The 68,799-nt window shown below is 32.4% G+C and overlaps 10 protein-coding genes and 1 pseudogene across 16 annotated transcripts; 7 read left to right on the forward strand and 4 right to left on the reverse strand.

The window, feature by feature from the left end:
* The first annotated feature begins 2,760 nt into the window (after positions 1-2,760).
* On the forward strand, positions 2,761-6,344 carry LOC107952958 (L-ascorbate peroxidase 1, cytosolic). The gene is made up of 10 exons (XM_016888171.2): positions 2,761-2,878; positions 2,964-3,093; positions 3,192-3,366; positions 3,485-3,550; positions 4,652-4,700; positions 4,900-4,985; positions 5,094-5,173; positions 5,532-5,634; positions 5,856-5,914; positions 6,101-6,344. The coding sequence occupies exons 2-10, from the start codon at positions 2,966-2,968 to the stop codon at positions 6,114-6,116; spliced, it is 762 nt and encodes a 253-aa protein (XP_016743660.1). The 5' UTR covers positions 2,761-2,878; positions 2,964-2,965; the 3' UTR covers positions 6,117-6,344.
* A 270-nt stretch (positions 6,345-6,614) lies between these two features.
* LOC121225015 (uncharacterized) lies at positions 6,615-7,872 on the forward strand. Its single transcript, XM_041108679.1, has 3 exons — positions 6,615-6,678; positions 6,733-7,132; positions 7,618-7,872. The coding sequence occupies exons 1-3, from the start codon at positions 6,615-6,617 to the stop codon at positions 7,769-7,771; spliced, it is 618 nt and encodes a 205-aa protein (XP_040964613.1). The 3' UTR covers positions 7,772-7,872.
* Positions 7,873-9,023: 1,151 nt separating this feature from the next.
* Positions 9,024-14,696, reverse strand: LOC107931114 (serrate RNA effector molecule). The gene is made up of 13 exons (XM_041109672.1): positions 14,155-14,696; positions 13,262-13,374; positions 12,453-12,510; positions 12,217-12,291; positions 12,061-12,135; positions 11,937-11,984; positions 11,701-11,769; positions 10,821-11,618; positions 10,681-10,729; positions 10,306-10,583; positions 10,048-10,227; positions 9,374-9,509; positions 9,024-9,286 (listed from the first exon to the last, which is right to left on the reverse strand). The coding sequence occupies exons 1-12, from the start codon at positions 14,565-14,567 to the stop codon at positions 9,449-9,451; spliced, it is 2,217 nt and encodes a 738-aa protein (XP_040965606.1). The 5' UTR covers positions 14,568-14,696; the 3' UTR covers positions 9,024-9,286; positions 9,374-9,448.
* A 4,028-nt stretch (positions 14,697-18,724) lies between these two features.
* Positions 18,725-22,141, reverse strand: LOC107936038 (protein ETHYLENE INSENSITIVE 3). Of its 2 annotated transcripts, XM_016868681.2 has the most exons (3): positions 21,887-22,140; positions 21,150-21,285; positions 18,725-21,042 (listed from the first exon to the last, which is right to left on the reverse strand). In XM_016868681.2, the coding sequence occupies exon 3, from the start codon at positions 20,897-20,899 to the stop codon at positions 19,115-19,117; it is 1,785 nt and encodes a 594-aa protein (XP_016724170.1). In that variant the 5' UTR covers positions 20,900-21,042; positions 21,150-21,285; positions 21,887-22,140; the 3' UTR covers positions 18,725-19,114. The 2 variants fall into 2 exon arrangements, with proteins under 2 accessions (XP_016724170.1, XP_016724169.1); XM_016868680.2 differs by lacking the exon at positions 21,150-21,285 and having other exon boundaries at positions 21,887-22,141.
* Positions 22,142-24,518: 2,377 nt separating this feature from the next.
* On the forward strand, positions 24,519-26,637 carry LOC107936059 (ABSCISIC ACID-INSENSITIVE 5-like protein 2). 4 transcript variants are annotated; one of them, XM_016868706.2, is made up of 4 exons: positions 24,519-24,702; positions 25,193-25,987; positions 26,084-26,155; positions 26,267-26,637. In XM_016868706.2, the coding sequence occupies exons 2-4, from the start codon at positions 25,223-25,225 to the stop codon at positions 26,342-26,344; spliced, it is 915 nt and encodes a 304-aa protein (XP_016724195.1). In that variant the 5' UTR covers positions 24,519-24,702; positions 25,193-25,222; the 3' UTR covers positions 26,345-26,637. The 4 variants fall into 4 exon arrangements, 3 of the variants coding, with proteins under 3 accessions (XP_016724195.1, XP_040965607.1, XP_016724194.1); XM_016868705.2 differs by having other exon boundaries at positions 24,524-24,702; positions 25,148-25,987; XM_041109673.1 differs by having other exon boundaries at positions 24,519-25,987.
* LOC107936060 (oligoribonuclease) lies at positions 26,609-28,668 on the reverse strand. 2 transcript variants are annotated; one of them, XM_041109675.1, is made up of 8 exons: positions 28,448-28,668; positions 28,124-28,240; positions 27,904-27,980; positions 27,592-27,673; positions 27,433-27,488; positions 27,194-27,280; positions 26,970-27,060; positions 26,609-26,862 (listed from the first exon to the last, which is right to left on the reverse strand). In XM_041109675.1, the coding sequence occupies exons 1-8, from the start codon at positions 28,530-28,532 to the stop codon at positions 26,744-26,746; spliced, it is 714 nt and encodes a 237-aa protein (XP_040965609.1). In that variant the 5' UTR covers positions 28,533-28,668; the 3' UTR covers positions 26,609-26,743. The 2 variants fall into 2 exon arrangements, with proteins under 2 accessions (XP_040965609.1, XP_040965608.1); XM_041109674.1 differs by having other exon boundaries at positions 28,124-28,262.
* Positions 28,669-29,995: 1,327 nt separating this feature from the next.
* LOC107936069 (yrdC domain-containing protein, mitochondrial) lies at positions 29,996-32,695 on the forward strand. The gene is made up of 5 exons (XM_016868717.2): positions 29,996-30,139; positions 30,413-30,647; positions 31,765-31,940; positions 32,040-32,331; positions 32,421-32,695. Exons 1-5 carry the CDS (start codon positions 30,076-30,078, stop codon positions 32,485-32,487), a joined length of 834 nt encoding a protein of 277 aa, XP_016724206.1. The 5' UTR covers positions 29,996-30,075; the 3' UTR covers positions 32,488-32,695.
* An 888-nt stretch (positions 32,696-33,583) lies between these two features.
* On the reverse strand, positions 33,584-34,423 carry LOC107936070 (60S ribosomal protein L12-3-like; annotated as a pseudogene).
* Positions 34,424-35,906: 1,483 nt separating this feature from the next.
* LOC107936008 (uncharacterized) lies at positions 35,907-37,016 on the forward strand. Its single transcript, XM_016868640.2, has one exon. It carries the CDS (start codon positions 36,055-36,057, stop codon positions 36,559-36,561), a length of 507 nt encoding a protein of 168 aa, XP_016724129.1. The 5' UTR covers positions 35,907-36,054; the 3' UTR covers positions 36,562-37,016.
* A 14,280-nt stretch (positions 37,017-51,296) lies between these two features.
* LOC107936073 (homeobox-leucine zipper protein REVOLUTA) lies at positions 51,297-59,995 on the forward strand. Its single transcript, XM_016868724.2, has 18 exons — positions 51,297-51,951; positions 52,430-52,595; positions 54,119-54,198; positions 54,305-54,395; positions 54,774-54,869; positions 54,964-55,077; positions 55,514-55,597; positions 55,709-55,864; positions 56,235-56,309; positions 56,561-56,667; positions 56,826-57,009; positions 57,691-57,879; positions 57,986-58,066; positions 58,261-58,395; positions 58,487-58,806; positions 59,281-59,386; positions 59,471-59,620; positions 59,732-59,995. Exons 1-18 carry the CDS (start codon positions 51,725-51,727, stop codon positions 59,879-59,881), a joined length of 2,511 nt encoding a protein of 836 aa, XP_016724213.1. The 5' UTR covers positions 51,297-51,724; the 3' UTR covers positions 59,882-59,995.
* A 1,594-nt stretch (positions 59,996-61,589) lies between these two features.
* Positions 61,590-68,489, forward strand: LOC107936068 (serine/threonine-protein phosphatase 6 regulatory subunit 3). Of its 2 annotated transcripts, none has more exons than XM_041109677.1 (19): positions 61,590-61,906; positions 62,391-62,494; positions 62,679-62,765; positions 62,883-62,958; positions 63,048-63,122; positions 63,239-63,292; positions 63,693-63,752; positions 63,858-63,974; positions 64,062-64,156; positions 64,267-64,475; positions 64,596-64,693; positions 64,863-64,966; positions 65,121-65,286; positions 65,414-65,536; positions 65,960-66,042; positions 66,338-66,479; positions 66,560-66,589; positions 66,777-66,847; positions 67,593-68,489. In XM_041109677.1, the coding sequence occupies exons 1-19, from the start codon at positions 61,868-61,870 to the stop codon at positions 68,323-68,325; spliced, it is 2,466 nt and encodes an 821-aa protein (XP_040965611.1). In that variant the 5' UTR covers positions 61,590-61,867; the 3' UTR covers positions 68,326-68,489. The 2 variants fall into 2 exon arrangements, with proteins under 2 accessions (XP_040965611.1, XP_040965610.1); XM_041109676.1 differs by having other exon boundaries at positions 61,599-61,906; positions 67,590-68,489.
* Positions 68,490-68,799: the final 310 nt, after the last annotated feature.

A 68,799-nucleotide genomic window follows, 5' to 3' on the forward strand; every position in this document is an offset into this window, starting at 1 on the left:
TTCCATCTATTTGGGCATTAAGGTTGAATTTTATACATATAAAAAATAGTTCAATTATCATATTTGCACAATTTCACATTTACACATATATATTCATAATATATATTCCACTTTAATTCAACCAATATAAATTCATCACACATCAAGACAATCCATTTCAATTGTAAAAAAAAAACAATAAATCTCACCTCAATCACTTACCATAATATTTAATTAAAAATACAACAATTAATAATTAGATTCGGATTATAGAAATACAAACCAGGAATTCCGAGCTATTCGATGTCGACTATATTTTTCCCCTTTTTAGTCGAGAATTCCGATACGACGCTAGCTATGAAATTAAAATAATTAAAAATCATCAATACAACACCATTCAATCTCACATTAAATATTTTAATTTTTACTCAATATTTGCCTAAATTCCAATTTAGTCCCTAAACCGAGACTAACTTTTATTCTCAAAACTAATTTCATATTTTCATTCCATTCTCACTTTAAACTAATTTAATTCTCTAATTTCACCATAAATCTCTAATTTTAAAATTCTCTCAATTTAGTCCCTATTACTTCAAAACCTATAATTTATTTTACAATTTAATTCATTTCTCTATTCTAACTTGAAATTTTATCAATTTAATCCCTAATTCTTCAATTAATTCAACATGAACAACATCTAAAAATTTACTAACTTTCAAAAATTCAACTTAAATCAAGTAGTATTTTGTTTTAGGATTCCAAAAACATCAAAATTATAAGAATAAAGACTAAATTGACTTACCAATCAAACCTTAAACCTTGAAATCCCAAATTTTCTTTCTTTCCTTCCCTTTATCTCTTTCTTTCATTTCTTCCTTGTTTTCGTTTTGCTATTCTGTTTCTATTCTCTTTTTCTATATTTTATTTATTTTATTTTATTAATAATAATATAATAAATAAATATCTTTTACTTAATTAATAATTATATACATATATTAATTACAAATGTATACATATATTTATTACAAATGTATTTATAATTACCACACACTTGTCACTTTTTATGGTTTAATTATTAGTTTAGTCCTTTCACCTTTTTCTATTTTATAATTAACTTTCACACTTAATTCAATTTAGTCCTAATACTAAATTAACTTTAATTTAACTAAATTCACTTAACTAAAATCCAATTGGTGATATAACTAATTCTATAAATATTTTTAATAATTATTTTACTAGTCCGTTTTACCAAGACGGAGACCCGATAATTCACTAATTCAAAAATATTTCTAAAATCACGCTTAACTTATAATTATTAATTAATAATTTTTTCTCACTTTTTCATCGAATTTAGTGATCTCAAATCATTGTTCTGACACTACTGAAAATTGGGCTGTTACAACTACAAAATATTTATTATTAATATAATTATAATTGTAATAAATATTTATTATTAAAATATTAATACTGAATAATTTGTAATAATATACGAAGAACATTATTTAAAATTATTATTTTTAAAATTTATTATTAAAATAAGATTGAAATATTAAATAATTTATAAAAATAATAAATTATTATATGATTAAATATAGATATTTGAATATGTATGTTTAATAATATTGAAAATTATAATATTTTATTAATTTTAAAAATAAAATAAAAAATTATTAATATAATAATATTAAGCTTGACTTAATTTATTTTTTATATAAAAATAAAATCACTCATACTTATACTTTTCAAAATGATAAATCATTTTACAAGAAAAATGACAAAATATTTATTTTCCATTGATCAAATTATTTTTTATTAAAAAAACATAAAAAAATATAAAAATTATTTTCAATGTAACAATCTAACATACACTTCACCAGTTAATAGTGAGGGTCCAAATACCACTATACATAAGCAATATATTTAATATTTACGCTCTAATTTGGTTAACTTTGATTTTACACTTTTAACATAAAATAATAATTTAAACCCACAGTAGATTTAAAAACAAAAATTCAAGACACGAAATTTTTTAAAATTTTATTTTTATCGTTTCAACCAACCAAGCTTCATTAAACTTTTTCCGTAATTTTTAGATTAACTTATTTTCAACTAAGCTTATTTTTTGGATATGTTATTATTATATTGGATTTAAAATTATTAGACATAAATTTTATAATAAATTATGTTGATGAGGTCATAATTTCTTTTAACAAAATGAGGTCATAATTTCTTTTAACAGATGAGGCAACTGTTTCCATATTGAGGTTTAAACTTTTTTTTGATTCAAATTAATTGTTGAACTTAGTAGGCACGAACTTGACAATTGTTCCACACTAAAGCTTAAATTTTAGGGTTTTTAAGGAAATATCAAAAATTAAAACAAAAAAAAAGGTTCAAGCCCCAATGCAAGAATAATTGTCAAGTTTAAGGTTTAAATTGGAAAAAAAAATTCAACTGCTGATGTAGAAATGGTTGTCAAATTTATTTAAATTTTTTATTAAATATCCTTTCCTTGTTAGAAGGGTAAACCTGTCATTTCAAAATTCCAGACAAAATAACCTTTTTATTTTCTTAAAAAACCTTTTTCCAATTTTAGCGGGCTATCCCGCCTTTTTGGTAACATATCAAAACCAAATATCCGATTTTCTCCAATAAAAAATATTGACCATGTTATTTTCCCCACCAAAAAAATAACAAATTTTAAACCGCCAATCATAGCCGTACATCATAAAATTTAAACCGAAATCGAAGGTGTCATTCCCAAAACAATAATCAAACGGCTAAAAACAGTTCACTATTGCTTATATATAATCCACCCTCTTGTCACACTGCTTGCGTGCTCAGCTCGTGTCAACTGGTTCATTTGCTTGCACTCTGCATTGCTTCATTTTAGAAAGGGGTTCGTTTCAAATCTGAATTTTGAATATGAATTGTGATTTTTGATTTTGATTTTTTCCCCGTTAATTTGAATGTGATATTCGTAGAAATGGAGGTTATGCCTAAAAGTTATCCGGTCGTGAGCGAGGATTACAAGAAAGCCATTGAAAATGCGAGGGGGAAGCTCAGAGGTCTCATCGCTGAGAAGAATTGTGCTCCGATCATAGTCCGTTTAGCGTAAGCTTTTCTTTTAATCATCCGTCGTTTATTTTTGAAATGTTTCGGTTGTGAGATCGGCGATGTTGATTGATCGAATCGGTAATGGTTGTGGACAGGTGGCACTCAGCTGGAACTTTTGATTGGAAGACCAATACCGGAGGTCCGTTCGGTACCATGAAGCATGCCGCTGAGCTTGCACACAAGGCTAACACCGGTCTCGATATTGCCATCAATCTTCTCGAGCCGATCAAAGAGCAGTTTCCTATCATCTCTTACGCAGACTTTTATCAGGTATTTAATTTGTAATTTTTTAAATCTAATGTGTATGTGTTTTCTTTCAGGTTTAAGTATTTCATGTTTGTTTTGAGCGGTTTTGACCAATTTTTTTATATTTTGGACTCTCTTGTAGCTTGCCGGCGTCGTCGCTGTTGAGGTCACCGGTGGACCTGAAATTCCCTTCCATCCCGGAAGACCGGTCAGTCATGATTTCTACTTCGTCCTTGAATGAAAATTTAAGATACATTATTTGATTTTAATAGAAATTAGTGTATTGTTTTTTGCTTATAGAAATTTCTTCAATATTTAAAATTTAAATTAGTAATTCTGTTTAAAAATTTTAATTTGTTTATTATATGTGTATTACTATTTAAATTCAAATGCTAATTAAATAAATTATCTGTAGGCGCTGGTTATTTGAATTTTATAACATAAAAAAATTATTTAAATAAAAATCTAAAAAAGTGAAGCTTATCATAGTGGATTTGGATATTTAATTTTATTATTTGTAAAAATAAAATAAATTCAAATAATAAATAGTCTATTTTTAATATCCATGTAAAAAAATATTTAAAATATCCTATTATTTGTAAAAAGGTAAAGCTGATCATAGCTTCAAATCTGTTATGAATAACAATTTGAATATTATCCGAATTGTATATTTGTATTTACATCAAAATGTAAGTTTACAAACTTTTTTTCTCTATGTAAAATGGCTAAAGATATAATATAGGTTGGTGATGTTGCTTTGAGCAATCAAACTATAAGTAAATTTCATTGGAGTTATTGAAATATAATGAAGGTTTGTATTAAATTTGGTAAAAGCATGTTGGAGTCCTTTAAATTAGGAGTGAGATTGAATTTTGTCCTTTTTATTAAAAAAATTATGTAAGTCGTTGTACACATGAAAGAGTAAATTGGTCATTTCTTTTAAATTTAACAATGATGTTGTGTAACACGTGTACTTCGTGTTAATATATAAAGATTAGTGTTTTAACCATATCTGTTTTTTTTTTACATAATATCTAAAACTACTTATAGGACATTTTTAACCCATAAATAAATAGGAAGATAATGCACGCTTCAACGCATTTGAATCTACATCCTTTTGTATTGGTGACAATACTCATATCAATTGAGCTAAAACTCAATCGAACATATATAAATTAATTTATCCTTTTCTTTTGAGTAAAAGAAGCCAAATTCAATTTCTAATATAAATACTTCATACTTTTACCTATTAAATTTGTGTTCTACCCTGTAATTGCTTACAATCTTTTCTTTTCCCTAATAAATGCAGGACAAGGAGGAAGTACCACCTGAGGGCCGTCTTCCTAGTGCTACCGATGGTCAGTGTATACCATCCGAGTGAAATGTCAAATACAAGCAACTGTGCAACACGGATCTGCTATTTTTTTAAAAAAAATTATTTTGAAATCAATATTTAAATATACATGGTATATGAAAATCAAACACAATGCTTCAAATAAAAGAAAGAAGTATTGTTTGTGATGATTTTGTTTTAATCTATTGATGAAAATTTTGTAGGAGCGGATCGTTTGAGGGAGATCTTTATTAATCAAATGGGTTTAACCGATAAGGATATTGTTGCCCTTTCTGGTGCCCACACGCTGGTCTGTTTATAAATTCGAAATTCCCTTTGGTTTTCTTTAAGTTTGAGAGAATTGTTTGCCTCTTATCCATTTAAATATGGTAAACATTTGCTTTGCTTTTTGATACAGGGAAGGTGCCATAAGGACCGGTCTGGATTTGATGGAGCATGGACTACCAACCCACTTACCTTCGATAATTCTTATTTCAAGTGAGTTTTAACTTTTACGAGTTAATAGACAATTAATTTGAATTGGCTATATAAAAGTATTGAAAAATAAAGTTGCGATACATGTATGTATATAATCTCTATAAAGAATTGTTTACAGTAAATCTTGAATAGCTTATTTGTTAATTTTACAAAGTCGAGTTGGTTCTAGCTCGATCTAATTTAAATTAAGTCAATTCGAATAACTTTTGTTGGGTTCAAATTTAAATTCGGATTATAATTATTTTTATCAAGTCAATTATGGTGTCTATCTTTTCAAATTAAGGCTAATTTAATTGTAACTAAATCAAATTAATTACTAATTTTACAAATTGAATTAAGTTACTTTTTTTTGTAATAGGGAGCTATTGTCCGGAACGGGGGCAGATATTATGCAGCTGCCATCCGACAAAGTTCTCGTCTCTGACCCAGTGTTCCGTCCATTCGTTGAGAAATATGCTGCTGTACGTAAACTTTTTTTCCCTTGCCAATTCAATGTTTATTTCTTTTTTTAAGTTAGAATACATTCAATTATTACAACTAAAATGTTGGCACATTTTATGTAAGGTAGAAGTGGACTTGAGATCTCAAAGATTTGGGTGTTTTAACTTTATTGTTATCATTAAGTCAAGACACAAGTTTTCAATGTTGTTTAATTTTGGCCATTTGTTTCACCAATTGGCAGGATGAGGGTGAATTCTTTGCTGATTACGCTAATGCTCACTTAAGGCTCTCTGAGCTAGGGTAATACTAATTATCCTTCCATTCAATCCTATTTCAATTATATTTTATCATTGAAATACTTATATTCGACACATTTTCTAAGTGTTTGACAACCGAATTCAAGTAACAAAAATCACCTTTGATTTCAATCTGTAACGTAAAAATGTAGTGATGGAAGTGTTTTTTTTTTTATATTGGTCTTTGCAGATTTGCTGATGACTAAACAAAAGCAGTTTGGTTTGCAGAGTAGGCACGAGAGCAACCAACATTTGCCTCCCAAAGATACATTCGTTTTTTTTTCTTTTTTTCTTTTTAAAATATAAATTCTCGAAAGAAACATAATTGCTAGGCAGTTGTTGCTCGAACACTTTTTCGCCTCTAGGGTGGTTTTCATGGTGTTTTCTTTTTGGTAAAAAAAAAAAGAATCCGGAATGATTTCCGATGAGAGTAACCTTTTTCTTTCTCTTTTTTGCTTTTTATCTTAGATAAATAACATGTAATTTCTTCAAATGCTTTTTTTAAAAAGTTTATTGTTAATGATTTGATTATTGGTTTAATAATACTATGAATTATGTTAATTTTTAATGGAAAATTTTTTAATAAATGAATCAATTTTTTTTAATTTAATGTATAAAAATTAATTTATTTGTTTTTTAGGTAAAATATAATTTGATTTGTAATACAAGGGCTTTCATGGTAATTTTATCATACTAATTAAAAAATGACTTCATTGTCAAATTCCTCAACAAGGAAGATTACTCTAATGTTATCAAGAACGATCCCCGGTTTGTTGGAGGCCAATTCCTGATAGTGCACACCAAACTTCCGTGCCTCAACAGCTACTTTATCCTCAGTGGCGGTTTGGCCAAGCTTCTCCGACAGATTCGTCGTAGCATTTGTCCGCTTCTTCGTATTCAATAGTCACAGGTTAGACGGGGAAAGAGGACTTTATGCCAGATTTTGTGTCCAGTTAGATATAGAGAAGCCATTGCCAAAGTCCATTACCGTCGACTGTTTTCATCAGTCCATTTGCTACGAGGGCATCAGCCAACTTTGTTCCCATTGTGGGCGTATTGATCATTCATCTTTGGCATGTCCTACCAATATTGCTAAAATCTCCATCGATCAGCCAGCTCCTTCTCCGGCTCTGGTTACTCCATCGTCTTCTACAGAGGAGTATGGTTCAACGAAAGAAGCCGCCCAAAAAGAAAACATCCCCACCAGCGGCTGCCGCCTCTGGTAAAGCTGCTTCTTCCACTAAAGGTGTCAGGGTACCACATAGGGAAAATGCATCTTGTTGCTAAATGCTTCTATTCTAAACCAAAGATTCCATGGTATCTCCTTTTCATTTATCTTCTCAGGAATATCGGGCTAGCTAGAAATCCAGTAGTTTTTGGAAAACCTTCCATTTTACATTCTGTTCTCAGTCGCTCCTTTGTGAGCGCTGCAGAATATTATGCAACCTCGACAAACATTCGCATTCATTCTCTTCCAAACTTCACCGCTGTTAGATCTTGATGGCCTTTGAGTCGCTGGTTGTCATCGTTTTCTGGATTTTACATCAAATATGACAGCAGAGCTTTGGGCTCTTCGCGACGGTTTATCATTAGCATCATCTCTTAATGTTGATTCTTTAATTGTTGAAGTGGATGCTACAGCATTTTTTTCTCTGATTTCTGTTGACGCACAAAACTTTCACTCAAATCTTTGGTTGTGGATTGCAGGACTCTATCGGCGACCTTCCACATCGGTTGGTCCATGTTTTCAGAGAGAGCAATCGTTTTGCAGACGCATTGGCACGCAAAGGCAGCAACCCAACTTTTCTCCAAAATTTATTCTCTCGGGACTAATCGCTTGCCTTTGTTATATTTACTTTGAACTTCCTAGTTTTATGCTTAGTTTTATTAATGCCGGTAAGGCAGGACTTGCTATGTACCGGACTTGTTCCTGAACTTCTTTTATGAATGAATGTTCCTTTATTTACCAAAAGAAAAAGCACAATGGACCGAGAGATAGTAACTTACTTTCTGAGTTCGGTCAATATACATTAGAAGCATTAATAATTCATGTATTAGGTTCAGTTTTTAAACCTAATGGTTATTCCCCAAGGATTCGTGTTGCAACTTAAGGTTTAAAAAACAGACTTCTATGGCCACCAAATGGTGTCGATGATCATGACAGTATCATCGACACTTGGTTTCTTTCATGGTTGATAGGAATTTGATGGCATTACAAATTAATATTCACTAAGTGTAGAAGGTTAAAAATCAATATTATCTTCAATACAACCCCTACGTTGTCATTGAGAAGTCATTACAATCGATCAAACTCAACTCGCATATGGTATGACCACCACTAGATAAGAATAGTGTCCACTAGGGAAAAAAACCTAAAACCCTGTCCAATATTAACCAGGGGATTACTTAAGCAATCCTTCTAGAAAAGTATACAAGTGTTATCATCCAAAATCATTTGAATTAGACTAGACCGATCGGATCAAAAAATATTTCGGATATCGATCCCAAAAAGAATTTTGAACCGACTCAAAAACCAATTTAAAAAAACAATTGAACCAAAATTTTAATATTTTATTTTTAAAATTTTTAATTATTAATTTAATCAAATCAAATGAACCGATTAGACCCACTAACCTAATCAATTTGACCACCAATCCCGATCAAAAAATCTTATTATCATCTCTTAAGTTTCGATAACATCAATCATTCCTTTATACATGCCTTAAGTCGTGTAAGGTAGAGGTGAGTTCAACTCTATTTGATTGGGTTTTATGAATTTTTTTATACCACCAATCATAATTTGATTCATTTGGTTTGATTTTCAATTTCTCATAGTAATTGTAGCTTTGAGGTTTTGGAGTTAATTTTGACAAAAAATGAATTTTATTTACTAACTTTGGATTTCAATCCCTTCCATAAAAAAAATATAATTTTTCTAAGTAAATAAAAATATATAATTTGACATTATTTAGTAGAATAAGACAGCGTCATCTGAAAACTGAAAATGGTTGTCAACAAAGCAAGACCCATTTTATTATATAAAGTAAAAATGCTCCCATGTTTTAAACACTAAGAAGAATTTTTCAAAAAGCAAAAAACAAATGAAGGGCGGCTTATATGAAACCTATTCACTAAAAGTTCAACATTTTACAGCAAATACAAATTTTTTTAAATAATAATTAAAAAAAAAACCATTATATGCCCCACTCTTCCATGTTCATTCATAATCATCTCTTTTGAAATTAGTTAAGTGGGACCAAAAATAAAAGAGAAAAAATACAAAACAAAGTTCACAGGCACTTACATATTTTTTTAGGTAAATCACAGCAGGAGAATTGCCCTTCATCATAAATTGAAAGCAGAGCTATGCGTGCACCTGGTAAGATTTTTAAGAAATTTTCAAGTTTTTAACGAGTTGGTATAAGGTCAACGGTTCAGAGAATGTGAACAAAAAGGATTTGACCTTGGATTGTTCGATGAATAGCTTGCTGCCTTCCTCAAATATGTTTTGGTTGTGTGGTCTTTTCATTTCTTGTACCTACAAGCTCCGGTAGTCTATGACTGTTACTTCGTCTTCGGGTGCGTCTAGGTCTTGATAACTGTGTGACATAAAGCGGGGTGAGCTTTAATAAGATGGCTTTTGAAGAGAAACACGATATTCAGTTAGGCAATCAAATTTTACAAGGGGCAAAGTGGGGCAAGTAGAATGGGGGAATAGATTTCAACGGCAAAGGAATGGTTAATGACATGCATTGTCACAAAATTTATGAACATGAAGCGAACTATGTTGTTGAAATCAGTCTGGACCAGCCGGTACACCGGTCCAAAGCAAGGGAAAGAACCGGTTGACATGCAAACTGATACAAACCAGAATAATAATAATAATAATAATAAACAGTTGAGCCGGAGATTGAACCGGGTTTTATAATTTTTTAAATATTTTATAATTTTTTATGAACAATAATAATTTATTTAATTAAACCAGTCTGGGACCCAATGGCCTGACCAATTTGATGACCAGTCTGGTTCCGAAAATGTTGGTACTCAAGCAAACTTGTAATTAAGGTTAAGCTCTGCAAGTAACGTAGCTGCAGCTCATCCGTATGATTTTGAAAACAGTCTCTCAAGCTAACTTACCTTCGTAAACGCCGAGGATCCTGACGGAAGCCAGGAGGCAAAAGAAATGGGGCAGGTCCACTTAAATTAGGTCCAGGACGTCCACTTCTACTATTGCCTTCGAAAGGAAGCGGACCACCCTGCTCTCTGAACACCTGCATTGCGAGTTCAGGTGGAGCTGGAACAAAAGGTCCCAATGGACTGCAAGTACAGAAGTATAAGCTCTCAAGGAAAAAATAAACAAACTATTGCTACTTGCAGAACAGCATTAAGACCTACCCAGCACCGGGAACAGGCATCAAGACTGGTGGAGGTGCCATATCTGAAGAAAATGGAGTTGCAACATGCATCCCTTGTCCACCAAATGACTCAAACATTAGATCATCACGGTTCCCCCCTTCAGGACCATCGTTGTTGGATGGAAAAGAACTTGATTGAGGGTTCTCAGACCTATCATATCTATCACTTCCATTTGCTCGATTATCACGTTCTCTACGTGAGCCACGCTCATCTTTCAAGCGGTTTTCCAACATTTTACGTCTCAGAGGCTTGTCTTTCTGCAAGAAGAAAAAAGTACGATAAAGGGAAGCAAACATGAGGATATAAAGCTGTAGGAGCAACCATAACATCAAAACAACAGCAATTGTAGCATACCGGTACAGATTGTTGCATAACAGGTGTCCCACCAGGTGCACCTGGATCACTGTGAATGGCAACAATGTATATCGTATATGAGTGTCCTTAAAATAAAGATATATACAAATAACAATATGCTGCATGTAAGACCGACTTACTTCATGTAGTTCTGGAAATAAAGCTCTTCACGCACTTTAGACGTTAGCTCCATCACAAGCTCCGGATGTTTGAGTTTAAGATGCTTGTGCACGAACTCTGCAGCATGAAAGAGCTTTGTGCAACCCTTGGCACCACAACCATACTTCCAACCATACTTTTCATCCCTGATTTTCCGGACAAAAGGATCCAAAGCTTCAACAGCAGCAGCATCTAGTTTCTCCTTAGCCGTCATTAATTCTAAAGGATCTTGACCCTTCAACCTCTCTTGCCAGTGTGTGTCAAGGTTTTTCTCCCACTCAGATCCATTGATAGTCACATCAGAACCCTTTCCCTCTTCTCTCACATGCCTAAGTCCCTTGGCTTCGCCCGTTTCAATCAGTCCATAATAATCCAAGCCATGGACACGCCACAAGTAAGTTATAAGAGTATCCAGAAGCTCAACACCTTCCAAGCCTTTCACAGAAGTCAAGCCACGTACAATAATCACAGGGCCAGTCGAATTACCATGAGATTTATCTCTAGTTATTTGGTTGTCAGGTCCACTAAGAATATTTTCATTGATTCCTTTTTCAGAGTCCAGTTTACGCATTAGGCTCTGTGCTTGTTCAATATCAATCGAAATTCTTCTGGGATCAGAACTTATGGGGTGAGCCTTCGGAGCTGTGGAAAGATCAGTTTCTTTAGTAGGTTCCCTAGCGTTTCGCTTTCTTTTGCCACCAATGTCTGCTTCATCTTCAGAATTAGGATCGCTGGTCTGTTCTGATTTCTTTGATGACAAAGAATTGACAGCAGGATTTCTGCATCACCAATATAAGTTATTGGACAACAGATGGAAAACAACTAGCATGCAAGTATGAAGAAACATTATGCGAATCTTACAAGTCCAATGTTCCACTCTGCAGATCAAGCAAAAAGTCCTTGGCAACTTTACGCGCAAGCTCATTTCTCCTAAAATGGAAATGTCAAAAACAAAATAAAACATGAAATTTAAGTAGTGAATCCAACAATAATGCAATAAAATGACACCATGCTACAAAATGCCGGGCTGAGGGGATCCATCAGCTTTGTAACAAATTCATGAACTGAAACATCAAGAAAAATGCAATTAAACTAACCTTTCAATAACAGTGACTAAGTTTGTTGGATGATATTTGTCTTTCAACCTACATATATATGCAAGTCTAATTAGAACAGTGAGGTGAATGGAGAGGGAGGAATTCAGTAAACAAAGGGAACAACCAGTCCTCATTTTTGTGAGCATCAAAAAAGGCTCGTTTCTGGGTAGATATATACTCTGACTTGTATTCTTGATACCTACACAGTCAAAAACCACAGTTTCAGCAGCAAATCTCAAACAAGGTAAAACAAAACCACAACATTATTCCTCATCTATACCTGCGCTCAGCTTCAGCTGGTAGTATATCATCCTCAAGCTCTTGAATGAATTGCTTGTATGACATCAATCCTTCTCTGAAAATTTAGCCAACAATCAATGATAATTGATAAGAACAGTCTTGAAATCACCTCAATTAAAAGAGAGCTCAAATGTTGCTAGGCTTGCCAGCAATGCAATGAAAAGTAATTCAAACCTCATCTAATACATGAGTCCTTAAATGAGATGGAAAGCTAACCTTTGTGTACTCCCCGAACTGGAAGCATCAATGTAACCACCTCGGCCAGAATCCCAATCTGCAAAAGCAATATTATTTGGCAAACTAGAAACACAGCTTAAATAGAAAAGATTGATAAAAAGTTTGTTAGTGGGGCAGTATACAGTAATGCATCATCACCCTATGGAATTTTCAAAGGAACACGCCTACTCATTGTAGTGATATCATCAACTGCAATTATGCATCATTTCATAGATGCCCGAATTTACTACCATCATATGCATCTCGATACTTTCCAAAATGATGCTACTATCTAAAAAGGGCTAAAAAAGGCAACCTGGATGCAAAAAACTAATTTCTAGTTTTATCCCAGTATTAATCTCTGATTATCATAATTCATTGCATGAAAAGTGAGCTACTCCTAATCAGCAGGAATTTGATTGGTTCAAAAATGAAAAAAATTGGTGGAACTGAACTCTTTACAGAAGTAAATTTTAAAATCTGGCCACAAGAAATGTGAGTCTATAACTGTAATTTAATAGAACCAAACCAACAAGCCTTAATCCCAATACATTTGGAGTATCTGTCCATGTCAAAAGATGAGATAGGATTTTACACTGGTTGTCACAGCCCTACTGCAACCCTCCTCCTTTACCCGGGCTTGGGACCGGCAATGCAAGCACAGGCGGAGTTTAAGCATATCAATAATAAGAGAGAAAAAGAAGGCAAATACAAAGGTGAAACTAGAAGTGCTTCAAGATTCTGCCAGGCGAAAGAATTGAAGTTTGAGGAAATTTGAAATTAGTTAAGCAATTTCAAGAGAGGCTCACCTTGATAGCCACCAGTTGAGCGACCGAAGTATCGGCCATGAGGCCTTTCTTCAGGGTGACCGGTCCTTCCCATCATCTCGCGATCGTATCCACCACCATAGTCATACCCAAACCTGCAGCATCAAAATTTATTTACAGCATGAGCAAAATCTGAATATAAGCAAATCTGCCAAGTGAAAGGCTCAAATCATATATGATCGTATAATAATAAATGAACAAAATACGAAACATAAATTAAATCCAGTGTCTAAATAATGATTCATGCAGTCGTGTAGAGAAGAAACAGGAAACACAGCAATATGAGAACCGAACGAATCATCCATTCTCAAGTGACATCATAGAAAATAAAAAATCAGCTTCAAATACTCAAAGGCAGTCCAGAATTTGGCAAAATCATGTGGCTTTTGGTAATAGGAAAGGAAAGTCCCCTAGTTCCTTGACAAACAAGGGGTCCTTGAAATATGTAAGGACTATGACTATCTAGCAGGAAATGATGTGAAGACTTTAATGATCCATATACAAATTTCTCAAGCAAACCAGCATAAACACTTGCATGCCCTTCAATGACCATAAAAATGCTACCCCCTAGCATCCTGCAAAATTACTTACATAGTGGGTCAAATTCAGTCTCCTATATTTATGGTTCTTTTACAGGGCGAACAGTAACCAGTAGGTAGCAATTCATGCAGTTACCATACTCTTTCAGTTAACGAACTTCAAGATTAGATCAATTAAGCAAAATACTAAGTCTATCAAATCAGAAATAAGTTCATAGCATTAAGCACACCAAAAAAAACCGATAGTTCAAATGCATATAGCTAGTTAATCTGCAATAACATACATTTTGATTTTAATAACAAAATGAATCTAAAAATAAATAAGTAAAGCATTACCTTCTATCTCCAGGTCCAAATCCTCCTCTAGGGCTCCCTCTCCTCCCTCTGTAGCCTCCGTCCTCCCGCCTAGACCTCTTATAAGGTGGTGACCTCCGCGGCGGAGGCGAGTGTCTCCTATCCCTGTAAAACGGCGGAGGAGGAGGGCTAATACTATTGCGTCGCTTGTAATCTCTCTCCCTGGTAAGTGGAGGTGGAGGAGAGCGGTTGCGATCGTAGAAGTCGCGGTCCCGCCGCTCACGAGAGTCTCGTTCTCGGCGTCGAGGCGGAGGCGGCGATGGCGGAGAGGAGTTCGGATAGTCAGATGACGGAGGCTGTCTGTTATTATTATTGTTGTTATCATTGTCTTTACGGTCGCCGCCGCCACGGCGGTCGTCGAGGGAATCAGCCGGCATGTTTATGACGTCGGCCATGGGTGATGGGGGCAGTAAAACGGAACCCTAGTAGGATAAAATAGAGGTAGGAAAATGAAAAAAAAACTGTTTTTATTTCATTTTTTCGCGGGGACTGAGGATCGAAAGCACGAAGTGAGGGAAAAAATTTGCACGGAGTAAAAATTGGGTAAATTATAGATTTAATCACTTACGTATGATTTAAATTATATTTTGGTCTTTGAGCTTTAAAATATTATAATATGGTTGTTAACGTTATTAATTCATCGTTATATTTTAAATGGAAATTTTAGTTCAAATTGAGCAATTAATTTTTTTATTGATTTAATTTTTTAAAACTTTTCTTTTTTCCTTTATATTTTCATATAATATGTATCAGTACTATTACTTGATATTATATTAGTATTGTTACCATAAATTAAAAATAAGCATTTTATTATTCACCAAAAGAAAACATATTATTTGATGATGGGTGCAATAGATGTTGATTGTAGTGTAAAAGTAGTACGAGGGTTTTATATTAAGAGCGGCGGGAATATATTTTATTCTCTCTACTAAAAAATGGGTCTATTAGTCTTTATACATTGGATCAATGAGCAAATTGGTCCTTCTATTAACAATTTAATCCATTCTTATTGTTAAAAGCTGGTGTTTGTACGTTAGCACAGGGTACACGTGCACGCCATATGTAATTGTTTGGTTATTTTGTTAGTCATGCTAATATTTAACATAAATGATCAATTTACTTTTTAATCTAATGTATGTGGACTAATTTATCAATTTTATGAATCTTATGACACTTTCACTTAATTGTAGTATATTAAGTTTTGATATAATTAATCTGGAATGAAATAATGCATTTAAAAGATAATTAAGTATTAAAAATTTGAAAAAATTACTTATTATAAGATAATAATGAAATCGTAGTTTTAGTCATTATAAGATAACACGTACTTAAACTTTAAAAAATAAAGTAAATATAAGACATCATATTAATTCTGGTTCACGTGCTATTTAAAAGTTTTTATTTAAGATTAAATCATTTGAGAGTTACAAAATGATTATTAAATTTTTCGGGAATTTTTATTTAAGTTATTAAATTATTTGAAAGTTTGCATTTAAATCATTAATTTATCTGAAAGTCTTTAAGTCATTGAGCTATTAAAAACGTTATTATATAGCCTTCTTTATTTGTGTTGCATGCACTAATAAAAAACTTACAATTTCTTTTTCTTTTACAGTTAAGTTTTTTTTTAATGAAATAGTTTTAAATATCATAAATCTGCGTATTAAAATCTAAATAGTTTTATTCTCCAATCTCCGATGTTGATCGTCAAAATGACTTTGATCTATGGTATATTATTCTACTCATCAATGGATATTGACCTATCATACCGGTCGTCGAATTATCGCTTAGAGCTCGCTACCTAGACTTCTTTTTAAAAATAACTTAACAGCCCAGTGACTTAAAAAAAATTTAAATAGTTCAGCTACTTAAATGGGAACTTTTCAATAATCCAGTGACCATTTTGTGACTCTTTAAAGTTAAGTGATTAAAACATAAACTTACTAATAATTTAATGATTTTGGGAGTAGTTTACCCATTCCAATTTAATATAAATTTCAATTGATGAAATCTTATAAAATCTTATTTATCATCAATTAAGTTCCAATTTAAGGAACAAAAGTACAACCTTAATATTAAAATTGGAACATTGCTTATATTTATTGAAAAAATAAAAACCTTTCAATAATTATAAAAAAGTCGGTAGCTTTGTCATAGATCTGTCCATGGGCCGGGCCGTGCCGGGCCCGGAAAAATTTTTGGCCCACCTCCTAGGCCCGAGCCCGGCCCGGCCCGAAGTATGGGCCTAAAATTTTGCCCAGGCTAGGGAAAAATATCATAAGCCCGAGCCCGGCCCATTTTTTAATAAACATTAAAAATTTATTTTAAAAATAAAAAATAAAAATATTTTAAAAGTATTTTAAAATTAAAAAATAAAAATAAAAAATATATATTTATTCCAAAAAAGTGGTGCCCGAGACCTGACCCGTTTTTTAAACGGGCCTCATTTTTTTTGCCCAAGCCCATATTTCGAGCCTATATTTTTACCCGAACTCTCCCATATTTCGGGCGGGCCGTCGGGCCGGGCCGGGCTGCCCGGCCCATGGACAGGTCTACAGCTTTGATAAGCAAAATCTTTTTTTTTTTAATTTAATAAAAAGAAGTCAAAAGGTTTAGACTTTAAACTAAATATTAAAGCTTTAGAAAATGAAAATGTCAAATTAATATTAAATTGAAACCTTTTTTTATTATTCATTTGATGACAGCTAAAACTGATTATGTATATGAAATAACTTTATTATTTATCCCATGTAATCTATTTACATATTTTAATATCAAATTAATATTAAAATAATTTTTTTAATCCGCACCAAAACAACATATTTAATAAAGAAAATATATCAAAATACCTCTTATTCCTCTGTTTCCATATCACATACAAATATGCACTCCAAGCAAGCTTGAGTATAGCAACAAGTAAGGGATTTCCTCTAAGTTTCAATATTGCCCAAGCTAACTCTTGCTTCCAATTCTCAGAGTCCTATGAATGGAGCAAATGTGCAAAATTGATTGCCACACCTTCCTTGAAAAATTGCACTCAAAGAAATGTGATCACGTCTCTCTGCAGTATTCATACAAAAAAAAAAAACAAGTATCAACCGAAATTCCAAAAGTAAGCAACCGAAAATTTTGTTTGGTTGCTTGATTGTTCTGAAAAGTAATGAAATAATTTCGGTTTTTGTTGCTGTAGAAAATTAAGAAAAAAATTTGCGGATTTGTGCATATGGTGATATTATATAATAAAAGATTCAAATGTTGATGATATTAATATTGAAATTTTTATGTTGCAGATAAACAAAAAAAATATTTTGAACTAATTATAGAGAAATCTCTAGCTTTAATTAAAAGTAAAAAGAATGTCATTCAACAATCCATTTGTGTGGATTAACAGAATTTTCAATAGCAGTGACCAATTCAAGTAATTATCTTAATTAATATAGTTAAATTGGCAAAATAAATTTTTAAAGTGACCAAAATAGAAACAATGTTTTTTAAAATGACCCGTGGTAAAATTTACCCTTAATTTCAAAATAACTCCTTTCGAATCACAAATTCGCAATATTTACCATATATATTTTTTAAAATTTCAATTACGTCTTTCTTTAGAAAAAAAATGTAAACTCAGCAATGAAAGCAACACCACACCAAACCAAGTGTCGTTCTTATCTTTTCGATTCCTTTTCCCCCTAATTTTTTTTTATTTTTTCCCGACAGATTTTAATAGATTTACTAATGCGTAAATCCATATAATTAGCTACTTAAACATAAATATAATATAAATTATTAATTAAGTAAATGTTATTTAGATTTTTTTGACATATTAAACATATTATTCTTATATGTCATATATATTTTTAAATTATTTTTATAATTTATAAATTATTAACTAACTTAACATATTAGAAAAATAGTGTTATATTAGCATGAAGTACAAATGAATTGCTACACGAATTGTCATACCAACATCATTAAAAAATTAATTTTTCAGTTAATATTTTAGTTAAAAAAACAATTTGACTCTTTTTAAAATATTAATAGTTTAATTTAACTTTGAAAAAAAAAACCAAATTGACAAAATATATAAATATTGATAACTAAATTTATTATTATCCTAATTTATTTAACATTTCATGTATTCCTATCATATTAGCTTGGGTTTTTGTAAAGAATATACTAAATTAAAAAATTATTTAGATAAATTTGCAAAAAATTAGAGAAAAATACTACCATAACAGTTACCGAATTTAGTATGATATTAAGGGTCTATTTGGAGAGATATTTACCTACAATCATTTTTGTCTTCTATTACAATATTATTATAATATCTAACATTATCGGCACTACTATTTTATATTAAGCACAAGTAAAATTTGTCAATATGATAATAAACCCACCACCTAACAGATTTTTTCTTTAAAAATTTGTCAAGCTTCGATGAATCGCCGTTACATGCCACATGTCACTACATACAAAGGCAAACTAAAGGAGACCGAGTCAACCGAGTCATTTTCCGCCATCAAAGACGGTGGGTGAAAGTGCACACACGTGGGAATGGTCCTACAACTACAAGATTTGCATTAAAAACACACAAAACAACAGTTCCAATACAAATATGTATCCCCCCCCCAATGACTTCATTACAAGACAAAACAACACTCATTATCAGATTCCTACCCCAACATGTAATAATAATGGTAGAAAACTGATAAAAAAACAGTGAACATGAAAGAACAAAAAACCAGACACCTAACTTATTTATAAGACAAAGTCACATTCTATGTATAAAATCAGTTCCCCATATATGATAAACCTGCTAAAACTTGTTAAAACTTCTATTACTACACGGACAAGCTTGAAAAAATACGATAACGATGAAACACACGATACGGGGCTCAGTAGGGTTGAGTCGGGTACGGTTTCAGTTTCAGCCTTGAGATTGTTACTAGAACCAGATTGAGACATCTTGTTTTGGCATGGTGTCCACTCCAACAGCTTGGAGATCATCATTGTAATCAAATGAAGACAAATCGAATGGAGAGCCGAACATCAGTTTGAAACTGTTGTTGTTGTTGTAGGTGGTCTCGAATGGAGAATTCGAGGTCTTCAACCGGTCGAATTGAGCTTCCCCTTGTGGTAAAATCTGGTTATTAGCCGGTATGTTGGACTCATTGAAGAAGGAAAGGCCTTGACCACGGAAGAACTCGTCCTGTTGCTGTTGGGTTTTCAGCTGAAGAAGATTTTGACCTTCCGTGACTGGATTTTTAATGGGACTCGCATTCTTGTTGGCTTGAACATTGTTGTCGTATATCGACATGAGGTCACTGATCATTTTCTGTCCATCTTCCGGAACTCCGAGCCCTGATAGATCGAATGGTGTTGAGACAGAAGTAATAGACGGTGCTGCCGGCTTCGGTTGCGCAAATGGTGGAGGGAAAATGACCGGTTTCACATCATTTATGTTAAAATTCGAACCACCGAACTCTGCAGACGAGTTTCTATGTGGACAAGTTAGTTGATGATTGTCCCTGGCAGTCCGGTCAAGAAAACCCAATTGGAGTTCACTATAAGGACATTGGAGGAACTCACAAGTGTGGATCCTGTGTTCGATGTTTATATCATCAGACGGTTTCCTCTTTCGTAAGAAATCCAAATTAACAGGAAAAGATGGTTGCTGGATGACCCTATTCAGATTCCCGGGTTTGCACTCTTGCACATCAAAGTTAGGCTCATCTACGACCCCTTCTACATCATACTCATTGCAGTCATTTATAACCAACGATCCACTTCCGCCACTCGAGGACAAAGGTGGGCAAGAATCGGGATAAAGCTCTCGAGCCAATGCTTCCTCCTGGTTAATGATAGCGAGCCAAGTTGCGCTTTCTTTTGCAGTCATCTTGTCCTGTAAGCACTTAGACTGTCGTACAAGCTTACGGATCTTGGCAATATCGGGTGAGATATGCTTGATTACGGCTGTAAGAACCCCAACTTTCCAAGCCTTTTTCAAATCATGGGGTTTCTTATAAGAAGGAGGGCCTTGATCTTTTGGTAACCCGAGTTGCGGCCACCATTCCTCGGTTCCCGTAGGCCACCACGGCGGAGGAACACCTTTCTCTAAGGGAAACCGCCTCTGAGGTGGATCGCAGTGCTGCATCAGTGCAGATAAAAGAGAACCAAGAGTTGTATCTTGAAGTTCTTGTAAAGTGTGCGGTGTAGGACCGATCAAGTTACACCCATCATTGTTCCCGGGAATCGCATTATCCGCCTGGTACTTCGCGATAGCAGCAGGACCATTACGATCAAACCTCACTTTATCCTTCCACCATTCTCGAAGATTGTCTGATGCCCCAGTTACCGGCTTTCCCTTTTCCGGAATAATCCCATAAACAAAACCTTGAGCCTTACACACTTCCATCATCTTCAACATGTACTTCAATATCCCGTCTTGCGCCCTCGACATCTTCTTCCTCCTTGCTTGTTCTTGCGACTGGCGTTGTTTGGCTGTATCAACCCCGTCCTTTCCCTTACTTTGATCTTTAAGCCGTTTCAATAGCATTTTGTCCCTCCACACCCTCCTCTCAAGTTCATCAACATCAATCTCTTCATCACTATAATCGTCATCAACCGCTGCATCCATTTCAACCTGTGAAGCAGCTGTCACATCCTTTTCCCCAAAAGCACCGAAGAAATCCATATCCCCACAAATCCCCATCTCCTCGAACATCATCATCGTTCCAATACAGGACTCAGAATAAATCCGAAACTCGAGGAAATCTCCGAAATCAACTGAAGCTTCGAGTTTCTACTAGTATCTGTTACAACTTAGAACTGATATAACCTCAAATCATCCAATAACCAAAGGACTCCATTAACCTGTATATACATATAAAACATTAAAGCATTAACATGAATCAAAGACAAGTTCGGTTTTAGCCGTTACTCGGAATTCCAGTGTAAATGTCAGAAATGAGTATACCGACATGGATATATGAAAAAACAGTCAGAGTAACATAGACCATAGCTCCTAAACCCTAAACAAGTCCAGCTTTCTCCGCCGTCTATGTTACACGGAATCCGGTGTAAACGTCGGAAATGAGTATACCAACACGTACATATCTATATACGAAAAAAAATAAGAGTCGGAGTAACATAAACCATAGCTCATATACCCTAAACATTAAATACAATACAATTTAGGGGGAAAAGGGATCATCAGATAAAATTCAGATCTCAATATGATTAATTAAACGAAAATGATTAAGTTGAATCGAAATTACAGAAAATAAGCTTAAAATTGATTGGATCTGATACAACAAGGATATCAACTTTATCAATCATTATCAAAAGCTATGATTAAAAAAAGTAAAAAAACTCCAAAGAAAATCAAATTTTAATTAAAAGAAGTACCGAAATTGATAATCAGAACTTCTTTTTCAATCAATAACATGATACAATAAACAAAGCAATAAAAAACAGCCAATTAAAAAAAAACCCAAATCAGAAAATTAGCAGGGAATAAAAAAGAAAAACAAACCCACATCAGAAAATAAGAAGAAGAAGAAGAAGAACCGACACATAGAATATCAAAACATCAATTCAATGAATTAAAAAAGAAAACCCATATCAGAAAATTAGTGGGAGAAAAACTGAAAGACAGTACTGAAAATCAAGTCATCTACAAGGATCCATTCAAAAAACCCAGTCCAATAACACTTACCAGAAGGGAAAAAGTAGCTCAAAGACGCCATTTAGGCAACACTGAGAAGACTATGAGAAGAACAAAAGCATAGACACAGAGAGAGAATAATGGATGAATAAAGATAATAATTGTAGAAAAAGGGGAAGGGGGGTGGCTGCTTTAGCTTGCTTCCCCTGTTGATGATTTTGAAAAGACAAAAGAGATGGAAAGTGGGAGCAACTATTGGGGATTCGTATATAAAATAAAATAATTATTAGTATGTAATAGAATCGAAGTTTGGAGTGGTAAAGGGACATTGGATTAAATAGTGGAAAAGACGGAAAGTGTTCAGTTTAAGGGAGAATGTAAGATTTACTCCTTAATTTGACAATTGTTTTCATTTTGGTCTATACTGGTTTTGGGATTTGGCAGTATTTCTCAATTTGGTCCTTGAACTTGAATTTTATTATGGTATGATGATGTGGCACTATTAGATTGTGTCAAGCCATCACTTGATTTATTTAATTTTTAAAAAAATTTAAGTATATATATATTTTTAATTTGAAAAAATTTGTCAAGTTTTGGGATTAATATGGACCAAAAAAATATTTAGGGACTAAGTTAGAAAATGTTGTGAAGTTAAAGGACTAAATGTTGCTTTATCTCTTAATTAGTAAAAAAAATAAAAGAAAAGGAAAGAAGAAACTGCGGTGAAATCGAGAAGAAAGTAAAAGGTTTAATTCTTTTTCAGTCCCTGTACGTTTTATATAGTTAAAATTTAATCTCTTTTACTTTTAATTTCAAAATTTTAGTCCTCAATTTTTTTGATTTAATAATTAAATCCCAATTGATAACATCATCATAGAAACCACTTTAAATTGAATTATGTATCATTTTAAAATTTTTAAAAAAATTGCGATATTGACTTCCACTTTACTTCTAACTAACAGTATTGAAGAATCTTAAAATCCTAAGTTTAGAATCGAAAACCTTACAATACCTAATTCAACATTTTCATTTGTTTATTTAGTCTTACACGCGTATTAATACCGGTCATATGAATAACTTTTTTTTACGTAATCTAATTTATCAAACTCCTTTAACAGTATTACCAATTAAACTTTAATTATTATATTAAGAGATTAGATGAACTAAATTCATAGGATTAAAAATTTAAAAAAACTAAACTTTAAATGTATAAAAGGTACAAGGAGTAAGAGAGCAATTAAACCGAAAGTAAATTAAGAGGTCAGATTAACCCAATCTAATTCTTGATGTAGACGTTTTTTTCTAAAATAATTTAATAGACAAAAAATAATAGCAGAGTGGGGACCAAGTAGGTCTTGGTTAATGGAAAGCATTAAATTAAGGCATGGAGGCAGGCATTGGTCTTCATCCAATGTTTTCTTCCTTTATTACAGGAGTCTCTTACCTTTTTTTCTAATTTTATTTTCTTTATTCTTTTTCATCGTGTTTACAATTAAGTGGAATAATTTTAATTATTTTATTGAAAACAACTGTGAATTCTCTTAATTCCTACAATACTTTTTGGAATTCAGTTTATCAATCCATATGCTTATTATTTTAAATTTTTAAGGGATTAAATTAAAATTTTACCATCTTAAGAGGTCAATGTATAATTTTATTATTTAAATAATTTATAATTTTAAAAATGTAAAGGGACTAGAACGATATTTTTTCATTTTGGGGCCACGGCCTCTGCCCGCCCTACCCTCCATTTGTGAATAGGTTCACACGTATTTAAACTTAATTGATACGATATTTCAAAATTCAATTAAAGCATTTGTAATTTTTATTCAATATATTTTATACAAATGACTGAAAAGAAGTCAAAGATCACCATGTTGTGAAAACGATGTAAGGATGTAAAATGAGACATCCGTGCTCGTAAACTATTCATACTCAATTTAGAAAAATATACTTATTTTGGTAATTTTTGAGTAAAACTCGAGCTATCGATCATATCAAATTAAAATTTTAGTAATACTTAACTTGAATAATTTGTGAGACTTAACGAGTTTTTTATTTTTAATATATATTTTAAATATTCTATTATAAAATTGTATTTTTACCTTTAATATATATTACGGGTAAGCTACACTAGTAGTCACCAACTATTAATAAATTTCATTTTTAGTCACTTAACTATAAAAAATCACAAAATGATCACTCAATATTTAATATTCTCTTTTCTGGTCATCAATTGACTATGATAACAATTTTTAAATTTGACATAATAGTAACTTTAACCCTCAATATTTATATAATGTGTCAATTTAGTCTTCATCCTAAAAAATCTAACCATTGACATTTACACATTTTATAATTTGATTTTTTTTACTTTCTTTATCCTTTCATTTAAAAAACTAAAAAAAATTACCGACAAAATTTGATTGATAATATATAAAAAATTGAAAAAATAAAAAAAATCTAATATAATATTTTTCATATATTCTTATTATTTTAAAATTAATCCTGAATTTCATAAAGAAAAATAAAACTAAAGAAAAACAAATTACATTATATGTAATTATTAAAAATTAATTTTTTAAACCGAGACTAAATTAATATAATTTATAAATATTAAACATCAAAATTACTATTATTCAATTTAAAAAGTTAGCACAATCATCCAAGTAAAAACCGAAGAGACCTTTAAAACACACAAAAGAAACCCTAAAAAAGGCTCCGATTCCCAGAAAACCGAAATAAAAAGGGACCAATCGCACTTAATATTTCAATAATACGTGGAGTTTTTATGTAACAACAGCTTAGCAAATTTAAAAAAGAAACCCCCCACCCCTTCTGTCTCGATCCAGGATCAGAATTTCCAGGTAATAACATAAGAATTTTCATGGGTATATATTTGTTTTAATTTTAATTAATTACTACTTGTAATTCTTTTTCGAATTTTTAACAGTTAACTTGATTGCTTCAACAATAAATTTCGATTCATCATCTTTATTTTTTTTTCTTCTTGATTAATGGGATTTTAAAAAGATTTTCGGGTTTTAAATTTGCTGGTAATTTTGTAAACTTGCTTTTTTGGGTTTAAGCTGTGAGAAGAAACTAGGTTGAACAGGTAAAACCTAAAGAAAATTAGAAAGTTAATAAGAAGAAGGGGGTGTAAATGTTGGGGAAATGAATAAGAATGATAAGTTTTTTATTGTACTGGCTTATTTGATGTGAATTTCACTTTTTTCTTTCATTTTGGGAATTATTCTATTTTAGGGTTTTTTAGGGATTTTGATTGTTACTAAATTACATTGAAATTTTCAGCCGAAAGGTTTTATGGTATTACGGGTAATTTTTGGGTTTCGGCAGTTTGTATTGATAGGGTTTTGAGAGTTAAGAATGGGGATTCAAACTATGGGATCCCAAAGCAATGGACAACAGTCTCTTTTACAGCCATCTCCATTGGTGAGGCAGAATTCATGGTATAGTCTTACTCTTAATGAAGTTGAAAACCAATTAGGGAACTTGGGGAAGCCTTTAGGTAGTATGAACCTTGATGAGCTTCTTGATAATGTATGGAGTACCGAGTTGAATCCACCGTTAGGGATGAATAATACCGAAAGCATTTCGTCATCTTCTTCATCTCTTCAACGTCAAGCTAGCTTAACCTTGGCTAGAGCTTTGAGTGGTAAGACGGTAGATCAAGTGTGGAGTGAGATACAACAAGGTCAAAAGAGGAGGTACGGTGAGGGGATCAAGGATCAAGAAAGAGAAGCAATGCTCGGCGAAACCACATTGGAGGATTTTTTGGTACAAGCAGGGCTTTTTGTTGCCGAAACATCATTGGATCCTACAATGGAATTTGATAATACCCGTCAGCAAAGTTTGCCACACCAGTTCGGATTGTCACCTACACCATCTATTGGTACATTATCTGATACACCTATGACGAGGCAGAAACGAGATGTATTTGAGAAGAGTATTGAGAGTTTGCCACAGCAATTTGGGTTGTCACCTACCCCGTCTATTGGCACGTTATCGGATACACCTATGACAGGACGGAAAAGAGATGCTCAAGATGCATTTGAGAAGAGTATTGAGAGGAGGTTAAGGAGAAAGATCAAGAACAGGGAATCCGCTGCACGATCACGAGCTAGGAAGCAGGCAAGGGTTTAAACATGTTTTTTGGCTAATTGATATCTCTTAAACTATTTGTTCCCTTTGATTTTATACAGGCATGGTCTTTTGGTTTTTGCATAGGCTTACCACAATGAGCTGGTTAACAAGGTTTCACGATTAGAAGAGGATAATCTAAAGCTCAAAAGAGAGAAGGTATACAATCTTTGCTTGACATTTCTCTGGTTCAACATCCACACCCGAAACATGTTTTTCGGATACTCGAATTTGTGAATTTCATGTTTATTTACTTCTTTATTCTTGCAGGAATTTGATACAAAATCTCAGTGTGAAACATCTGAAACAAGGTATCAGCTTAGAAGAACAAGTTCCGCCTCTTTTTAACTCGTGTTTTCTGCTGTTTTAAGCTCTCCAGTTGGCTTGTTGATGGAGCTTCGTTGTGAATTCATTCCAAGGGTTTGGTATTCTGTACATTTATGATGATCATATGTGTTGGTTTTTACCTTCCTCCGCAAAACTGCCATGTTTATATGTGTTAGGTTATATTTATTCGGCTGAACGACAAGTAAATCGGTGTTGATTAGGCTATAATCCTACCTTTAAAGTAGAAAAAGCTTGGGGAAATAGAAATGTTGTGCAAACATTGACTATGGGAATGCAATAATATTTGCTTTAAACCCTGCATAATGAGAATTCATGCGCCAAAATTACAAACAACTAGTTCAAATGATCTATTACTTCTCAAGAAAGAGTAGCATTTGCATGACTTTGTCAGTCTTTTGTTCACTTCTTCGATTTTGCTTTAAATATCGTCTCTTTGAAGTACTTGAGTTCTAATATGCTCTCTTTGATATCATCCATGGCTCTGTGTTTCTTTTCTTTGAGAGGGGCATTCTCTTGATCTGCATGCAATGACCATTATTGACATGTGTGATTCAATTCGGGTAGCTAATTTGCATGTTTATGTGCATGCACATGCAAATAAATTGTAGTAACGAGCTGGATGTACCTTTAGGATACCAGCGCATGCAAAGGGCCCTGATGCTGCTTACGTCGACAACTACATGAGAGAAAAGACTAGCTAAATCGGGCATGTATTTCTGCAACAAAGGAACCAGACATGAACAGTTAATAAGATCTAACCCTTTGCTATGTTATTGTCTAAGCAACCCTAAACCCGACTCCATGTGATCAGGTTAAAATGAAACTGATATAACTTTAACTTATTATTACCTTTAAGAAAAGAAAATCCATGTAAATAGAATTTCCAGCTATATGAGGTGTGTCTGTACCAACATTTCTCTTCACAAATTCAATGACCTGCATTATCGGAAAAACATAAACCGCAAAACGAAAAAAACCCCCAATAAAACAGTTGCCTCCAAAACTAGAAGTTGGATTACGGAGATTCTTAGAGAACTAAGTTATTAAACCTAATCAAAATAAACCACTTAATGAATACTCTAACTGACCTGTTTTTCGGCTTCTCTTTCACTAACTGTACTTTCGAGCACTTTCTGTGTCAATCCTAGAATAATTTTAAGGTTGTTAGTGATGGTTCTGGATCTATAGATACAATTAAAAAGCAGAAAGATGCTGCCAATAACAGAAAACAATTTATCGTCACATACCACTAGCTCCGTGATGATTTTGACACCATTCCCCCATTCTATCTAAACATTCTTTAGATTGATGGATAACCAGATCAGGACCCTGTAAGATCAAATATACCGAATTACAACTTAGGAATGGTGGAATACCATACGGGGCCTTTTCCTGCACATTAGCCTCCCTTCCCCCCCCCCCACCCACCATTGTTCTATTGATTTAGTCATAAATGAACTTGAGGAAATCCTTTTGAGGACTTTATGAATAACGGGAAAGACATGCTCGAGCATGCAAAGCTCTTCGAGATCTTATAATCAACAAACTTTATGCTTTACCTCCACTGATTTGGTGAGCTTGCCATCGGTGATTATACAAGCTATCTCTAGGATCCTATCAACTTCAATGTCTAAACCTGCATTGCACACCATATGTAAACAAACATGAATTAATAAAGCATAACCCCAATATCCGTGTCGCGTTTACGGGTATCGGGGCATGGGTACGTCGAGAAAAATGAAGTGTGCGGTTTCAAATATGCCTTTGCTATATGCTTACCAGTCATTTCCATGTCAATCCATACAAGAGGTAACTTGTAGTTCTCTGAAAGCAATGATGAATCCGCTTCACTCTGTTTATCTTCAATTGAACCCTTTTCATTGCTTTTGCTCTTACCTTTATCAGATTTCAATAAACACTAAAATAGATATTAAAGGCTTCCATTTTCCATAGAATTAATAAGCTTTTGAGTAAAATTACAGTGAAACCCAGAGTTGAAATGATTTAAAGAAATTCAATTTGTTTACACAGTGATTAATTAAACAAGCCATAAACTAAAGACAGTGCCTGGGTCATTGAAAGAGAGAAGTAGGGTGGCCGGACCTGAAATTGTGGAAGCGGTGGATAGCGGAAGATGGTCGTCGACGTCAATCTCCAGCACTGAAAACGCATTTGAAATGCCGTCCATTCTATTTAGGCTTTGAAGCAATCTGAGACTGGTTTACCGATATGAAAACGGTTTCCCGGCGTCGGACTGAGGTTTCAGTTGAGACCGGAAAATGAAAAATGGTAAATGCAATCGATGCTTCTTTTTCCTTTCAAGGTAAATATTTAACCAAATCCAAAGTATATTTATTAATGGAAAAAATAACATTTAGTCCCTATATTTGTCAACTTTTTCGACTTGATCCTTGAACTTTTCTAAGTTACTACATTGGACCCAAAAAAGATTGTCAAGTTGAAAAGCAAAAAATCTTGTATCATATTTAAATTGTCCTATTAGTGGACATACACGTATTTACAATTTATTTTAAGTAATTTAAACTTTCCATAATTTTTTCTTTTTGGGTTTTTCTAATAGAAAGAGGTTAAAGCTTAAATTTTTTATTTTTTAAATTAGTCTCTCAATTTGACAATTATTCTTATATTGGATTAAAAAATTATTTATGTTAGCCCCTGAACATATTAATTGTTCCCATATTAGGATTTGAACTTTTTTTCAAATTAATCCCTAAACTTTACATTCAACGTTCATTGAGAGGAGCTCGAGCGCCTATCCCAAAGCTTGTGGGGCAGCAAACTTGGTTCCCCTCACTATTGTTGTTGCCTCTTGTACTCTACTAGGATTGTACTTTTTATTAAAATATTATTATTTAACTAACCCTCGTTTAAGTAGAATTTTGTACTGTTTCTCTATATTAGTTAATCTAATTACACAAGTTTTTGAGCGCTGTCGAAAGATAGTTTTAATTTTTTTTTTTGGGAAAAGCTCATAGTTTCCAGATTAGTAAAAGTTTTTCTAACAATTCGAGGTTTGAGGAGACCGTTCGGTATAAAAATGGGAAACAAAAATTTTTATTCTATGTACTTAGTTCGTAAGTAAATTGGGATTCAAAAATAGTATAGTACAGAAGATCATTTGGTACAAAGCCGAGAAATGAGTTAGACATTCTTATACAAAGTACAAGTAACGATTTGGTAAAAGTTTACTACTATAAATATCACAATGTTTGATTTTTAGAAGAAAAAAAATTAAACTTCTGTTGTGCATAAAAACACAAATTTTTAAATTGATGATTTAAACCCTATAAAAATAGAGGCAAAGGGATTGTTCATTAATCAAATTCGAGATTGATGTCAATTGAAGACTAAAATAAAAATCCTAGTCACTCCACAAATGGCTCAATCAACAAATTTAAGCTAACATTTAACACTCGAGCTATGGTTAAGTTGATGAATCACTTGATTAACGCGATAATGATACTTTGAAAAACTTGATTAGAAAGCTTTGAAGTTCCAAATTTAAAGTCTAATTTGAGGACTTATAGTTGAATTAACCCAACTATTTATTTTGAAGCTTTGACTTTTTAGAGTAAATTCAATCACGTGAGAAGCACGTGCCTTTTTTTTTTTCCGTTAACTAGGGCAAAGCTGTAAACGGTCCGACATAGATTTACATAAACAGAACTAAAACACTGTACACTTCAAAAAAAAATATTTGCCGCAGAATTATGAACATTTCCACAAGATTTGGAGCGAAGTTACCTCTTTTAAGCAATCTAGTTCCTATCAGAGGTGCTATTTAATCCACAGTTTAATTGTTAGTCTCTTTCCCATTTTCTCTTATCTTTTTTTCCTAGTTTTCTTCTTTTGTAAAAGTGACCCTTAATTGATGTTCTTCATAATTTGGAGGTTTCTTTGAATAAATGACGAATTTTTTTTATCGAAACTGTGTTTTTTTATATTTTTTTATTCAAATGGTTGGATTTCTTTTTATAATTTTCTGTTACTGTTTCGTTTTAAGCTTAAAAAATTTATGTTTTGAAAGTGTTTGTTGAAATGTCTCAGAGGTGCCCAAGTTGGGGTTCTTGCCGTTTTCGCATCGCAAGAGGGGATTTCGAAGTGGGTTTTCGAAGAAAATGGCTTTGAATGTTGAAAAATACGATGTTGGTGTCGAGAACAAGTTGGAGTTGATTCGTTCTGCAACGGAATCTAATGCTGATGAAGCCATTGAAGCTCTCAAAGCTGGGGAAGTTATTGCAGTGCCTACTGATACACTATATGGATTTGCTTGTGATGCTTGGTATCTTTCTAGTTTATGTAATTTTTTCATTGTACTTGCTTTTTACATGTCAAAAGTATGATAGTGTGCATTTGATCAGTGTTATGTGCTTTAACTGTTCTTACTGTTCCATTGAAATCAACTAAAGGATAAAATGAAAAACGAAAGCATCGATTCAAATTTTTAGCTTCTTAAGCCTGCATTTATAGTTTATTGGTTGATCAATGCGAAGGCAGAAGCCTGTACTAGTAGTAGTCAGATTGCATTTTTCCTCTTTTATTCAAAAAATGGTCAAATTTGTCCCTGTATGTTACATTAAAGAGCAAATCGGTCCTTTCTAATAAAAAGGACATTTATACTGTTAAAAACTGGCACGATTGACAGAATAACTAGATAATTACATGTGGCATGCCACTAATATACAGAGACCATTTTTAACAGTAGAAATTGATAGAATTTTTAACAAAAGGACCAATTTGCTCTTTGACGTAATGTACAATGATTAATTTGCTCATGTTTTGAGTAAAGGGGGCAAATGCAATCCGACTCTTAGTACAAGGGCTTCCATGGTATTCTTACCATAGGAAGGCAAATATGCTAGGAATATAGCTAGATTGCACTTATAGCTGTTCATAGAAGTGAAAAATATGCAAAAATGTGAATATGATTAGTGAGCTATACTTCCAAGTTTATGTGCTTTTTAGCTGTTCTTAATGTTCCATTGAAATGAACAAGAATGTAGGATAAACCAAAAACGAAATCATCGATTCGAATTCTTTTAGCTTCTTAAGCCTGCATTTATAGTTTATGGTAGGGATATAGCTAGATTGCTCCATTCAATCTTATGGCTGAAGGAGAGAAAGAAATTCCGGTTTTATTAATAAAAAATTTCAACTGTTGTTGCCGGGTGAAAACATAATGATTCGTTCATATTGTTCTCTGGAGTTATTGGAATTTATCTAAATGTTTCTTGGAGAATCAGTTCTCAATGACATTATCATATGAAAACCAAGAAGCATTGTTCAATGATTTCCCGATATGAACTTGAAGATAGCCTTTGGTTGTCATTATGTTAGCAAGCTTTAGTTCGATTTATCTAGAGATTTATAAATTTCCTTTAATGGCATCACCCGTGTAGTTCTTCCGAAGCTGTAAATAGGATTTACGACATCAAAGGCCGCAAGCATACCAGTCCTCTTGCGATCTGTGTTGGGGATGTTTCAGACATAGAGCACTTTGCTGTCACAGACCATTTACCTCACGGCTTACTCGATTCTCTCCTGCCGGGACCAGTCACCATTGTACTAGGGCGAGGTTTGTCACCTTTTTCGTGTTTATCAGCTTAGTCGTCACACGCACAACATATTTGTCGGCTAAATATGTAATTTTGATTTGCATGTGAATACTTTTTAGGTGAATCTAGCATCCTTGAGAAGTCCTTGAACCCGGGATTAGACAGTATAGGAGTGCGAGTCCCGGACTCTGACTTCATTAGGATCATTGCCCGCGGTTCCGGAAGTGCACTGGCTCTTACTAGTGCTAATCTAAGTGGGCAGCCTAGTAGTGTGAGCATTAAGGACTTCGAGAACCTTTGGGAACACTGTGCATATGTATACGAAGGTGGTGTGCTACCAGCAGGTCGTGCAGGATCGACAGTTGTTGACCTCACTAAGCCGGGAAAGTATCAGATTCTTAGACCTGGAAGGTGCGGCTACCATTGAATAGAGTACTTCCCTAGTTTTATTTATAATATTGAGAACTCACACATGTTCATATTTTCATTTGTATATCCAGTGCTAAGGAAGAAACTGTTGCTATCCTCGAAAATTATTCTCTTCTTGAAGAAGTGCTGAGCGGTTGAAGTCCAATTTCCGTCGACCATTGTATTTTATGTCGTCTAAACATATTCTTAAGTTCTATTAGATTCCACTTGATGCAATTTCGGATTTCAATTCGAGTAGCTACCGAATAGGACAGTTTGTATAGTCATTACAAATAAGCTTGTATTACATTTTTTCTGGCATATTGTCCGGATTCCGATTATTGAACGACATGGTATGCTTTATTTACTTCACTATCCTCAGCTTAAATTGCTAAATCTTCTCATAAGTCCGATATCCGCTGTCGATATCTGAATAATGGAGTTTAACATTATAACTTTGAATGCTCGATAATTGATTACTGAAGAAATCAAACCTCGGCTAGTTAGAGACTTTCTCTAAAGAATGCTACAATCTCATTTCAACATTGATACAGGAAAAAGGAATTTCCTTGTACATGCTATGCATACATCATGCCTTACGGGATGTGACATGGTAACTGTTATGCATATCGAAATTAAAGATTAAAGCATCAGACCAAGAATCCGAATCCAAAATGGAACATCATGTTACTACGATCAAAAACCATTCAACAAAATCGACACGTTTAGCATTCATCGCGTTGACCCTTTGGGGGTTACAACACCTAAAGAGTCCAAAAGACAGTCCAAGCTCAAAACACATCATAGCACACTCAAGAAGAGGCCGCCCCCATTGAAGCTCAAATTATAACTCGACATGTAGAACTACTATCTCTATCGGTAGTAGTAATGTACATGATCACACAGATAAACTACTCTCTCTATCGAACCTTTACTTTGCCTAAAAGCATCAGAGCACGCCCCAGAGGTGCCCCGATGTGTTCACCCAAGAGCCCGGAGCTCAAAATGACCTTAAATCAACATACCTAACATATCAAGATCCATGTGAGGCCCCAATCCTCCAGATCAGGCCACCCGTCGAAGCTCCGCTCATAGCTCGACATATTGAAACGTTGGGCATCGAAGGAGGAACCCCGATCACCCGAGTAGCAACCACACACACACAAAAGACATCAATACATCATAAAACCAACATCCAAATAGACCAATAGCAACATACAATTTACACATACATAAAAATGCAAACCAATGTGAATGAATCCCTAAATATGCAACCATTTTTTTCATATTCATTTGATACTTGCCAAGCAGAACCAATAGCAAAACTTCAATTTTCCATTTCATTTTCTTGCTTGCCAAACAGAAACACTACCAATAAAAAATTGCATTTTGAAGAGAAAAAAAAACCAGTGGACCCATAGCTGTTAAACTCAAAAGATAAAAATATCCGAAAATTGTTCATATCCTTAAAATTCAACAAAATTTGAAATTAAAAAACAAAATTGCTCACTCCAAAGGAACATCAACATCGCCATCGTCGATTTCCTGCTGCAAATCCCTAGGGTCTTTACCATCAACGGTACACCCAACTGAAACACACGTGCCCAGAATCTCCTTAACCGTACCTTTCAAATCCTTAGCCATTGACCTTGGTCTCATTACCTTAGCGATCTCGATGACGTCGTCGAGGCTGATGTTGCCGTTGTGCTTGATGTTCTTGGTCTTCTTCCTATCCCTCTCCGGTTCCTTCAACGCCTTGATTACTAGCGCCGCCGCGGAAGGGACCACCGTGACTTCGCCTGACGGTTCTGCACCGTGAGCTTGACGGTGACGCGGAGGCCTTTCCATTCCTTGGCGGTTTCTTTGGCGATGTCTTCACCGATCTTTTTGGGGGAAAGACCCAGCGGACCGATCTTCGGGGCTAAGGAACTGGCCGCACCGACTTCGCCGCCGGTGACGCGGACGAAAACGTCGATGACTTGGGTCGGGTCGAACTTGGGCGGCATTGTCGGGCTTGCTCTTAAGAGAAAGGGGCGGCTAGGGTTCTTAAAAATTGAAGAAGAAGAAGTAGAAAAAGACCGAGATTGACAAATATTTTAGGTAGGTTTTTCCAGTTTTAATAAAACCCGGTTTTATTTCTTGGGCCAAGCAATTGACAAGGTTTTTGGTGATTGGGCTTATTGAACTTTTAGTGGGAAAAGAGGTTAATTTTGTTATACATCCCCAAACTATGTCTGAAATTTAAATTGCTCACAAACTTCAGACTTCAAAGTATCAATCGAATCCTCTGTCAACATATCTATTGTCTTGGAGGTTAAATGTTAGCTCATAGCTGACACGTATATCTAGTGGTGAAACGTGGTATTAAGTTTTGAGGTTCTATTAAAATTTTTAAAAATTTTGAGGTTGGTATAATGAGGTTTTTTAAAATAGGGGATCTAATTATAAATTTAAAAAAAGAGAGGGTTTAGTTAAAAATTTTAAAACTTTTATAGAACTTAATTATTTTTTAAAAAAATAGATGTCTAAGTAAAATTTCAAACTTAAAGGGCTTAATTGCAAAATTTTAAATCCTTTAGGGATTCAAAACTCGCTCCTCTTACGTTTCTTCCTTGTGTAAATCTACTATCTGGAAAACTAAGATTTGATGGTATAAATTGATGAAATTGTTGACAAACTGACTAGTTTGCTCTTTGATTTAGCATGTAAGGACTAAATTGTCCAATTTTTTGTAGAGGGAGTAAAATGTAATTCAACTCTTTTGAAGTATTAATTTTGGTGACATGGCTTTTTCTTTATTAAAACATGTGATGACATTATAGATAAATTCAAAGTAGATGTGAAGAATAACCTTCAAAGTTCAAACATCCATTACGTCAACATGTTTTATCTACTCTACTTTTACAAGTTACTAATTCCGTCTTGATATCCAAATCTATTATCCAATTTACTTTTAATTTTTTTATTTAGTTATTCCTTATTTTTAAATATAAAATTTAATTAAATTGGACTCATAGTAATATTCGAACTCAACGCGAATAATTAACGAGTTTAGATTTTAAAGTAAATTTTTGTTTCGGTTTCATATTTCTACAAAAATTGTAAATATCTAACCTAATGTCATTTTTGGACCCAAATCAAAGCCACCTGCACATCTTCCTAAGGGGCGGACCTAGGGGTTGGCAGGGGCCTCAGTTCCCCTTAAAATGAAGAGTTTTTCATTTAGATCCATTTATAATTTATAAAATTTTAAATTAGTAATGATAAAACTACACTTAAACCTTCTAAGAATGATAAAAATTTGATTTAATTCTTTAAAAATGATCCCATTGATAAAATTATATTTTTCAATAATTATTATTTTTTAAAAAGCTATTTAAATATTATTATAAAAATTAAAAGTGAATAGTGTAGCTTAAGAGGGTATTTTGGTATAATAAAAATACAGATATTTATCGATATATAATAATATAAAAATCCTAACCCATCTTACACGGCGTTTACTCGAAAATCTCAGGGGCTTTTATGTAATAATGTCGTTAATAAATTAATTTTAAAAAATTAATCCATTCGGCCTATCCCATGAAGGAACCCAACCTTTTAAAAAGCATATAGAAATGATCAGAACGCAAAGAGCAAAATCAAAATCCCAAAAAATTAGAATTTTGCAGAGAGAAAAAAATATTTTTTTGTTTTTTGATTTTGATTTTTTTTGTTGAAATTTTGATGGCAAGCAACAGAAGCTATTACTCGAGATTTCTATCGAGCGATCAACAACTCCAAGCAATGTTGAGTCGAGACTCGGTGGGATTCGAGTTAGACGAGTCGGACATCTATAACCACACGGTCACGGCACGCTCCGACTCTCCCGAGTTTCGCTCCAGTCGAGTGACGAAAAAGCCGTCAACCATGCGCGGCGGCGGGGAATCTCGTGTAGGAGGTACACCGGCGTCGCTGCCGGTTAACGTACCGGACTGGTCTAAGATCTTGAGGGAAGAGTATAGGGGAAATCGGATAAGATCGGAGAGAAACGAAGACGACGATGACGTGGAAGGCGATGATTGGTTGGAAGGAGGTGTTAGGATTCCACCTCACGAATTTCTGGCGAAGCAAATGGCGAGGACAAGGATCGCATCGTACTCACTTCATGAAGGTAGAGGAAGGACCTTGAAAGGAAGAGATCTGAGAAGGGTCCGAAATGCAATTTTCGAAAAAACCGGGTTCCAAGACTAAAGTTACACCAAAAAAGAGTGAGAATTTTGATTTCTCGTTAGAAAAATTTTCCTCGAGTTTTGTTTTAATTTTAATTTACTCCTCCTTTTGCAACTCTGATTCGATTCAAGAGATCATTTTCTTTTCGTGTAATTCTAACTTCGAGATCTTTAAGTGATTTAGCGGAGAAAATTTCGATTCAGGTTTAATTTTCTTTGAGATTTGATTTTTTTTAGAGTATAATTTGTTTTTCTTTTTTTCGGGTATTTTGGTAAGAAAATGGGAAAAAATGGGTCGTTGGCTTTGTTAATTGGCGGGCCGGCTTAGGTAATGTTGGTGGGGTGGGTGAAGAGAAGAAAAGTCGTTGTTTGTATTCTTTTTTTTTAGTTTGATTTATCAAATTTTGTATTAAAAATAATACTGTAATTCTTTTACTATATTGAATAGAAAAATATATATGAGTCTATTGGTGAAAATTTAGTTTTCTACAAAATATATATTAATGATTTATTTTTGCACAAATACTTCATATGAATTACTTCAAATCAAAGCTTAGATAACAATTTTAGGCTAATAAATGTTAACACTAGTGCTGGTTCAAATTTGATAACTGGTTGAGCTTTTGCTGGAAGTTTATTTCGGGATTATTGAGATAAATGAGTTACTAGTTACAGTTTGTTTCGGGATCATATAGCTTGGAAAAGAGACATTAGTGGTGTAAGACAAAAAGAGTCTGACACGAATTGTCTGAGAGAACTGTTAGCAAGGGATTGGCATGTAAAAATAATGTTTACCTTAAGTGCGGTTTATAAAATAGTGTTGGTGTTAGATATAGTTCTGTTATGGTTAAATGTATTTAACTTCTTTATCTACCAAAAAGAAAAAAGAGTATTTGAAGTTTAAATCTTAATATAACCATAATTAATTTCTTAAAATAAAAGGGATAAAGTAATATTTAGTCTCTAATTTTATTTTTTCATATTGACTTTGTAGTTTTCTAATTTGATCCTTGAACTTAAATTTTGTTTAGATACGATGACATAACATTTTAAGATTGTGTTATATTATCATTTCAAGTGATTATGTGGCACAATTTCAGAGTGTCACATCATCACTCTTGACCTAAATCTAAATATAAGGACCTAAACGGAAAAAAAAATTAGTTTTGAGATTAATATAGACAAAAAAATTTAAAGGACCAAAATGAGAAAAGTTATCAATTTTAAGGATTAAATGTTATTTTATCCCAAATAAAAATGATTTCCATTTTTTTATTCTTCAAATTAAATTTTATTTATTATCCCTTCCAACAATACTATTTTAATAATTTAGATTCGAATAGTATTTTTTACTATTATAATTAAAACTTAATAATATTAGATAAAATGCTAATTCAATGGAACAATTAATTTCAACAAAATTCACTTATTTTATTTTTATATAAAAATACAATTTAAGGCATAAAAGCACATATATAGTTGGACAAAATTTTCTATCGCATGAACTTCATGTTGGGGTTAGGAAACAATCCAAGCTACTAAAATCTAATAAATCTTAAATCATGTCACGCAACATAAAAAGGAAGAGGGTAAAACTAGTGTAGGATTGCATTTTTCCTCAGTACTTAACAAATGAATAAAATAGTATTTGTACGTTAGATTAGAGAGTAAACTAATTATTCTGTTAAAAATTCTATCTATTTTTATTATTAAAACTTGGTCTCTTTATATAAATATGAAATACACATGGCACGTCACGTGTAGTTATCCGGTTATTTCGTCAACCACATTAATTTTTAACAATAGAAATTGATGAAATATTTAATAAAAATGACTAATGTACAATGACAATTTGCTCCCTTTTTTTTATAAAATGAGTAAAATGATAAAACTATATTGGATGCCCCTATACAAGGAGTCAAATTATATATTGCCCCTTTACTAAAAAATGGGCAAATTAATTCTTATAAGTTAAATTAAATAGCAAACTGATATTTTTGTAAAAAAATTCATCTATTTCTATCGTTAAAATTAGTGTAGCTAATAGAATAACTAGAAAGTTGCACATGACGTGCCACGTGTACTTCATGTTGACGTCCATTGACCAATTTTTAATAATAGAAATTGATTAAATTTTTAACAAAATGACTACTTTATTATTTAATTTAATGTATATATATTAATTTGTCTATTTTTTAGTATATTAAATCAAATATAATTTAATTTTTAACATAAAAATCTTTATAATATTTTTATTAAAATAAAATATAATTTGTATTTACATTACTTCTACCGCAATCCAAGCTATACTAAAATCGTAGTAGGCAAAAGGAAAAGGCAATAATGCCAGTCTCCGTTGAGAAAGCAGCTTTTTTTTTTCTTTATTGGCAGATTGGGAAATTATTAACCGTTAGATTAATATTATCTTTTGGTGTGGGGACAAAGATGATGATGTTTAGTTGACTTGCCCGTTTCTGTCGTCTAAAAACATCTTGTGGCCACTTGAGGTTTTATGGAAGTAAGTATCACAACAGAGCCAGATGGTTTTTCTCACTCGATTTTGATTTGATTGATTTTTATTTTTATTTTATTTAAAATTTTAATCATCAATTTTGACTTAAGAAGAGTTTGGATGGCGGCGCATTTATTTACGGTTAATGTAAAAACATCAGTAGCAGTGAGAATATATACTATAATAATATTATAATATGAGATAAAAAGTAAGCTAAATATACCACACAAATACCTTACCACTTATCCAAACCCACCTTTAATCTCAAAATAATTTTCTCATAATCTCATCCTGATATATTTAATAATATTTTATAATATATTAAATTTTATAAAATTAAACTAAATATATGTTATAAAATTAATGAATTCAAACTAATTATAAAAATAAAATATATGTTATACTTTTTTATATTTGTCAAATTATAATTAAAAATTAAAAATGAGGTATTTTCATAAATTTATAGTACTGACAATTTTTTTAAAAAATTCTGCCTCGAACATTTTAATAAAAAATTTGATCTATCTAAATATTTTAAACTTATTCATAGGTCGGGTTATTCCTTTAAATTTGAAAGTCCATTCAAAATTTAAAAAGGTACGAGTAAAAAAATTAAGCGCAAAAAATTAGGTTCGTTTAAACTATGAGCCGGACTTGAGCATGAACATTCAAGGCTCTAGCTTGGCCCAATCCATTGTTAAGCTTATAATATTTTATATTATGTTATTTTTACATATTGTGTAATTGATAACACATTAAAAAAATAAATTTATATTAAATATATAATACTACACTAACGTAAACATTAAAATAATGTTAAGATGGCTATATAATTTTTAAAAAAATTTTAAAAAATAGAAATAATATGGACGGACTTAAAATGAGTTTGGGTTTGCTTTCTACAAATATGAGTGAATTTAAATAAAATTTTAGACCATTATTTTGGGTTAGGTCAAGTTTAAATAAATATAAAATATATTAATATCATGTTTAGACTCAACCCAAATTTAATTCAACCCGACTCGTGAGCATATATACTAAAAACTCGACTTTTAAAATTAAAAAAAAAATTTATCAGATCGAGGCGAATCAAAACCCATGAATGTTTTTCTTTTGTTGGTGTAGACACGAAACAGTGATATTGTCACCACTAGTGTGACGGTTTTTCGTGTTATCACAATGCTGTGTGGGTTGGGCTCAAGACAGTTGAAATTTTATTTAAGTATTTGCAGAGAATTGGTTGAAGCCCAATGCTGTTCGGTAAAGTTGAAAGATATTCGACACCACTCGAGTTTTGAATATTAAAATTAATTTTTAAATTTTTTAAATTAATTTTTAAATTTTAATATGTTTTAAATATTGAAATGATTAAATTCGAGTTTAACTTAAATTATTAAAATTTCATATCATTTAAATATGATTCAACTTTTTTTTTCGAGCAAAGGCAACAAAAAAAATTATTAGTGGAAATCTATATTATTATGTTTAAGTTATTGGCTGAGTTAATGTCGTAAATTAACCGGATACTAACTCATTTGAAAAATAATTAAAACTTTCATTATTTTTCGCAATTTGATAGACATGATCATGAAAGTGTTTATCTTTTTAAAGCTTTAATTTGACTATTTAAAAAAAAACCACATATGTTTTTTTAAATGTACCTTATACATTACCTTTTTTGGTTACAACGCGTATGTCTTATAATCTAATGGGTAAATTATATTGATAATAATCTAATTATCGGTAATTCTTTTGTCGTTCAATTATGAAAAGTTATAAAATGATCACCTAATTATTTGATTTTGTCTTTTTTTTCATTATCTATTAAATGGCTAATAGAAAAATAATTCGACACTTTTAAAATTGGTATAACAACAACTTTAACACTCAATTTTTAGACATTGTGAAATTTAGTCTTTTTTTGCAGTTTTGTTTTCATTTGTCACTGTTTCACCTAAAAAGTTAAATAAATAACTTTATCGTCAAATTTTGATCGAAAATTACCAAAAATAGAAATCCCAAAAAATCCAATATAACAACTTTTATCTTTTTCATTCTTTTAAAATTAACCCTCAATGTCACAAAAGAAAAGAAAATACCAAATTACACAATGTATAAATGCTCAGAGTTAAATTTTTAGAATCAAGACAATTTGACACAATATATAAATGTTGAGGATTAAAGTTGTCGTTATAACGATAAGTGACAAAAAAAGCCCGTAGTAATAGTTAGGTGACTACTAATTTAGTTTACCCTAGAAATAATCTAATAGACAAAAAAAAAAAACTTACTGATAGTTGAGTAACTATCAATATAGTTTACCCTAGATATAATCTAATATATTTTTTATACAAGGCCTAAAATTACCATAACCCCTCCCTAATCTTAAGGATGATAAGCATGTTTCAGCGGACACGAATTAACATTTTTCTATACTAACAACAATATTGATATCGGAATGAAATACATTTGGGTGATAACAAATTGTATTGACCCACAAATGAATTCAATTGGAATGGTCCAAAACCTAGAAGGTATGTTTTAGCAAATGTTGTTTAAAGTTGGGGTTTGGGGTCCTCCACTCTCCAATCCTTTCATCATAATTAACAATTTATTGAAATTAACAATGCCATCTTTTTTATCCTTCATGGTGGGTTAAAAAAGGAAAACTCTATATTGGTGAAAACAACAGAACATGAAAGAGTAAAAATCATTTCAATAAGAAGTTAGCAAAAAAACAAACAAAGCATGAGAGTGTGACAAAAGTGGTTAAGTTTTGCTTGCATGGGACCAAATCTCCACTTCAACAACACCAAACCCTCCCAGCGAGCCATCATAAACGAGACACTAGTGTTGACGAGTTATTTAAGGTTTTTAAAAAATTTTAATTTGATTATGGGTGAAGTTAAAATCTTCTGAGGGATCAAAAAGGAAATTAAATTGTATATTTTTATAAAAGTCATTGTTTTTAATAATTTATATTTTTGTAAATCTTTTAATGATTAAATTAATTTTTTATTGTTTTATGGTTCAAACTGTATTTTTATCACTTATTAATTTATAAAATTTTAAGGGTTAAACTGAAAATTTTGTTTTAGCGGCCCTGCCAACCCTCTTGGCACCGTGATACTTGATTCGAGTATATTTTTATATTTTGAAATTATACTTTCACACTTAATATACAGAAAGAACTTGAGTACAAACGGGTTCGAGTTTGAACACATATGAACTTAACCGTGCTCTAGTTGGAATTGAAATACAAAAATTGATAAATGGTTTTAATCAAGCTTGAGTATAAAGCTCGATGTTCAATTGCACTCGAGTCGAATATCAAGCTTAAGCTTACCGCTATTCAAGCTCGGCTTGACTTAATTACACTCTAATGTCACATCAGTAATTTATTTAATCATTTTCATTAAAAATTAATAAAGTAAAGGGGAGACTTTAATTTAATGTTTCGATAAAATGTTAATTTTTAATTTATATCTGTGTTATATTTATATCGTAGTTAAAATATTTTTTTACCATTGAAACATTGAAGTTAAGTTCTATCAAGATCTAATGACGTAACACTTTAAAATTATACCACGTCATCAAAATTTTATATTTTCTAAATTTAGATATCAGAATGGATTTATTGTCAAGCTCATGCATTAAAGTGGACAAAATGCAAGTACCAAAGTGGATCTACGTGTCAAGTTTAATAACAAAAAATTACATTAACCCTTTTTAAAATCATCGTATGAGAAACATTTTTCAATAAATAAAAAATAAAGGTTAAAATATGACATAAGTCCTTATACTTTTATTTTTAGAAATTTAGTCCTTTTACTTACTAGATTTCATCAAGTCCAATTGTTAATATTGTTACTTTTGTTGATATGACATTTTGATATAAAAAAAACTCACATAGTACCCATGTAACTAAAAGATGATGTTATAATGAATTTAACAAAATAATTTTAATAATATTAACAGTTGGACCTGAGTTTTAAAATTTAAAAAGTAGAAGGACTAAATTTTAAAATTATAAAAATACTCACTTACTAGCCATGTGACTTAAAAAAAGATGTTGTAATGAACTTGTATTTATCAAAATAATTTTAGTAATATTAATAGTTAGACCGGAATTTAAAATCTGAAAAATAGAAAAATTAAATTCCTAAAATAAAAATACAAGGACTAAATTCCAATATTATAAAGAGTAGAGGTACTTTTGACATATTTTATCCATAAATAAAATAGGGAATGGAGGTATTGGATTATAAGGCCGGAGCAGAGACAGGGAAGGGTCCACATGATTGGACTGAAATGGGGCTAAGTGAAGCACTGCCCAAATTATTCCTTTCCTATGATAAAAGCAATGGCTCATGTCTAAAGGAGATACCACCCATTTGTCAAATAACCCCCCGCCCCCCAACCAAAAAAAAAAAAAAAAAACATCATCACTAAAAGCTAAAGCTCAATTAAATAAAATATATTTAAAATAAAATATTCAAAATTTAATTTAATTGATTCATATAATTTTTTATTTGTAAAAAAAATGATTTGACGTATACATTCAGCTACAGTTAAAATATTCAACGTTCGGATGATTAAAATGAAAACATTTTAAAATTTTGATGACAAATTAAGTAGTTTATCATTACAAAATATAAGTAGGATTCAATAAAGGGTAAACTACACCCATTGTTACTTTTGTTTACCTTAGGTTACGTTTTAGTCATTTATGTTTGAAATGTTACGTTTTATTCATTTTCGTTATCATGTTGTAACATTTTAGTCGCTGAGCCATTAATCGTCGTTAATGGTGTAACGGTAAGCTGACGTGGCACGTTAAATCATCATTTCAAACAAAATTTTAGGTTAAATTATACAATTGATCCCCATATTTTTTTCGTTTTAAGTAATTTAATTTTTTTCTTTTATGTTCTTTAAACTTTCCTCTATTTTTTCCATTCTCTTTTGTTTCTCTCTCTGTTTTCATACCTTTCCCATTTCTTTTAACACATTAGGAAGTCGAATTGGCAATAAAAAAAGAAGTAGGAAGTCGACTGTCATCATTTGCCTATAACCAAAACCCATAAACCCATACCATGCTTCTTTCTTCACTACCAATTCGACTTCCTGGTATGTTAAAAGAAATAAAGAAGGTAGAAAATAGAGGGAGAAGCAAAAGAGAATGGAAAAAAAAGAAAGAAAGAAAGAAAGTTAAAAGAACATAAAAGAATTAAATTGCTCAAAACGAAAAATTATGGGGACCAATTGTATAATTTAACCTAAAGTTTTTGTTTGAAATGATAATTTAACATGCCACGTCAGCTTACCATTACACCATTAACGACAATTAACGGCTCAGTGACTAAAATGTTACAACACGATAACATAAGTGACTAAAATGTAACATTTCATACCTAAGTGACTGAAATGTAACCTAAGGTAAACAAAAGTGACCATGGGTGTAGTTTACCCTTCAATAAATTTTGAAGTTATATAATGGGTGGAAATGAATTTAAATAATTATGTATGATATTAATATTATGTGTGATCAATTCCGAGTAAATCCATGACCCGTAAAATGAAAATTTTATATTTTAGTTTTTTTTAATTAAAAATATATAATAAAATTATATTTTAATCCCTAAAGTAAAGTTTTCCAAAGTGAAAGAAAAATATACCCATTTTGACTTTTGTATCGCACATAGTGAAAAAAGTTATAAAAGAAAGAAAAAGGAAAAAGAGAAGGATCGCAAATATTACACTACATGTCACAACTACAAGCAATTTTGAAGCCACGTGGCAGCAGATCCATGTTGAGTTTAAACTGAAAGAACGACATCTGGAAATTTTTACGGGTTTAACCAACTGTTGATCATTAGAAAGAAAAACCAGTGTGAAATTTTGGCATTTATTGTTTTTTATACTTTAGGTTAAAATATGTTATTAGTCGATGTATTATACATATACAATAAATTTAGTCATTATATTTTAATTTGATTGTTTTTTAGTTTTTTATATTTTTAAAATTTTAATATTTTAGTACTAATATATTATATTTATTAAATTCATTAAATTCTGTTATTTTTACGTGTTACTCGTTAAAAAAATATCAATTAACGAATCTAACAACTATCGTTTTTTGTCAGGACTAAAATTTCAAATTTTGGAAAAGAATAGAGGTTAAATTTACAGCTTTATGCAGAGTATAGGACTATTAGCATAATTTAACCAAACAAAATTAACAACTGTGACGGGAATTTCAAATTTCAAAAAATATATAGACTAAAAATGACTGATTCGCAAAAAATATAAAAACTAATGCTACGTTTGGTAGGAGTATTATTTTTTACACGTATTTTAGTATGTAAATTAGCAATAAACTAAATCAATTGATAATATTTAGTCACTCTTATAACTTGTTTTTAGCAAAGAGATGAAAAACTTCACTTATTTTGGAGAGGTTTTATTTTTTGCAAAAGACTTTTACTTAGAGTGAGTTTGGATGGGTGATTGGGTGCGGTGCGGTGCGTTTAGTTTACTTTTTGTCTCACGCTACAGTATCGCTACAGTATCTAATCTCACCGCCACCACTGTTTTTACACTAACCATAGATAAACGCACTGTCCAATCCAAACTCACCCTTATCTTTCCAATTTGTAGTTTAAAATTGTATCAACTATTTTTCATTTCATGTCTAACTATTGAAATACATATGAAATAAATCATTTTTTTCCCTCATATTATTACACTATACACCGGTAACTAGAGCTAATCATGGGCAGGGCCAAGTTGACGAAAAATTTTAGGTCTTTTTTATAAGCTTGGGCCCTAGCTCAAAAAATGGCAAAGAGTTCTGCACAATCCCGACTTAGATTAAAAAAGTTAAACTTTTTAGATTATTTTTTATATAAAAACAAAGTTTAAAAAATATAATACATCAAACACAACAAAAACATTAAAATAAATGTTTCCCAACAAATTAAAAATATATTAAAAAATTCTTTATACTTAAATAACAATAAGATAGTTGCAAGTTAACGAAAAAATGCCTCTAAAACAGTGGCAAAATTAATAATAAAGTAAGAGTTATACAACATCTAAATAATAAGAACAAAAGAGCAACAATATAATAACGAAATTGTAGCAAAACAACAACAAAATAGCTAATTCGGCCTAAGCGGGCCAAAAAATCACACTCAAGGCCCAACCCATTTTAAAAATTAGCATTATTTTTTTGTCAAAACCTATTTTTCGGGCCTATATTTTTTCCTAAATTCTTTCACTTTTTCGAATAAATCTTTGAACTTAAACAAATACTTAACTTATGATCAGGTCTATCGATAACGAAACGAGCATAAATATTAACATAGTTTTACGCTTATTTCTAAATTACGACATCCTTATATAGCAAAATAGAATGATGATGTATGTCATACTTGAAAATGTTGGTAATGTGTGTCCAAGATGATGAAAAACATACAACATAATAATGCCGACAACACCAAAGATTGTGTAATAATAAGCTTTGATTATATTTAATTTTTTATATAATATTTAAAATTATTTAGACTCTCTTCCTAACCTATGAATATAAAGATAATACGTTTCAGTATACTCGAATCTATACTTTCTTACATTAACAATAATATTCATATTAATCGAACTAAAACTCAATTAACTAATAAATTTTAATTTTATTACTAGTTGGTATTTTAAAAATTCTTAGTGGAATATACAATCATTGAATCGAAAAGATTATTTTCGGCCACGTTTGAAAAACAATATTCTTTTTACCCTCTATATTTACTTTTGTTACCATTGTCAAGACGTGGGTAGCACGTGATGCCAAGTTTAACTTTTATGGCATGCTAAAAATCTGGAGAAAATTTGCCATCCTCTATACAAACATTCATATCTTCATCCTTTCCGCCACAAACGTTTTTTATTATATATATAGTTGTTGAAGTAAGGCCGATTATGTCGGGAGAAGGTGTTTTCTATTTGAACTTAATGAATTTCTCAATGAATTGGTTTTGTTCTTAAAAGGAGAATTTTATCTTTTAATTTTATCGAGAATTAAGTATTTATACGGGACACTTATTGAATGATGTGTTGGTTTTGAGCGAATAACAATTTACAAATAACTATAGAGGAACCTACTAATAAGAAAAACTATAAATTATAATCATGAATAGTTTCTAGAATAATAATTGTTGAGGGGAGATCGACTCTTTCACTAAAAGTTTTTTAAAGTGTCGTACATCGAGGGTTGATAAATCTCTTGAGTGAACGATATTGTCCTCAATTGGGGATTTTGTCTCCCTAGTGACTATTGAAAGCATAGGACTAAGCATCGCGCATTATTGAACTTGTTGCTTCTTTAGGCAACATTTAGCACTCATGAGTTCGTCTGAGTCGGGAGACAATACCGACCAATTGAGGGGGTAAATCGACTTTAAATAGACAACACTTTGAAGATTTTTTCCGCCAAAATCAACCTTCCCTTAATAATAAAAATAGTAATCTTTATTTTTTGTTAAGCAAAATATTTATTACTAATTGAGAATTTGAAATGATTTAAATAGTGAAGTGAAACGTGTTGGTTAATTACTAGAAAACAAAAGAATAATTAAAAGGAAAAATGGAATTTTAAGGTTGCCCGACTGTCTCCATACAGAGAATATTTGTTGTAATACAAAATAAGGCCGACCAAATTAAAGGAAATATTCCCAATAAATAATTATTTATAAAATAGTCCCTATACAAAGTGATTTTTCATTTTTGGGCATGGCATGCGCATTTTCACTTTATATAATTGTTGGTCTAGTATTAAGAAACATATATTATTTAAAGTCAATGGTCCCTCCTTTTTTTTTTCTTTGGTATGTATTGAATATGTAAATGCATATGAAATTATCCTTCTTAGGAATCTCAACTCTGCCGCTCAATCATATGTGAGTTGGTTGCATTGAACATCTTTAAATTATGATATTCGTGTTAAATTAATTTTTAAATTTTAAAAGTTTTATATTATCGAAGTTATATCAACAAAGTTCTTACGTTATAAAAATCGTTAATTTATTTGTTAAATGGAACATCAAGTTTAATGTGGCATAATTTAAATGATTTTTTAAAAGAAAAATGTAAATATTGTAAAAATGAATGTTACAAAAAATATTGATTTTGAGGTTTTTGAAGCTTTTGCAGAAATTTTATTGAACATTGAATCTCTCTTCTTCTTTTTTAGTTTTACTTTATTTTTAGTTTTTGCTTTTAAAAATTACGCGACGACATTTTAATTTTCTTTAATTTTTTTATTTTAAATTATGTCAATAGTTAAATAACAAATTTAATAATGGAAGGACTTAATCGATATAACATAGATAATGTCGGGATATTATTATAATATTTTGAAGTTTGGGGACCAATTTAAAATGAGGATCATAGTTTGGAGATACCTGATTTGCATATACGATTAAAATATGCTCAAATTCCATGTACTCTTCATACATTTTAAATTGAATCATCTATTTGTACTTTTGAGAGTTTAATCCCTCTATTTTTTAAATTTAAAAATGCACGGATTATAGCTTCCCCTCTATATCCCCAAATATTCTTAGTTGCTGAAATTTTGGAGAAAATAATCTCTTAAAAAAATAACTTAAAAAAGGCCAAAAAGGGGGGGTAAATTCATGCTAGGGATGAAATTGCCAAATTGTTTGATTGATGAGTATACACATTAAAATATCCATAAGAGGCTTCTAGAAATATTTGATTTGTTCTTCTTTGGAATGGCTTCAATGAGGCAATAAAGGAAGCCTTAAAAGGAACCCAAAGTTGGAACCAATTGAAAATGTGAAGTGTTCTTAAAAGATAAAAAACAAAAAAAACAAATAATTTTTGTATGGGTTTTATTGACTTAATTGCATCAAATATCTTCAAACTATAACTTTTATTTTAAACTGGTCTTTTAATTTTAAACTGTTTTTAATTACATCTTTAAATTATCGAGATCACATCAATTAGGTTATTCTATTATTAAAATCATTAATGTAATTATTCAACAATATGTCGGATCTTATATAACGTAGTTTAAAATAAAATTCAAAAAAGAAAAAGAAAAAGAAAAAAGAATATGAATGTAATAAAAATTGTTGTAGTAAAAATATTAGTTTTGAGGTTTTCAGAGCAATTACAAAAGTTTTATCATTCACAATTTTTTTTTAGTGTTTATTGTTAAAAGTTATGTGGCGATGTTTAGAGATGTCCATGAGTCGGGTTGAGACCCCATTCCAAAAAAATTCAAGTCTAGATTCGTTTTTGGGCTAGTTTGGTCAACCAAAAAAAGCCCATTTTACTATTAATAAATAATGAAATCTTAACAAAATATTTTTTTTTGATATTTTGATATTTTATAATTAAATTTAAATTTTAAAAATAATTTTATTAATTAAATTGAACTCGAGCAGAATCGGGCCAAGCCGATGTGAATCGATTGAATTGAGCATTCATGGTCTGATATTTGTCTAGTTCTTAAAATGTTAGGGCGCAATTAAAAGGATAGTCTTTGCCCCTAAAAATGGAAAATTGTCAATTCAGTCCCTTTATAAATAATGAAATTATATAATCAGATTTATTCAAAAGTTGGTTCAAATTCTAGATCTAATAGGTCCACTTCCAACAACACTCCATAAGACAAAAATTAAAAAAAAAAAACCTTTAAAAGTGTAGTTTACTTGTATTAAAAGCCAAACCTAAAAGAAACAAAGAAAATTAAGATTGGTGCATGAACAACAATTATTGAACTTAAGAAATAATGTTGAACAAACATAAAAATTATTAAAAAAAGTAAAATAAAAAGACAATTAGACAAATAAAAACAGAGATATTTGAACTAATCCTGTCTGTAATCACTTGATATATTGATAACCAAACACCTAACCCTACAAGACAAAGACAAAAGACAAGGATAAGGACACACAAATCCAAAATAATTTTATATATTAAATAAAAATGAAAAATAAAATTTTGGTAAGATTTTGCTAATTTAATCAATATATCAATTATTGGTTTAATAATTCGTATTTTACTGTTAATTTTAGTGTTAACACAGGGTTTTATTAAAGTTATCAAACCAATTTGGAAAGGGAATTTGATTATAAGTTTTTTAAAATATAAAATAAATTATAAATTTATTTTTTAATATAAAAATAAGGGCGAGAGCTCAAAAACCTTTTAATTATAAATAATATCAAATATACATAATATTTTTTATCAATCTCATATTTCCTTGGGTTAATTCCATGGACCCCCTAACTATAATCGATATTCTAAATTAGTATATAAATTTCAAAACATTTTAATTGAGTACCAATATTGTACCAATCAAGTTTCAAAACATTTTAATTGAGTACCAATATTGTACCAATCAAGTTACTCTGTTAGCTTACCTGTTAATTTAGATCTTAGTTGAAATATTGGATATGACGTGAAAAGTATTTAAAATATGTGGATCAAATTGTAAATACATGTATTTTTATAGCACGTGCAACTGAAATCAGACATGTTAAAAAAGGACAAACTATTAATAAATAATAAACGAATCAAATCCAAACTATCCATGTAGCATAAACACACATGTTCAAACATGTCAGAGTCATATTGCATTTTATATCTAAATTAAGGACTAAACTGATGAAAGAAGATGATCGATATAATATTTAGTCCTTCAACTTATCAAGATTTATCAACTAACTGACATATCACCACATGAACCAAAATTAGAAAAAGTTATCAAGTTTAAGGACTAATATTTACGAAAAAAAAATTTAAGACTAAATGTTGCCTCATCCCAATATTTATATAGTTAAAATATGTCACAAGTTTCTCTACTTTTCAAATTTCAAACATTATTATGTTAAATTCAGTTTCATTACAACATCATTTTTTTTAGTTATACTGCTACAAAGTGAGTATTTTTTATTTTAAAATATCACACCAACAAATTTAACAATATTAACAACTGAATCTGAATTTTGAAATATTAAAAATAGTGGACTAAATTCCTAATTTTATAAAAAGCACAAGGACTTATGACATATTTTAATTGATAATATGAAGACTCAATTAAAATATTTCAAAATTTAAGATAATTTGGTGCAATTAAACCCTTTCAGACTTTGTAGGCACAGTCTCCATGAACACACTCATATAGAAAATCTCTGCCAAGTTTATCGGTTTGCGTGCAAATGAAATATAAATATTTTCATTTCATCTCTTTCCAATTCCTCACTGTTTCAAGCTCAGACTTATTAGATCACTCACCGTCACAGCTTTTTTTTTTCCCTTCATTTATCTCTCTCTTTGAGAAAAAAAGTTTATATTTTGCAGAAAGAACCCTTCACTTTGTAGTCTTGACACCCTTTTTCTTGTTCTTCATCATGGTTAAGATTTGTGTTCCTCTTGACATTTCTTTGTTTAGTTCTTTCAAAAAACCAGCTTTTTTCTAATGCTAATACTTTTGTGGCTCTCTCGAAAAAGAGAGCCAATTTTTGTTATTGTGTAATAAAAAAAAAACCAGTTGAGTTGACCCCCTTTTTGTTCTGGTTTAAATAATTGGATCTTTGAGAGACATCAAAACACAAACAGCTATTTCAAAGATTGCTTCTTTGAAATGGCTATGGCGATGACACATCATCACAACAGGGAAAGCAGCATAGACAAGCATTTAGATACAGGCAAGTATGTTAGGTACACAGCTGAACAAGTTGAAGCTTTGGAACGTGTTTATGCTGAATGTCCAAAACCAAGTTCTTTGCGTAGGCAACAGTTAATAAGGGAATGTCCTATTCTTTCTAACATTGAGCCTAAACAGATCAAAGTTTGGTTCCAAAATCGCAGGTAAACAAATAAAGCTCGAAACTTTGGTTCTTGTTTTGCAAGGAAAATTTGGGTTTTCTTTCTTTTTTTTAAAGGTTTAAATGTGTCTAGTCTCTGTACTTTTCAAAAATTAAGAATTTAATCCTATACTTGTATTTTTAAGAATTTAGTCTCCAACTTTTCAGAGTCCAACTGATAGACTGTTATTTTTTTTGGTAAATTAGTTGGTGTATCATTTTGAAATAAAAAAATAAGTAATTAAAAAAATATGACAGTAGTAACAATTGGACTGAAATTTAAAATATAAAAATTGGAGAGATTAAATTTCTAATTTTCAATGAGTATAAGGGCTATAGGGGTATTTTAACTTTTTTTAAAGCATATATCCCTTGTACTTATAAAAAATTAGAAATTTAGCCCTTATACTTGTACAGGGATTATAGGCATATTTTAACCTTTTCAAAAATGACTAGTTTTCATGGTTATGGGGTTTTTGCAGGTGTAGAGAGAAACAAAGGAAAGAAACTTCAAGGCTTCAAACAGTAAATAGAAAATTAACAGCAATGAATAAGCTGTTAATGGAAGAGAATGATAGGTTGCAAAAACAGGTTTCTCAGTTGGTTTGTGAGAATGGGTACATGAGACAGCAATTGCATACTGTAAATGTATATTCTTTTTAGTCCTTTTTCACTCTTTTAACTGTATCAAATTGTATGTTTTGTTGAATTTTAAAGCTTGGATCCTTGTGTTTGACCATTGGATTGGGATGTAAAAGTACTATAGAGGTTATTGTATTAGTAGTTGATTGGATTTTGTCCCCACCACTCAAAAAATGGGTAAATTAGTCTCTGTTGGTTACCATCATCAATTTAACAGAAAGATCAATTTGTTATTTGATTTACCGTGTAGGGACTAATTTGCTATTTTTTGAGAAGGAATAAAATGTAATCAAACTCTTACTACAGGAGTCTCCATGGTACTTTTACCTAGATTGGACTTGTCTTAATTTTGTCATCATGGGGTTTATGTTGTGAATTTTGTGTCCAATGCTATGCCTTCCCATGTGGTTTTTGTTTCGCCTCAAATTGGGCATCTTTCAACAAAAGTATCATGGAGAGGCTCTTGTACTAGGATTTGTATTGCATTTTGCCCCTTCTACTTAAAAAATGGACAAATTAATCCTTGAACATTAGATCAATGAGCAAATTGGTCATTGTGTTAAAAATTCCATCCATTTCTACTCTTAAAAAAATTACTCCCTATACATAAGAACGTGGCACGTCACTGTTTAGTTATTTTGTCGCATCAGTTTGCTCTTTAATCTAACTTAGATGGACTAATTTGTTCACTTTTTGAATAAAAGGATCAAAATACAATCTAGCTCCTAATACAGGGCCCTTCATGATACTTTTATTGGTATTTTTGTTTTCTTGTTCTTGGCACTTTCTATACATATATATATGCACACTTCTTTTATATTTTTACCCACTATTGCTTACTTTGTGTTAAGAGGATTGTTTTGGGGAATTGTTATAAATTCATGATTCTTTGACTTGTTTCCATATATGCACATTTCAGTTCGTGGAATGTGCCTTTTTTGTATTTATATCACACATGTTGCTTGTTCAATCTTAGAGTATTACTTTGGCCAATTGATATAAACAATTCCACTTGTATATTGCCGTTTGATTTTGTGTCTCATGCTATGCTCCCCATGTGTTTGTTTTTTTGCCTCAAATTGTGTTTCTTTGTTTTCTTGTTCTTGGCACTTTCTATATATATATGTATGCATATATATATGCATACTTCTTTTATAGTTTTACCATCTACTGCTTACTTTGTGTTAAGAGGATTGTTTTGGGAAATTGCTATAACTAAAGATATGTTTGTTTTCGTGTTCATGGTTCTTGCTCTTGGCACTTTCTATATATATACACACGTATATATGTGTGTGTGTTTATATATATGCACACTTCTTTGTTATGGGAAATTGCTATAACTAAAGATATTTTCGTTTTCGTGTTCATGGTTCTTTGACTTGTTTCCATATATCTGCAATTCGGTTCGTTGAATGTGCCTTTTGTATATACGCATGCTGCTTGCTCCATACATATAAACAAAGATTATGCTTTTACATGAACATTTCCACTTGTATGTTGCTGTTTATATTTTCGGGATTGCTTTGTAGGCATCAGCGACTGACGCAAGCTGTGACTCTGCGGTTACCACTCCTCAGCATTCACTGAGAAATGCTAATAACCCTGCTGGGTAAGTTAAACTATTAACTATGATGAACCAGTACTCACTCTTGCTATCTCTATCTTTTGTTATATTTTGCTAATGAATTTGATGGATTTCGTTATGTTATTACCAGACTCCTCTCTATTGCGGAGGAGACCTTGGCAGAGTTCCTTTCCAAGGCTACGGGAACTGCTGTCAATTGGGTCCAGATGCCTGGGATGAAGGTTTGTCATTGTTCTATGCGGATGCTAGTGATAATATTTTGGATAAACCATATTAGTAATCACCCAACTATTAGTAAATTTTTTTTTAGTTATCCAAATTTGAAAAGTTATAAAATGGTCACTTAACTATTCAATTTTGTCTTTTTTGGTCACCTAACTTTCTTGGATTTTGGGGTGTTTTCATTTAAAAAAAAGATAAATTGAATGGTTGGGTGTCCAATTTTACTATAAGTTGGGTGACTATTTTGTAACTTTTCATAGGTGGGTGGCCAAAAATAAAATACTAATAATTGGGTGACTACTAGTGTAGTTTACCCTATTATTTTTCTTGCGTCACCAATCGGGATGGCTAAACCCCATTGGTTTATCTATTGTCAGCCTGGTCCAGATTCAGTTGGGATATTTGCCATTTCCCAAAGTTGTAGTGGAGTGGCAGCTCGAGCTTGCGGTCTTGTAAGTTTAGAACCTACAAAGGTATGAATTCTTATTGTCATTATGGAGAATCAAGACGTTTTTATTTAATATTCATGGCGTGGTTTGATTTGAGCAAAACAATTATTGTTAATAGATTGCAGAGATTCTTAAAGATCGTCCATCTTGGTTCCGGGACTGTCGGAAGCTTGAAGTTTTCACCATGTTTCCAGCTGGCAATGGTGGTACGATTGAGCTTGTATACACACAGGTGAAGAAGATCTATTTCATTTTATGTTATTGGAAGCGGTAAAAGTACCGTGGAGGCCCTTGTAGTAAAAGCTGAATTGTATTTTGCCGCCTCTAGTAAAAAAAGGGCAAATTAGTCTTTTTGTTAAAAATTTTCTCCATTTTTACTGTTAAAAATTGATCTATGTACGTTAGCATGAGGTACACGTGGCACGCCACGTGTTACTGTTTGATTATTCTGTCAGTCATGCCAGTTTTTAACAGTAGAAATGAGTGAAATTTTCGACAGAAAGGAATAATTTACTCTTTGATCTAGTATACATGGGCTAATTTGCCCCATTTTTGAGTAAAGGGGGCAAAATGCAATCTGATACGTGTACGGGAGCCTCCATGATATTTTTACCGATTGGAAGCTTACTCTCTTATCATGAGGAGACTAAAAACGAGAACTTTTTTAGATGTTTGCTCCGACTACATTGGCTCCTGCAAGGGACTTTTGGACTCTAAGATACACTACAACTTTAGAGAACGGCAGTCTTGTGGTATTTATGTCGTGTACTTGTTATGTAATAAATGATGCAGATCAATGCTATGTACAAGTAACTTGATATGCATGCTTCTTCTTTATTTTTCCTTTTGGTCTCTTTTCCAAGGTATGTGAGAGGTCTCTTTCGGGTTCCGGAGCTGGCCCGAGTGTGGCTTCCGCAGCTCAATTTGTGAGAGCTGAAGTGCTTCCTAGTGGCTATTTGATTAGGCCTTGTGAGGGTGGAGGGTCGATTATCCATATTGTTGACCAATTGAATCTTGAGGTACGACCTAACACATAGTTACTTTTCAGCTACGTTGCTTTGACTTAGGGCTCAAAAATAGTAGATTTTCCATTTAGCCCCTTAAAGTTTTATGAAATTACATGTTAGTATAACGGTAAATTACACTTTGGCCCTCTAATAATTTATGGTTCATCTCTAGCCCCACCTAAAGCAATTTTTTGGCTTCATCTCTGCTCTGACTTCTCTATTTTTTCATAAGTACCCATGTTCAACAATATATGGGAATATGACTCTCGAAGTACATAGAAGAACTTGGAGAATATTGAATGTACCATGAATCTGAGTAACATAGGTTTTTCAGACATCTTTGGACGACAAAACTTAATTTTGGGACACCTTATTGATGCAGGCATGGAGTGTGCCGGAGGTCTTGCGCCCCCTTTACGAATCATCCAAAGTAATTGCTCAGAAAATGACTATTCCGGTGAGTAGTTTCGTTATTGTAAGGTGATAATGTACCAATGGTTAGTGGAACTCTAAAAATATCAGACATTTAACATCATTACGGGGAATTGAGACAAATTTGGACACATGTTGGACAATATGGATGTGTTTTATAAATTCTTTTTTTTTTTTTATAATAAAATACCAAAACACGAAAAGTTTCTTCAAGTTTCGTTTCTATTGCCTTGAATGACATTTTTTAGAGTTACTGATTAATCAAAGTATGTGAAGGCGCTGCGCTACGTTAGGCAGATTGCCCAAGAGACAAGCGGCGAGGTGGTTTACAGTTTGGGCAGGCAGCCTGCTGTGCTTAGAACATTTAGCCAAAGATTAAGCAGGTAATTACAAGATTATATTAAACCCGATTTAAATACGAGTTTGATATTGGAAAAAAGATTCGCATGTGTATGTCCACAAGCCATTTACTCGAGCATTTAGGAACCTGTTTTGCTCTTTAGTTTCATTGAAGTATCATGCGACTATCATTTACTTGCAGGGGCTTCAATGAGGCAATAAATGGATTCAATGAAGATGGCTGGTCGATAATGAATTGTGATGGTACTGAGGATGTGATAATTGCTATTAATTCCAGCAAGAGCTTGAGCAACAGTTCGAATCTGAGCACCGGTCTTTCATTCCTCGGGGGTGTTCTATGTGCAAAGGCATCCATGCTGCTTCAAGTAAGTTCAAAACCATTATCATATGTGCAATGCCTGACTGTATTAACAAAATGGGTAGACTACACTTGTAGTCACCCAACTCTTACTAAGTTTCTTTTTAAAAAGTTATGAAATGGTCATCCAACTATTCGATTTTTTATTTTTTGGTCACCAACCGTTAAATGGCAGATGGAACTGCTTTTAAAATTGGCATAATAGCAACTGAACCCTCAACATTTATATATTGTTTCAATTTAGTCTTGATTCTACAAAAATTAACCCTTAACGTTTACACATTGTGTAATTTGGTCCTTTTTCCCCTCCTATTTTGCTTTTCTTTGTGACAAATGAAAGTAAAACAACAAAAACAAAGACCACATTGCATATTGTGTAAATGTTGAGGGTTATTATTTTGGAATCAAGACTACATTGACACAATTTATAAATATTGAGGGTTAAAGTTGTTATTATGCGAATTTTAAAAGTTGTCAAGTTATCTTTTTTATAGTAATTTAACAGTTGGTGACCAAAAAAGAAAATTTTGAATAGTTAGGTGTTCATTTTGTAACTTTTCATAGTTTGTTGACAAAAAAGAAATTTATTAATAGTTGAGTGACTATTAGTGTGGTTTATCCTAACAAAATTATTCACATAGTAAGGAAGTTTCCTTTTCCATATTACCTTTGTTGCTATTTGTGTCAGAATGTTCCTCCTGCTGTTCTTGTCCGATTCTTGAGGGAACATCGTTTGGAATGGGCTGATTTCAATGTCGATGCTTATTCAGCTGCATCATTGAAGGCCGGAACATATGCTTATCCTGGAATGAGACCTACAAGTTTTACTGGGAGTCAGATCATCATGCCACTCGGCCAGACGGCCGAACACGAAGAGGTATATCTTCTATGTTCATTTTTCTTGAAGTACCCGTGTTGGACACAAACAGTGTCCGATACAACTGAATTTGAGTAAAATAGATTGGTTATTTATTATGTGTCAGCTGCTCGAAGTTATAAGACTCGAAGGCCAGTCTCTTACGCAAGAAGATGCCTTTCTATCAAGGGACATTCATCTATTACAGGTGCTTTTTAACAATTCCCAGTTCAATGTTTATGTTTATTTCCGTGTTAAATTGGAATATAAAACTGGACACTTTAACTTTATTGGTTGTGTTCCGATTCGTTACATTAATTAATACTCGTCGCCTCATAAAGGTTAAAGTCGTGATCTCAGTTTATTTAAATATTGTTCATATTTGTATTATCTTCTTTGCAGATATGTAGTGGAATTGATGACAATGCGGTTGGGGCCTGTTCGGAGCTTGTGTTTGCACCAATAGATGAGATGTTTCCGGATGATGCTGCCTTACTACCTTCGGGATTCCGCATTATCCCGTTGGAGTCAAAACCAGTTAGGTTTCACCGCACCTGAGTTTTTCTCTTAATCATTTCTTATATCGATGATCAGTGATGGTGTTATTATTATTCATTCTGATACATAGGATTCGTCGGCTACAAATCGGACTTTGGATCTTACTTCGAGTCTCGAAGTGGGGCCTGCAACAAGCCAAGCTGCCGGAGATTCTCCGTGTCAGAACGCACGATCGGTGTTGACAATTGCCTTCCAGTTTCCCTTCGATACCAATCTTCAGGATAATGTTCTGACCATGGCACGCCAGTATGTCCGTAGTGTCATTTCTTCTGTCCAGAGGATTGCTATGGCCATATCTCCATGTGGATCGAGCCCAACTATAGGACCAAAGCCATCTCCAGGTTCTCCCGAAGCGCTTACGTTGGCTCATTGGATCTGCCAGAGCTACAGGCAAGTTGCTTAGAAAAACATTAGTAGTTGTCACTAACATGCCACGCTAGAGGGTAAAAGTACCATTAAAGTTCCTGTACTTGAGAGTTAGATTGCATTTTGCTCTCTTTACTAAAAAATGGATAAGTAGTCCTTGTACGTTAGATAAAAGAGCAAATTGGTCTTATTAAAATTTCTATCAATTTTTACTGTTAAAAAATTGTCCCTGTATGTCAGTATGAAGTATACGTGTTTCATTAGTCTAGTCAATTTTTAAGGATACAAATAGATGAATTTTTTAACAGAAATAATTAATTTACTTTTTGATAATTTGCTATTTTTTAAGTAGAGGGGTAAAATGTAAATTGACTCACTGTACATGGGCTTCCATGGTACTTTAACCCATGCTAGAATTTTTCGTGCTTCTGAATCAGCTCATCCCACCGAACCCATGCCTCTTTGCTAACGGGTCGTTTTTGTTTCTTTTTTCCGCAGTTTCCATTTGGGGGAAGAGTTGTTGAAATCCGAATCACTTGGTGGCAACTCAGTATTGAAGAATCTTTGGCAACATCAGGATGCAATATTGTGTTGTTCGTTGAAGGTACGGTAACGGTTCCATCTAAAAAAGATGAATACTAGAAGCTCATAATTCTCGAGTAATGCTTCCGTTTTTTTCATTTTTCAGTCTGTACCGGTTTTCATCTTCGCAAATCAGGCCGGTCTAGACATGCTTGAGACAACTCTAGTGGATCTACCAGACATCACACTGGACAAAATATTCGATGAGTCGGGACGGAAGGCATTGTGCTCTGATTTCACCAAGTTGATGCAGCAGGTTAGTATTAACCGCACCATACTAGTTTCAACTTTCAACCCGACTTTAAACTGTTCGGCTGATGAATACGGAAAATTCATCTCGTAACACATTCTATACTCTCTTTAACAGGGATTCACTCACTTGCTGGCCGGAGTTTGCATGTCGACAATGGGCCGCCACGTCTCGTATGAACAAGCTGTTGCTTGGAAAGTACTTGCAGCTGATGCAAACACTGTCCATTGCTTGGCATTCTCTTTTATAAACTGGTCTTTTGTGTGAACAAAAAAGAAAATTATAATTTAAAATTTCCGCATATCCAGTTTTTTTTCCTCTCTAGCCAAACATGAATGGGGAGTAAAATGAAATGAAAAAGAACAGAGAAAGTTCAGCTCAGGTTTGCATTTTATTAATCTAATTTATTGTTTAAATTGACATGGTTAAAATGTTACAAGTCCTGTATTTTTCGTAAATTAAGAATTTAGTCCTTGTAATTTTATTTTCAGATTTTTTTTTTTACTTTTCGGATTTTCTTTTTAAAAAAATAGGTTCAATTGTTAATATTTTTAAATTTATTTTGTTAAATTTCTTGGTGACATTTAAAAAAAAATTATAATGAACTTGAAAAATAAAAAATACAAGGACTAAAATTTAAATTTATCGATAAGGTAATAATTATGAAAAGAATATTGTCAATGTCCCTCCTACTCTATTTGAAATCTAAAAGAAATATTAAAAGATACTGTATGAAAAGCAAACAAAAGGTAAAATATTTTATTTATTGATTGGATTATTTTCACTGTAGGTCCCTAAACAATGACCATGATTTTTAAATTGTCTAAAATTCAAAAAATTCTAATTGAATCCTTAAAGAATCAATAATATATCAATTAGGTCATTTTGTTAGCTTAGCCATAAGCTTGGATGTTAAATGTTAACATACATATGATGCTAGGATGTTAAATGTTAACTTACATATGATGCTAAGCATATTAAAAACACAAAAAATAAAAAAATTTAGATTTTTGTACCTACCTTGTGAACAATTTGAATTTGGTCCAACCAGTTTGTTAATCAATTTTTTATCCAGTTCAATCAGTCTTTTACAGATTCAACTCTTCTTCGGTTTATTACTATCGATTAAACTAGTTGGACCATAGGTTCTTAGATTAATCAATCAATTGGTCGATTCAACTAAACCATGACTAAATTGGTAGCTAGGAAGACAAAAAAGAAATCCTTGTTAATGCAATGTTTGAAGTGTCAATTAAATCGTTTTGAAATTCAAGGACCAAACTAAAAATATAAACAATAATTTGGAGACGTTTGATGAAAGTAATCCTTAATTTTCAGGGTAAACTACACTTGAGGTCACTAAATTATTAGGAAGTTTACGTTTTGTCACCTGACTTCAAAAAGTTACAATATGGTTATTAAACTATTCGAAAAATTTTATTCAAGTCACCGGATTGTTAATTTTTTTAAAAGTATGACTAGCGAGCTCCAAGTAACGATTCAACTATCAGTATAGTGGATTAGTATCTACCAACAAGTAGAAAAACATACCTTAGTTCCAAGTCGATCTAATGGTCAGTGTTAGAGATTGAAGAAAAAAATTCATTGGATTTTGGTACACAAATTCATGACATTCAAAGATATTTCATGAAAAAAAATTGAATTGTAGAAAAGAATGAGAAAATGAACTTTTGATTGATGCCAACGATGTGAATTGAAAAGACCATACAACAACGATTTTAACAGTTTAATGACTTAAATAATAACTTTCAAATAATTCAGTGACCATTTTGTAACCTTTTGAAGTTAATTTACCAACATTTAAGCTTACTAATAGTTTAGTGACCTTAAGTGTAATTTAACCTAATTTTGTTTGATGAAATTCCAGGGGTAAATTGGGAAATCAAAAAATAAAATAATCAAGTCCCACGTGTCAAATACATTTCAATTTTTTTTTTTTGCCTTCCACCACCTCTCCCCCACCGGCCCACCTTTTCTTTTGTTTCATTTCCCTCAGCTACTATTACAACAATCTTCAGCGGCTTCATATTTAAAAAAAAAGAAGATCGATCCATTTTTTTTCTATTTCATTTAACAACAAAGCATTAGGGTTTTTAGATTCCCCCCTCTTTTGAAACTCCCGCGTTTTCATTCAAAGCAATCTTTGAGCAATTCCTAGATTCGTTGGTTAATTTTTAGGGTTTACAGATCTATTCAGCTCATCTGTTTAAAAACCGTTTGATTCTCTTCACCATGTTTTGGAGGCTCACATCCATGTCTGCTTCTTCTCCCGTGAGTAAATTGAATAATTAATTACACTTTTTTAATTTTTAAAAATTTTTTAAGTACTGATTTTAATAAGGCTTACTTAGGGAGCAATCTTTATACTATGTATTTAACAATTTTATTTTCTTGTTGGCTGAAACGAATTAAATGATGTTCTTGTTGCTTAGTTAATTTGAAATTTTACTTTGGATTCATCGGTTGTGTAATAAAGTTAATTCAGTGACTTAAATTTGTCCGCATCGTTGGGAATATTCATTTTATTTAATTCGATGAAATCATTTTGATTTTTAAGCTTTTTTTTGAAGTTGGAAATGACTGGAGGTCCTTTTATTTCAAGCTATCTAATTTGCGAGAATCATTTAAACTATGTAGATATGGTTATTTTCTAGATTGATGCTGGTTCTCCATTTCAAGTGAATTGTTCTAAAGGACATTGATGAATGTATTTATTGGGATTTGGTTAGTTTCATTGATTGATATTCTTTTGTAGGTGGAGTCGATATTAGACAAGGAAAACTTTACTTTGGAAGAGCTTCTTGATGAGGAAGAAATAATCCAAGAGTGCAAAGCTTTAAATAGTCGACTAATCAATTTGTAATTTTCATGCCTTTCCTTAATTTTCATTATGTTTTCTATATTTTATCATTTTCTACTCTGTTGTAATTGGTTGGAATGTAGAAGTTATTTGCCACAATTAAAATTGTGAAGGGTTTGTGTAATTTGAGTGAGAATTAGTCTTGCTTGATGCTCATTATGTACTTAATTCTTTAATGTTCAGTCTACGAGATAGAGCCCAAGTTGAGCAGTTATTGCGATATATTGTCGAAGAACCTTCAGAAGATGATGACAGCAAACGGACCTTCAAGTATGCCCTTTTCATCTGGAATGATACTGACTAGATTTCTTACTGTTTTCTTGTCTTGTAACTTTTCTGATGTTAATTCTTCTCTTTTCTTGATGATCTTTTCATTTTTATGTCTAGGTTCCCATTCATTGCCTGCGAGATATTTACATGTGAGATTGATGTTATTCTGAAGACTTTAATTGAGGATGAAGAGGTATGGATTCCATTTTCATTCTTGATTATGCATCTTTAGTTATGGAAATTGCTATGATTTTGTTTCATATGCTTTTTTCTTTGTTGCAGTTCATGAACTTGCTTTTCTCCTTCTTGGAACCGAACCGTTCTCATAGTGCTTTGCTAGCTGGTTATTTCAGCAAGGTGTGTTGTTCATGTTCTGATTTTTTCCGTGTGTTTTTTTATGTCATGTTTTCTATGACTACTACTACTTTGCTTATTATCACCACTTGATACATTCCATTTCCTTTGGACATTAGGTTGTTATATGCCTCATGCTACGGAAGACTATTCCACTTATGCACTACGTCCAAGTAAGTAAAGCTTTTTTGTTTATTATCACTTAGACTTCTTGCAAATATGTTGTAAGCTTCTTCTATGTATTGCTCTTCCGATTTGAACTTTACCTTGTTCCCAAAATTGAGCTTTGCATGGTTTATATGACATGGACAAGCGTGATCCAGCTGTAAAAATTTTCATCTGTAAGCATAGTTAAACATGCTTAATTAGTGTTGTAATAAATTCTGTGGACTTTATCTAAACCTTTTTCTCTAGTGAGCTGGTTCTCTGGATTTGGCATGGTAAAATGCTGTAAATCTAGTAATTTGCATGACAAAGTTGAGCTTGTTGGTAGTTTATGATCCATTAACTACAAAAGATAGAATATATTTTTTAATCTATTTATAGGGATTTACTGAGACAATTTGTTAACAGACACATCAAGAGGTGTTGCGCCAACTGGTTGATTTGATAGGAATCACTTCCATCATGGAGGTAACCAAGATATTCTGTGTTGTTTTATTACAGCAGTGGGTTTCATATGGTTTTTCATTAAATATTTTTGGGTGAAATTTGATATAAGTTTGTGCCTTTTCACAGGTTTTGGTTCGGTTAGTAGGTGCTGATGATCATATGTATCCTAATTTTTTGGATGTAATGCAATGGTTAGCTGATAGCAATTTGCTGGAAATGATCGTGGATAAATTGAATCCATCAGTAAGTGCAAATTTTCGGTTTTATACTTGTAATGACATATCATACTTTGTAACAAGTGTCTCACAACATGTTTTTTAAAATGACTAGTGCCCACCCGAAGTTCATGGTAATGCAGCAGAAACATTATGTGCAATAACACGGAATGCCCCATCAGCTTTAGCCACTAAGCTCTCTAGTCCAAGGTTTGTGAGATCTAGTTCCTTCTTATCTCTTCTGAACCCGCATCATCATCTCAGTTCTCCATTGTGTTTATGTTTGTGACTTGACCTGTAATTTTGCACATGTATGACAGTTTTGTTGCAAGGATATTTGGCCATGCATTGGAAGATTCACATTCAAAATATGGCCTTGTACACTCTCTCTCAGTTTGTATCTCATTGTTGGATCCAAAAAGATCAGCCATTGCTTCTCCCTTGATGCATTATTTCCGAAATCAACATATGTATGAGCCTCCAATCCCTGTAAATCCTGAGACTATCAATGCAATGCTCCCTAAACTTGGTGAGTGTTTTTTTTTTCCTTTTTTTGTAAGTCATAATAGTTTTCACATATTCCTTGTTGCATGTAACATGTTGGCTTTTAGTTTGGCCATGGTGTTCAAGACTGCAACTTGTTGTGCAGGTGACTTACTCATGCTTTTGAATGTATCATCTGATGAGAAGATTTTGCCTACCACGTATGGAGAATTAAGGCCACCTCTAGGGAAGCATCGCCTAAAGGTTCATTTTATATTCTCAAAGGAGTTGTGTGCCAATCAACATGAAATACCCAACTCGACACCTCTTTGATTTATTTGGTGTTTGTAATCAATGCGTGTCTGACTTTTTGCGGGTCTGTATCATAATTTATTTTGTTATTTATGTATTATGTTATTATTATTTTCTTTAGATTGTGGAGTTTATTGCTGTCCTATTGAGAACCGGAAATGAAGCTGCAGAAAAGGAATTGGTTGGCTCAGGAACCATTCAACGAGTTCTCGATCTCTTCTTTGAGTAAGCTCTTGCTTAAACTTGTCATCTTGAATGAAGTGAAAACAACTTATTCGAAGTTTGCATCTAGTGAAATATGCTCGATGCCATCTTGAGGGAGTGTTGGATTGTTTCCGTCAGCAGGCTAAGATTCATCTCTTTTTTTCAAATTATGCAGGTATCCATACAACAATGCATTACATCATCATGTTGAGAGTATAATATTATCATGTCTGGAGAGCAAGAATGATGCAATACTTGATCATCTTCTTCACAAATGTGATTTAATTGGGAGATTTCTCCAAACTGAAAAACAGCCAATTCTTTCTGGTGACAATAATCTGGTAGATGTTAATCATATTGCTATTTTCACATTTTGCTAATGGGAGTTAAACTAATATAATTAGAAGCTGTTATAAATGCTACCTGGTTATGCAGTGAGCTTGCTTAACCGTTTCTCTTGTCAAACAGCCAACTTTGCCTGCTGTTGGAAAACATGCACCACGGGCAGGAAACATTGGACACATTACACGTATTTCAAATAAACTTGTACAGTTGGGAAGCAGCAATAGCTGTATTCAGGCATATCTACAGGTGTGGAATTGGCTGTTTACTGATATCATATTTATTGCTTCTGTCAGGATCTTAAGGGCTGTAGATGCATCTTTATTTTTCGCTAACAACTTTTGTCGTGATTAAATTAGGGTATGACTTTTGTGGTTTAGTAAATCTGATTTAATTTCATCAGAATTAGTTGTATTTAGCACATTGGCAATATTCTTCCTTGGCGGTAAATTCATGGCTGGATCAAATTGCTGATTAGGATATTTTGCTGGGATTCTTTATATAAAATTTATTTATTTATTTATGAATTTTCTGACTCAAGCTCATATATTTTATATAAGGAAGTGCATGGCTGGATCAATATGTTGAATTAGGATATTTTACTGGGATTCCTTATATAAAATTTATTTTTTTTTGTAAATTTGCTGACTCAAGTTCGTATATTCTATATAGGAAAATAGCGAGTGGAATGAGTGGCAAGCTAATGTTCTGCAAGAACGTAACGCAGTTGAAAATGTTTATCGATGGGCTTGTGGGTATGCTCTTATTTCACTTCTTATATGCACTGCCATCAGGTTAATAGGATATGCAATTGAAGGTCAATTATCTCTAGATTTGTAAAATGACGTAAAATTCGACTTATAGTTCTCTCATATATAATATATTAAATTTACAGTAATGCATACAGATGGGAAGGTTCTGGTAGTGTACCGATTTTTGAGTCCATGTTCTGTCATGATACATTATTGCTGTTCATAATAACTGCATATTTGTTAGATCTAACAGAAATCATTTAAAGAGTCCTTGTGTATTTTTCTTTCTCATGTCCAGTCGCCCAACATCGTTGCAAGACAGAACAAGGGATAGTGACGAGGATGATATTCATGATAGAGATTATGATGTTGCAGCTTTAGCAAATAACCTAAGCCAAGCTTTCAGATACAAAATCTACGGCAACGATGATAATGAAGAAGTATGTAGTTTGAGCATCTCATTACAGTCTCAAATTCTACCTGTTTGCTTTACTTATTGTTTTTATTTAATTGCTTTCAGGACCGTGGTGCTCTTGATCGAGATGATGAGGTGAGTGGCTCTAATTTCTTTTAATCAGTTTAAATTCTTTCTCTGTGTTTCAAATGCTGTTAGGTTGGTCTTTCAAAGTCTTATCTATTTACCTAGCAGCACGGTTATCGGAGGAACTGAACAAATAGGAAGTTTTTCATTTCTTTTGACATTAAAATTTACAGTAAATTTGTGTTTGAATGTGCAGGATGTAAACTTTGATGATGAATCTGCTGAGGTTGTCATATCATCCTTGAGGCTTGGTGATGATCAGGGGAGGTGAGTTTTCTTGTTTGTTACTCATTGTTCATGTTGTTCGGACTTTTCATTTTTGTGGATACGAGGACAAACCTCCAAAGATGCTCCGAATGCATAGAAAACCTTTAAAAAAAGTTATCTATATCTGTGTCTGACACTCACACTTGAGTCCGAGTCAGAGGTTCACGAACCACCAGTTATTTTATTGTATATTGTTGTTCATTACTCACTGTTCATGTTGCTCCAACTTTTCATTTTTCTGGATATACCTGTGTTTTTAACAAATGGATATGAGGACGTACCTCCAAAGATGCTCCGAATGCATAGAAAACCTTTTAAAAAAATGATCCATATCTGTGTTTGACACTCACACTTGAGTCCAAGGTTCACGAACCATCAATTAGTGTAATTTTATTGTTGTTCGTTACTCATTGATTGTCATTGTCCATGTTGCTCTGACTTTTTATTTTTGTGGATATACTATGTTGAATACGATATGAGGACATACCTCCAAAGATGCTCCAAATGCATAGAAAACCTTAAAAAGAATATGATCTATATCTGTGTCTGACACTCACTTGAGTCCGAGTCAGAGGTTCATGAACCACCAATTAGTGTATTTTTATTGTTGTTCGTTACTCACTGTTCATGTTGCTCCGATTTTTCATTTTTGTGGATATACCTGTGTTCAACACATGCGTATGAGGACATACCTCCAAAGATGCTATTGATGGCAATTACAACTCATGTTTTTCTAATACAGCAGTCTGTTTACAAATTCCAACTGGTTTGCATTCCAAGATGAAGGAACCAGTAGTGCACCTATGGCCATCTCCCCAACCGAAGTGATGCATGAGATTAACTTGAATGGCACTACAAACAGTAATAACAGCAGTAGTGATGACGAGGTGGTAGTTGGAGAGGATGACGAGATGAACGAAAACGGCACATCTACTTCCAACCCGATGAATGGGTTCAACAACTCCGTGAGCAGTGGAGAATTGAATCTGCAAGAAAACGAAAACTTGTTTGGAGGTAGGCCTTCACCTTCGGGTTTGCAAGTAGTTGGTTCAAGTAAGAATCCATTTCTTGACGATGACAATCCGGATGTCAACCCACCGAGTCCTATCGACACAGTGATGACTGATGGAGAGTCCCTGCTAAACGGGGAATCCATACTTCCGAATGGTTCCTCGGACTCAATGGATTCAAGTGAGGGATCAATGAGCAGTGACACAAGTCAGAAATCTCCACCACTGGTGCCGTCTTTGTTCGAAGAGGACGTTGAATTCGTAGGAGTGGAATTAGAAGGTACGGAGAAGCCAATGGAACAAGCTCTAAAAGAAGGAATAGTTGGCGAAGCCAGACCATTGAAGAGGAACGGTAGTGGTGGTATTCCCATACTGGAAAAGGAGAAATCTGACGAGTCCACCGGGATAAAGGAGTTCAATGATTCAAACTATTGGAGGGTTGATCATGAAGTTACTGTTTTGGAATAGGAATTTGGATCACACAATTTTGGTTTGGGCCACGTCAGCAAAAGCAAAATTTCACCGTATGTACAGTAAAATATTTTGTTTCCAGACCAGCGGGGTTAAACGGTAAGCTGTGCTAGTTATGGTTATTACTGTTCATTTTAGTTATTTTATTATTTTCTTACTCATCATTATTTGAGGTTGGTCATATTTTTCTCTTTTTCTGTTAGTTAAAAGATTTTCTTTCAATAATTAAAATTTAAATATTTATTATAAAATAATAATTTCGAATAGGATGAATTTGTGAAATCCTTATTTAAGATCTCCTAAATGTGAACATATATAATAATAATAATAAAGTATTGATTATTTTATAAAGAACATGTCATGGCTGTCCAACCATATTAATAATTTAGACAATGCGGCCTAACAAAACACCTAACTGCTCCTTTTATGCAATACAATCATACACCACATGTGATGTTCTGTTCTACAAAG

The sequence above is a fragment of the Gossypium hirsutum genome, chromosome D13 (assembly GCF_007990345.1).
Source record: "Gossypium hirsutum isolate 1008001.06 chromosome D13, Gossypium_hirsutum_v2.1, whole genome shotgun sequence".
NCBI lineage: Eukaryota > Viridiplantae > Streptophyta > Magnoliopsida > Malvales > Malvaceae > Gossypium > Gossypium hirsutum.

Coding starts and splice junctions, on each gene's coding strand:
- LOC107936008 (XM_016868640.2), top strand. CDS start 36,055: ATGGCAAGCAACAGAAGCTATTACTCGAGATTTCTATCGAGCGATCAA.
- LOC107936038 (XM_016868680.2), bottom strand. CDS start 20,899: ATGATGATGTTCGAGGAGATGGGGATTTGTGGGGATATGGATTTCTTC.
- LOC107952958 (XM_016888171.2), top strand. CDS start 2,966: ATGGAGGTTATGCCTAAAAGTTATCCGGTCGTGAGCGAGGATTACAAG. Junction 3,551..4,651: donor CCTTCCATCCCGGAAGACCG/GTCAGTCATGAT, acceptor TAATAAATGCAG/GACAAGGAGGAAGTACCACC. Junction 4,986..5,093: donor TTTCTGGTGCCCACACGCTG/GTCTGTTTATAA, acceptor TTTTTGATACAG/GGAAGGTGCCATAAGGACCG.
- LOC107936073 (XM_016868724.2), top strand. CDS start 51,725: ATGGCTATGGCGATGACACATCATCACAACAGGGAAAGCAGCATAGAC. Junction 54,396..54,773: donor TCCAGATGCCTGGGATGAAG/GTTTGTCATTGT, acceptor ATCTATTGTCAG/CCTGGTCCAGATTCAGTTGG. Junction 58,807..59,280: donor TGGATCTGCCAGAGCTACAG/GCAAGTTGCTTA, acceptor TTTTTTCCGCAG/TTTCCATTTGGGGGAAGAGT.
- LOC121225015 (XM_041108679.1), top strand. CDS start 6,615: ATGACTTCATTGTCAAATTCCTCAACAAGGAAGATTACTCTAATGTTA. Junction 6,679..6,732: donor GTTATCAAGAACGATCCCCG/GTTTGTTGGAGG, acceptor GTGCCTCAACAG/CTACTTTATCCTCAGTGGCG. Junction 7,133..7,617: donor ACCAGCGGCTGCCGCCTCTG/GTAAAGCTGCTT, acceptor TGTGGATTGCAG/GACTCTATCGGCGACCTTCC.
- LOC107936069 (XM_016868717.2), top strand. CDS start 30,076: ATGAACATTTCCACAAGATTTGGAGCGAAGTTACCTCTTTTAAGCAAT. Junction 30,140..30,412: donor CAATCTAGTTCCTATCAGAG/GTGCTATTTAAT, acceptor GAAATGTCTCAG/AGGTGCCCAAGTTGGGGTTC. Junction 31,941..32,039: donor CACCATTGTACTAGGGCGAG/GTTTGTCACCTT, acceptor AATACTTTTTAG/GTGAATCTAGCATCCTTGAG.
- LOC107936068 (XM_041109676.1), top strand. CDS start 61,868: ATGTTTTGGAGGCTCACATCCATGTCTGCTTCTTCTCCC. Junction 62,495..62,678: donor AATAGTCGACTAATCAATTT/GTAATTTTCATG, acceptor TTTAATGTTCAG/TCTACGAGATAGAGCCCAAG. Junction 65,287..65,413: donor TTTCTGGTGACAATAATCTG/GTAGATGTTAAT, acceptor CTTGTCAAACAG/CCAACTTTGCCTGCTGTTGG.
- LOC107931114 (XM_041109672.1), bottom strand. CDS start 14,567: ATGGCCGACGTCATAAACATGCCGGCTGATTCCCTCGACGACCGCCGT. Junction 13,375..14,154: donor TTTGGACCTGGAGATAGAAG/GTAATGCTTTAC, acceptor TTGATGCTGCAG/GTTTGGGTATGACTATGGTG. Junction 12,292..12,452: donor AGTTCGGGGAGTACACAAAG/GTTAGCTTTCCA, acceptor CTAAATTTTCAG/AGAAGGATTGATGTCATACA.
- LOC107936059 (XM_041109673.1), top strand. CDS start 25,223: ATGGGGATTCAAACTATGGGATCCCAAAGCAATGGACAACAGTCTCTT. Junction 25,988..26,083: donor GATCACGAGCTAGGAAGCAG/GCAAGGGTTTAA, acceptor GTTTTTGCATAG/GCTTACCACAATGAGCTGGT. Junction 26,156..26,266: donor TAAAGCTCAAAAGAGAGAAG/GTATACAATCTT, acceptor TTATTCTTGCAG/GAATTTGATACAAAATCTCA.
- LOC107936060 (XM_041109674.1), bottom strand. CDS start 28,516: ATGCGTTTTCAGTGCTGGAGATTGACGTCGACGACCATCTTCCGCTAT. Junction 28,263..28,447: donor CACCGCTTCCACAATTTCAG/GTCCGGCCACCC, acceptor TATCTATTTTAG/TGTTTATTGAAATCTGATAA. Junction 26,863..26,969: donor CATGCGCTGGTATCCTAAAG/GTACATCCAGCT, acceptor CATTGCATGCAG/ATCAAGAGAATGCCCCTCTC.